General features: G+C 37.5%; 5 protein-coding genes and 3 pseudogenes across 5 annotated transcripts; all 8 read left to right on the top strand.

Moving 5' to 3' along the window:
- Positions 1 to 13,824: 13,824 nt before the first annotated feature.
- LOC134236122 (uncharacterized) lies at positions 13,825 to 16,584 on the top strand (annotated as a pseudogene).
- A 726-nt stretch (positions 16,585 to 17,310) lies between these two features.
- LOC134236129 (uncharacterized) lies at positions 17,311 to 18,754 on the top strand. Its single transcript, XM_062718305.1, has 4 exons — positions 17,311 to 17,580; positions 17,817 to 17,868; positions 17,951 to 18,289; positions 18,434 to 18,754. Exons 2-4 carry the CDS (start codon positions 17,844 to 17,846, stop codon positions 18,637 to 18,639), a joined length of 570 nt encoding a protein of 189 aa, XP_062574289.1. The 5' UTR covers positions 17,311 to 17,580; positions 17,817 to 17,843; the 3' UTR covers positions 18,640 to 18,754.
- A 4,941-nt stretch (positions 18,755 to 23,695) lies between these two features.
- Positions 23,696 to 26,715, top strand: LOC134236128 (uncharacterized). Its single transcript, XM_062718304.1, has one exon. It carries the CDS (start codon positions 23,859 to 23,861, stop codon positions 26,412 to 26,414), a length of 2,556 nt encoding a protein of 851 aa, XP_062574288.1. The 5' UTR covers positions 23,696 to 23,858; the 3' UTR covers positions 26,415 to 26,715.
- An 898-nt stretch (positions 26,716 to 27,613) lies between these two features.
- On the top strand, positions 27,614 to 28,649 carry LOC134236127 (uncharacterized). Its single transcript, XM_062718303.1, has 3 exons — positions 27,614 to 27,698; positions 27,781 to 28,122; positions 28,267 to 28,649. The coding sequence occupies exons 1-3, from the start codon at positions 27,674 to 27,676 to the stop codon at positions 28,470 to 28,472; spliced, it is 573 nt and encodes a 190-aa protein (XP_062574287.1). The 5' UTR covers positions 27,614 to 27,673; the 3' UTR covers positions 28,473 to 28,649.
- A 5,889-nt stretch (positions 28,650 to 34,538) lies between these two features.
- LOC134236126 (uncharacterized) lies at positions 34,539 to 37,558 on the top strand. Its single transcript, XM_062718302.1, has one exon. It carries the CDS (start codon positions 34,702 to 34,704, stop codon positions 37,255 to 37,257), a length of 2,556 nt encoding a protein of 851 aa, XP_062574286.1. The 5' UTR covers positions 34,539 to 34,701; the 3' UTR covers positions 37,258 to 37,558.
- An 898-nt stretch (positions 37,559 to 38,456) lies between these two features.
- On the top strand, positions 38,457 to 39,490 carry LOC134236125 (uncharacterized; annotated as a pseudogene).
- A 6,015-nt stretch (positions 39,491 to 45,505) lies between these two features.
- Positions 45,506 to 48,453, top strand: LOC134236124 (uncharacterized; annotated as a pseudogene).
- A 957-nt stretch (positions 48,454 to 49,410) lies between these two features.
- Positions 49,411 to 50,446, top strand: LOC134236123 (uncharacterized). Its single transcript, XM_062718301.1, has 3 exons — positions 49,411 to 49,495; positions 49,578 to 49,919; positions 50,064 to 50,446. Exons 1-3 carry the CDS (start codon positions 49,471 to 49,473, stop codon positions 50,267 to 50,269), a joined length of 573 nt encoding a protein of 190 aa, XP_062574285.1. The 5' UTR covers positions 49,411 to 49,470; the 3' UTR covers positions 50,270 to 50,446.
- Positions 50,447 to 52,163: the final 1,717 nt, after the last annotated feature.

Below are 52,163 nucleotides of genomic sequence, written 5' to 3'. Positions count from 1 at the left end.
TCCAAGCACAAGCACAGGCCACTCATACTGTTTCGTTTGCAAAAGACCTGGGCCAAAATTGCAGGTAGCCTCTACTTACACCCGCTTCAGGGCATACATTCAAGGAGAGATATTTATTCCCCCCGGGTCTCGGTGCTGCCCTGTTCATCTTGCAAACGACCAACTTTCCACTGAAGCTATGGAAAAAATCAAAACATTAAGAAAATCAAGTTGCTTAAATAGATCTTCAGTTCTGGAGCTGTTACTGTCACATTAAAATCCCCATATTATTTGGTTACTGTATTTTAATATTATGTAGTGGAACCCCTTCGTTTTAGTCAGTTTATCATTGTAAATTTCCTTTACTGAACCTCAATTCACTGGACCTTTAAACCCGCCTGTCCGTGCAAGTTGGTTTGGACACGGCAGTCCAGAGAGGAGGACGCTTTTACCCCTCTGTCATACATGTAGCAGAGATCTGATATGTTTTGTAATTAGAAATTATAACTACAGCGAGTACCAGTATTACTTGCAGGGCTTCCTCTGTATTTCCTGTATATTATGGTCCAGCTTTTCTGAGGTAAAGTTTATGTTTATAATATTTTATCTTTATTATTTTCATTTCGCGTTCATTTGTCCTAAAACATCCAGTAACCACATTTCTCATCATTTTAAGCATGTATGTTTCGTTTATAATTGTATTTCTATGTATAGTAACACGTATTTGAATATTTCTAAAGTATGGTGTACAATTTCCGTCATATAAGTTTGTCCGTGTAGTAGCAATTCGCAATATTGCATTTGTGTAAGAGTTGTATGCATAATTTAAACAACTCGTTTGTGTAATTAGTCTTATTTAAGACGTGTACATTATCCACAAGTTTGATAATGAGTGAAGTATGTATTTGTGTCAAGCCAAAAGCGCTTATCAATAAAACTTGTATATGTATGTTGGAGCAGGTTCCATCTATCCATGGTATAAGTCTACATAGAGACGGTGTGGAAAGGCCACCCAGTGCCTTGTAGTGAGTCAGCCCGTTCCGAGTGGAGTGGTGCGTAAAAGGGAAACAACCTTTGGGCCTTAGAGTTCCTCTGGCCAGTAGTGTGTAAGGCGGCAGCACGACGCAATAGGACAAGCAACAACGGAATTTGTTGAATTTGTACATTTATTGTTATTAAATATGTAAATTATCTTTTAAAAATGCATTTGAGTTATATTTAAATTTAGTGAAGTAAAAAGAAATAGTAAATCCGCTCGACAATCTGTGACAAATTGGTGTCAGAAGTGGGATAAGATTCCCTAAGAACATTAATTTTTGTTTTATGTAACAACTATACAAAGTTTTCAAAAATATTTGTATAATTTTTTTAAGTTAAAAAAAAAACTGACATTTTTCTCTTTTTGTTGAAAATTTTCTCTGCTTGGTCAATGTTTTCTACATGCTGTTTTATTTTGTATTTTCCCATTTTCTGTTGTGTTTGTTCTATGTTGTAGAGAATCAGCTGGATTCTGGTTGTTTGGGACCTCGGAAAAGTACTAAAAGGAGTTGGACCTGTCTCAGTGAGTTGGACCATTCTGGTAAAAACAGAGTAAGCAATGGTGCAAGTCACGTAACTGGATGTAAAGAATATCGCGATGCGGTTAGTAAGTGCATATTAGTTTTTGCTGGTTTTAAGGTAGTTAGAGGTGAAGTGAGGTTCGAAGCAGAATTTGTTCCGTCACATGTGCTAATCATGTCAGATGATTTAAACGAGTTGAAATTATTTGGGGAGAGTTTAGGTCTTAAAGATGAAGATCTCACAAATTTTGTTAAAGAGCAGCAAGCTTTACGGAGAGATGAAAGACAAGCTCAGAGAGAGTTAGATAAGATAAAGATAAATTCTCAGACTGAGGTTGAAAAAGAGAGACTTAGTTTTGAGTTAGAGAGAGAGAAATGAGAAATGACATAGAGAAAATGAAATTAGAACAAAAGCCTATTTTCTCAGACGAGTCAAAGTTTACTGGTGGTCATGTTTTGCCCAAATCACCCAAACTCCCTTTCTTTGACGATTCTCATGATGAGATGGATAATTTTCTCCTTAGGTTTGAACGATATGCTGAAGCTCAGCACTGGGATAAATCAAACTGGGCTATAAATCTTAGTGCATTGTTAAAGGGAAAGGCTTTAGATGTGTATGCGTTAATGCCCAAAACTGATGCCCTTGATTACAATACTCTTAAGACAGCTTTATTGAAACGCTTTGAATTGACCGATGATGGTTTTAAAAAGAAGTTTAGATCATGTAGGCCAGATCAGTGTGAAACCTTTTCTCAATTTGCTGTCCGGTTGAGTAGTTACTTTGAAAGGTGGGTTGAAATGGCAAAGGCACCCAAAACATATCAAGGTTTGTATGATCGTATGTTGCGAGATCAATTTCTGCATGTATGTAGTCAAGATTTAAGATTGTTTTTAAAGGAGAGAATACCTGACAGTTTAACAAATATGGCAAACTTAGCTGATCAGTACAAAGATGCCCGCGACGTAAGTGCGCTACAAGCTATAGGTAAGGGTAAGATTTCTTTGTCCAAAAAGGTCGAACCGGTAAAGAAAGTAAATGTTGGTGAGAACAAGAGTTCTTCTTTTGATAAGAAAAGATTCATACCTAATCAGAACGTAAGTGTTTTTAATGTCACAAAGTTGGACACCTTGCATCAGAGTGTAGGTCCAAAACAGCTTTTAACAATGTGTCACATGCTGTGCAGGACGTTGGATCTTCTGAGCAAAAGGTATGTTTTGTTAGCACAATACCCTCAGACTCTGTTATAGAATCCACTGCATCTTCTTTTCCAACAACTACGTCATTTTTTTCTTGCAAAAGAAACTTAGCTTCTAGTATGCCGATATCTGCAGGATATGTTAACGATATACCAGTTACAGTCTGGAGAGATACTGGCTGCAGCGGTATTGTCATAAGGAGGAGCAAAATACAAGAGGAAGACCTAGTACAAGGTAAGAAACAGACTTGTGTTCTAGCAGACGGCTCCAAAATAACTGTTCCGATCGCAGAGGTTTCCATTAACACTCCCTTCTTGAAAGAACAACATGAGGTATGGTGCATGGAGAATCCTGTATACGATCTGATAGTTGGTAATGTCCCAGATGCCAAGCCAGCGACTCAACCAGATCCAGATTGGCAGGTAAACGCTGTAGAGACCCGGCAACAGAAACGTAACAAGAGCAAACCATACACTCAGCTTAAAGTACCAGCCATCATATCTGAGGATTTTGATCCATTGAAAATTAGAAATGCACAAGAGCAGGATGTTTCTCTGAAAAAGGTACGTGAATATGTTGAGAACCACGTGACTCAGATGAAGAAAAATGGTAAGGTGATTTGGTTTAAGAAAAATGAACTCATGTTTAGACAATACACTACTCGTACTGGAGGACAAGACAGGGTGTATACTCAGTTGGTTGTTCCTGCAAAGTTTCGGGACCAGGTAATGAAACTAGCGCATGACTCTTTGTTAGCAGGTCACTTCGGGACACAGCGGACCTTAGTAAGAGTTACCTCAGAATTCTTCTGGCCAGGGATGCATAGTGAGGTGCGGCGTTATTGCCAGTCGTGTGACATATGTCAACGCACAGTTCACAAAGGTAAGGTACAGAAAGTACCATTGGAGCGAATGCCACTCATAGATGAGCCCTTCCAAAGAGTTGCAGTTGATCTTGTTGGACCACTGTACCCAACCACCGACAAAGGTAACCGTTATATATTGACTCTGGTAGATTATGCTACTCGCTATCCAGAAGCTATTGCTTTGCCTAACATCGAGACAGAGAGGGTTGCAGAGGCCCTGATGGAGATGTTCTCGAGAATCGGTGTGCCCCGTGAGATGTTGACAGATATGGGAAGTCAATTTACTTCTTCTCTAATGTCAGAGGTGAGTCGACTTATTTCTCTTCGACAATGGACCACGACACCATATCATCCGAGCTGTAATGGGTTGGTAGAACGTTTCAACGGAACTCTGAAACAAATGTTGAAGCGACTTTGTTCTGAAAAACCTAAAGATTGGGACAAGTACCTGAGTGCAGTTCTGTTCGCCTATAGAGAAGTTTCACAGGAGAGTCTTGGATTTTCTCCGTTCGAGCTTGTATATGGCAGATCAGTTCGAGGACCAATTTCAATCTTGAAAGAGTTTTTTTTTTTTTTTTTTTTTTTATTTATAAAAGATTTATTTCATACAACAAAGTTTGAGGTAAAACTTCCTCAGAAGCCCTCTGTTAATACGTCACCTGGGGTGCCAGGAGCTCCCTGGATCGGTATATTTATATTCAATGTTTAATATACAAAAGTTTACACAATCTTGAAAGAGTAATGAAAAAGAAAAATCATGATTATTCATATTTCATTGAAAAACATTTCATATTAAAAATAAATATAATATATGAAATATCTAGCGTTTCAAATTACAGTATTGCATATATCATGGCTCTTTGAATATCATGGTTTATTTATATGTACATTCATCTTAATAATTTAATTTTAACTAATATATTGAAAAACGAAAAAAAAAACAGATGCGTTTCATTCTCGTATTTTGCTTTCTTGTCCGGTATTGGTTCAAAATTTACATCGCACATGCAATTTCCGGTTATAATCTGGGGCATAAACATGTGAGTTATCGATTTTTACAAATGATTCAGTAACGAAAGAGTAAAATAAAAAATACATGAATAAAGAAAAATAATGATAATACGTATTAAGATCTTTTGTGTTTATGAAATCCTTGTAAACCCTGGGGGTCCCAATTCTCCGCCAAAAGTCCGTATTTGACCCCCATTTGTTTACATGCTTCGTCGACCAGGCTGCCCAAGAAGCATTGGATTTCAAAAAATAAATATATTATTAACATAAGATATCTTACAGAATGAAAATATACTCTTTTATCTTAACATTACAAATCTCTCTCCAAATTTAAACACATTTCAGCTAGCTTTAAATTTTTATATGACATTTTTATAATATTACAATACATAGATAAATTGTTCTTAACAAATTTCATCAAATTTTCTGTAATACATGGTTCACAATTTACACGACATTTCATTTTATATTTAAATATTTTCAACGCTATATAAGAAATGAGTATGTTCAGCATTTCAGATAACTGAGTTTCTTCATAGAACCCAATTACTATATTTTTCCACCCAATATTAAATTTTAATGATTTGCTGACTTTTTCCCATATGTTTGCAGAATCATTGCATTTATATAATAGATGTTCTATATTTTCAATTTCTCCACATTGTTACAAAATCTGAGCACATCAGCATTCCATTTACTAACATTCAAATTATTATTCAGCAATTTATGTAATAGTTTATAATTAAAATCAGCAATTTGTTTATCAAACATTTTAGTAATTTTCATATTAAAAATTTTTGGCCATATTGATCTAGGAATATCAAATAGGTCTGTCCAATATTTTACAGTTATAGGTTGGTGAAATTTCTTTGCTCTCAATATGTTGTAGAAAAAGGAGGATTTCTGACTCTCCACATTACAATAAATATCCCCATAAAATAAAACAAAATGATAATCTTTAATATTGACATACTGAGCTTTTTTACATTCAAAGATTTTGGAGTACTTATTAAACACAGATTTCACTATTAAATATTCACAGAATATGTTTCTCTTATCTTTAATTTTTTCTAAAAAGTATGAAATATCTTGTAGTCTTCCATTTATATCAAAAAGATCTTTTGTATATAAAACACCTGATTTTATCCAGTTTGATAGAAATATTGGTTTGTTTTTATGCATAAATAATGTATTTTTCCAAATAGGTAAAGACAAAAACTCGTCAGTTGACATTTTTTCTACATCTTTTTGTTTTTTGCATTTATTAAATGCACAAAAAGCCTGTTTGTAGAAACAAGGTAGCAAGTTTAAATCATGATAATGTGTAATATCTTGCACATTTGTTTTGAGTAAATAGTCAAGAGTTAAATTCTCTTTGCTAAGAATATTTTGGTGGATTTGGAAGAATACTTGCTCCATATTGAAATTTTGAAATAATGAGATTATTAACAATTTCTTTCTTTCCAAAAATAGTTAATTTTCTTTTTTCCCATGCTTTTATAGTGTCAACAATCTTGTTTATTTTTTCATTCCAATTTTTTTCCTCACAGAGGTTCTTGTTATGTCCTATATAAATTCCAAGTGTTTTTACTGGATCATTTGTAACATTTATTCCATGTACATTTTTACAAGTGTCTTTTAAAGGTCCTAGGAGTATACATTCAGATTTATGCAAGTTTAGTTTAGGACCAGCAAGGATAGAGAAATTATTTATAATTTCTATCACATGTTTTACAGACACTAAGTCTTTTAGGGGATTCGTTGAATCATCAGCATGTTGTAACATTTTAATTTCACATTGATCATTTACTTGAAACCCTTTAACCTGTTCTGATGTATTTATTCTGGTTGACAAGATTTCAGTGGCAAGTATGAATAACAATGCAGAAATTGGACAACCTTGTCCAATCCCTCTTGTCATTCTACAAGTTTTTGAAATAAAATCACTATTCTTTACTCTAAAAGTAGGCTTATTGTATAAAATTGAAATCCATTTAATAAATTTTGGACCAAAATTAAATTCTTCTAATACTTGTAACATAAATTCCCATTCAACAGTATCAAAGGCTTTTTCAAAATCTAAAAATAATAATAAGCCATTCTCCTTTTGATTTTCAAAATAGTCAAATATATCTTGAATTAGACGTGCATTATTTCCTATATATCGACCTTTTATATATGCTGACTGGTCTTTATTTATTAATTTTGAGATAACCCTTTGTAATCTTCTAGCTAAGACAAAAGCAAGTATTTTATAATCACAGTTTGTGAGACTTATGGGTCTGTAGTTTTTCAAATTACTTTTATCACCCTTTTTGAAAATCAAACTTATAACAGCTAATTTCTGAGTTGATGGTAGTTCACCATATTCATAAGATTTTAATAGTGAATCATAGAAGTAATCTTTTATTTCATTCCAAAATATTTTGTAAAATTCGACTGGTATGCCATCTAAACCAGGTGATTTATTGTTATCCATATTTTTAATAGCCTCTTCACATTCTAATAGAGTAGGAAATTCCTCACATATTTTTTGTTGTTCTGTGCCTAATTTTGTTTTTAATTTAGTATTCCTTAAATAGTTTCTTATGTCTCCAGATTTAGGGTTTTGTGATGTGTATAGTTTTTCATAGAATTTACATAATTGCCCCAAGATATCATTACTACTAAAAAAGGTTTGGTTATCTTGGTCAATTTTTTCAATAACATTACTTTGTTGGTGCTTATTTTCTAGTTTTAAGAAGTAAGAAGAGCATTTCTCTCCACATTTAATCCAGTTTGCTCTAGATCTAATGTATGCTCCTTCTAATTTTTTATCATATATTTGTTGTAATTCTCTTTCTAGCTTATATTTTTCTTGATTATTAATTTCATTAAAAGGTCTATTTTCAATTTTTGTAATTCTGTTTTCAATTTCTTTAACTCTCTTTTTAGTATTCTTACTTTTGGTTTTGGAGTAGGTTATAGAAAACTCTTTAACAGTAAGTTTAACCATCTCCCATCTTTCTTGTGCACATTTTATATTTCTAAATTCAAGTTCTTTATTTCTTAAAATATCTTTTAATTGTTTACAAAAATCTTCCTTTACTAAATATGAAGTATTCATTTTCCAGTATCCACACCCTCTCTTGTTTTTCTGTGGGATAAAGTCCATTTTTAGTCCTAGATGATCACTCATTCTATTGTTATTTACTTTAGGACAATTTTTTAAAGAAAAGCAATCTATTGATAATGGAAATTTTTCTGCAAATAAAATATAGTCAATTCTGCTACTTGGAATATTGTTTGCATTGCACCAAGTAAAACCCGATTTATTTTCATGCATTTTTTCCAGCCATCTATCAGTTTTAATTGTTTTATTAAAGAGTTTAATTGCGTTTTGCTTGAATCGGTATTCTGATTATAGTTGTCAATATTACAGTTTAAATCTCCACATACAATCAAGTTCTCAAGATTCTTAGCATTTTTTCTTACCCAAGACTTAGTTGTGATATAAAATTCTTTTCTATCCGATACATTATTTGGTGCATAGAGGTTTGCTATTGAAAAAGTTATATCATTAATTTTAAGATTTATCAAAATTTTCCTTCCGTCAGAAGACCTGTGATAGTTTATCAATTCATGAGGAAATTTTTTTCTGATTAATATAGAGACACCTCTACTAAACGCTGAGCTCGAAAAACAGTGAAAACTTGAGCCCATCCATCTGGCATTATATTGATACTCTCTCGCTTCTATATAATGAGTTTCTTGTAATAATACAATATCTATGTCTAAGTCTTGAAGCCAATCATATAAAACTATTCTTTTTTGTATGTATTCAATCCCCTCGCATTTAAGGAGAAAACACTTAATAATGGGTAAGGCATAGTGATATTTGTTTAAAGCAAAACAATACGTAAATGTGAAAAAAAAACGTTCATCATAGAGAGAGTCTGAAAGAAAAAAGAGGATATTAACCTTGCTCACTAGTGTCTGCGTCATCGTTGACATTTTCTCGAGATCTCTTGGATGGTCCTTCCTTTAGCTGGCTAACGAAGTCGGTGATTTCCTTCTGTGAGTGTGACACCCGCGCAGCTTTGTTATTTGGTTGCCTCGGGAGGGACCAACTTCTTGGTTTTCGACGGTAGTTTTTTGCTACATCTTTGATTATAATGCCAAGCATGTTTTTACTGGGCCAAGCTTCAGGATTTGTTTTTACAGTAGCTGAAACGTTGATACCAGTCCCCCAGAAATCATCGTACGTAGCTTCCGCTATGATAGATTTCGGGCCACTTTTTTGTAGGGCTTCTTGAAAGGGTTTAATTTGAGAGGCTTTAGCATCTATAATTGTTGACATAACTTCAATTTGTTCTTTTTCCCACGATTCGTTTTTGGAGATATAATCGCCGATGCGCTTTGCATCCAGTGCAGTCGTCGCAGAACGAATTTTTTCGGCAGCCACAAGATCGCCGTTTCGAATTGCTTTAGTCATTTGAAACGCGTGTTCTGCTGACTTGTGATTTTCTCCATAAACTTTGATTTCACTCATATGGAAATTTGAGAGAATGCTCTTGTAACCTTGAAAAGCGATAACATTTGTTTGCTCCTGATAGAATTCGCACTGAGTATCCCCGGGTTCATGACCCGGCTTTTTACAGACTTTACAGCATGTCTCATTTTGACAGTTCCTTGTATAATGGCCAGTTTGCCAGCATTTTCGACATTTTAATTCTTGTTTTGCCGAGAATTGACCAAAATGGTGAATTCTGCATTTTAAACCAGCGCAGTAGCTTGTTCGGGGAAGTGCTTTGCCATCGGGGAGTGGGGAAATATAAATAAAGCGATTTCCATTCAGGACGCTTGTCATTTTTCCAGTTTCTGGGTTTCGAATGTTTTCATAACGAAGTTCACTTTTGAATTTTACGTTAAATTTCTTAAGCATGTTTGTAATTTCAGTATCTTGGACCGAAAGCGGAATCCCTGAAACTGTGACTTTTAACACCTGATCTCTAGGAGATAGTGCTCCGGACGAGTAGGGGTTAGTGTCGTACACAGACACACTTTGGTTTTTATATTCAAACAATTGCTGTAGGAGTTTTTGTCTACTTTCTTTGTTATGGAGATATATTCTCCATAGGTCCCTGTCTAACTGTAAACACTTGACGCTATCTCCTACAACCGCGCTCACTGCTTGCAAAAGTTCATAATCTATAATTCTCACAGAATTGTCTGAACTCTCAAGAAGTTCACTGTTTTTAAGATACACTGGTTTCTCCATTTCGTAAATACAAACGTCTAAGCCTGTACGCACACCTATATACAAACATGTAGTGAGTAGATACTCACTGCGGTAATACAATGGGGCGAGTAAACTTACTTGTTTATGTTCTATACTCGCATCAAAAAGTTCATAATCACAGTAGAATTGAATCGAAATGTAATCCAAATCAAAGAATTGTATACACACAACACATAGAAACAGAAATATATACACAATTCTACTTGAAGGTATATTTATGGTCAGAAATATCGGAGCTCCGTAAACAACGACTATCCATGAGCTCGTCCTCTCAGGGTTAGGGTTAGGGTTAGGGTTAGGGTTAGGGTTAATGGGTGCTAGGGTTAATAGGGGTTAGTGTTAGGGTTAGGGTTAGGTTTAGGGTTAGGGTTTGGAGTAGGGATAGGGCTAAAAGGGTTAGGGTTAGGGTTAGGGTTAGGTTTAGGGTATAGGATAAAAACGAAAATGCCCGTGGATTAAAGTGCCCAAGTAGGTCAACGGAGATTAAAAGATTAAGAAAATGAAAGTGGAAAGTGAAAGTCACGGATAGAAGCAATAGTAAAGGACAAAGTGGAATTTTCAGAAGCTCATAACTTTCTTATTTTTTATCGGATCAAGACGAGTTTGGTGTCGTTGGAAAGGTCAGAAAACGGACAAAATGACTAAATCAGACACTTGAAACCTTAGTGACAAGAAAAGGGAGAATAATAGCTTCTTATCTGCACCGAAGAAATAAACAAATTGAGAGTTTGAAAGTGTCAAATGTTAACATAAATATTTTTAAAACTTTTTTTGCACTGTAATAATTGCATTAAAGTAGATTATGTGTTGAATAAACAAAATTTAGCATAATTCTACTTGTTCGCAATACTCAGTAAGTCGAAAAATTATGTCGCGACTGAGCAAAAGATACTTAAGTGATTTCCAGATGTTAGGGTTAGGGTTAGGGTTAGGGTTAGAGTTAGGGATAGGGCTAAAAACGAAGATGCCGGAATTAGGTCATGTCGGAAATGGGTTTGGGTTAGGGTTAGGGTTAGGGTTAGGGTTAGGGATAGGGCTAAAAGCGAAGATGCCGGAATTAGGTCATGCCGGAATTAGGTCAAACAAAATGAAAGTGAAAAGTGAAAGTCACAGACAGAAGCAAAAGAAAAGGAAAATGTGGAATTTTCCAAAGCTCATAACTTTCTCAGTCATTATCGGATGAAGACGAGTTTGGTGTCGTTGGAAAGCAAAGAAAACGAGCAACAAGATTAAGTCAAAGCCATAAAATGAAGGTGTCAGGAAAAGGTAGAAAATTTACACCAAAGATTGGGTTTAGAAATTGACAAATTGAGAATTTTTGACCATTTTCAACCTCCCATATCTAGAGAACGGTATGCAATTGATACATCCCACTTATGTCAGTGAGACACCCTGAAAAGGACATCTGGTAGCTGCAAAGAGTTGGCCAAACTGTAAAGATATGAAGGACTAAACATGCGATAAATGTACCAAAGTCTTTAAATCTTTGAAACAGGGATTTGGACAAGTTAAAGTGGTCAGATCTCGACAACCTGCACGTTGCCGAAGAGATCTAACTAGAAGCTGCTCAAGTGCCCCAAAAATCGGTTATGCTCGGAGACGAGGTAAAAATTGCGTTCCGCGCTAAGTTCTTTCTCCGGGCGATAGCGCTTAAACGGTGCGAGATAGAGGCCCTAAACTCGTACATAAAAGGTTAAGAAGACCTCAAGGAATGCACATACCAAAGCTCAGCCTGCTAGTCCCAAGGGCGTGTTACCTATGGGTATTTGAAGAAAAGGTGCCGCAATTCCGGTAGGACCAGAAGGCAACGTCCTCAGTAGTCAAACAATTGAGACGAAAAGGAACTATTCTTTTTATATAAGGTTTCCTAGGCCTCGATACCCTGACCTGAACCTCTCTCGCTGAAATGACCAAAAACTGTTCCAAAGGGGTGGCAAATGGACGCCAAATTGAAAGGTCCGAATCTCTCTCAGTTTTCAAGCAATTTTCAAGGTCTTGGTGTCATTTGAAAGCTCTTGGCAAGTTCTGTCCACCATCCGAAGATGGTTGCTAAAGGTCAAAAACGGAAAAAGGTGCGAGGCTGGAAAGATATCTGTATAAGATGCGTGGGTACCCCTAGGCAATATTTGCTCTAGAAAGCCTCAAACAATGGCTCGATCTGTCCACACTTTACAGCATTCAATAGACCTTGTCAAGAAAATCCGTCACGAAATAAAGATTTTCTGTCGTTTGCAAGCTTTTTGAAAATATCGCTTGTTATTCGCCTTTCTGTTCACTAGAACAACATTGTCATGATGCGAGCGTCAAGAGCTCTTCAAGACCTTTCCAACGACACCAAGAACGTTGACACCGGAACAGTCGGTGAAAAGATATAAGCAAAAAAAGAAAAATAAGTGTTTGCAGGGGTTAAAGTCAGGGTTAACGGGGGTTAGGGTTAACGGGGGTTAGGGTTAGTGGGGGTTAGGGTAAACGGGGGTTAGGGTTAGTGGGGGTTAGGGTAAAAGGGGGTTAGGGTTAGTGGGGGTAAGGGTTAACAGGGGTTAGGGTTAGTGGGGGTTAGGGTTAATGGGGGTTAGGGTTAGTGGGGGTTAGGGTCAGGGTTAGGGTTAAGGGTTAGGGTCAGGGTTAGGGTCAGGGTTAGGGTTAGGGTTAGGGTCAGGGCTAGGGTTAGGGAGAGGGTTAAGGATTAGGGTTAGGGTTAGAATTAGGGTTAGGGTTAGGGTTAGGGTTAGGGGTTAGGGTTAGGGTTAGGGTTAGGGTTAGGGTTAGGGTTAGGGTTAGGGTTAGGGTTAGGGGTTAGGGTTAGGGTTAGGGTTAGGGTTAGGGTTAGGGGTTAGGGTTAGGGTTTAGGGTTTAGGGTTAGGGTTAGGGTTAGGGTTAGGGTTAGGGTTAGGGTATAGGCACTTTGACGTGATGCGGGTGCGGGAATGCGGGACTCCGCCTATTTTATCACGTGATTGTCAATCATTTGATTGTGAAAGTAGGTATTTTGTTGCTGGATTTCTTTCGATTTAGACGCTTATATACTGTTGTGTTTTTAATGGGTGATTTTCTTAATCTAAGGTAATATTTCATTTGATTTTTTTTAATTGCTAATTATTATGTGTTGTTTGAGAAAACAGCGACATCTTTTTTTATAGAAGTTATGCATAACCTTGCCTTATTTTAGCATTCAAAATTTACGAAAGTATATTGAATTATTTGTGTTTAAAAGGACAAAGTTTATGTATATTTTTTGTGTTTTTCAATAATACCTGGTAAATAAAAGTGTATTTTCAATAAGTAATTATGATATATTCCTTTTAATTATACAATTAGAACATATTGAATGAAATGAAGGTCATTGAATAAAATTAAAATCTTGCTGGGTATGAACACCATTGGTATGCCCAGGTATACCCTTGGTATACCCGGGTTTAACCCGGGTATACCCGGGTTTAACCCGGGTATACCCCAGGTATACCCGGGTTTAACCCCGGGTATACCCGGGTTTAACCCAAGATATACCTGGGTTTAACCCAGGATAAACCCGGGTATAACCCAAGATATACCCGGGTATAACCCAGGATAAACCCGGGTATAACCCGAGATATACCCGGGTATAACCCAGGATATACCCGGGTATAACCCAGAATATACCTGGGTATAACCCAGGTATAATACAGGATATACCCGGGTTTAACCCAGGATAAACCCAAGTCTGACCCAGAATATACACGGGTTTAACCCAAGGTAATCCCGGGTTTAACCCAGGTTAAACCCGGGTATAACCCAGGGAAAACTTGGTCATGCTACAGGGTCAATCCTTTTGTAAAACCCGGTTATTCGAACATGATTTTTTTTTCTGGATTTTACATCTTCTGCAAAAAGTACCATTCTAAAAACAATGTTTTTCTAATTTCAGATGGACGTTGAAGAAAGTGTACAAACTTTTTCTGAAACCGTGCTAGAGAACTTTAATTTAGCAAAGCTATACAATTCTGTATCTGAAACACCTCAACTCTTTTTAAGAAGGGATGAACGAATTTATGGAAGATGTTTGACAGTCGATGAAGTAGACAGAGAAGTATGGTTGAGATATTCATTCGATATTGATGGATGCGTTTTGGAATTAAAATCTTTGACAGCAATTAGAATGCCAGTGAGACATATTACTCTGTTTCCCCACGATCATGCCAGTTTACGGAATGTTAGAAGCGTTTTGAAAAAACATATAAAATTACCACAGTATAGTAAAAGCGAGCTCATGACATTTTCAAACAGCCTAGGCTTTCAATTATTCTATGAGAGGGGATGGGAATGTTGGATAGGATTAATTCCTGTGCACCAAATGCATTCAGTTGCGTTATCAAAGCAGCAAGTAAGACAACAAACCTTAGCCACCTTTTTCCAACTGAGGGAGAGTTTTAAAACTTCACTAATGACGCTTGCCTTGAGGGGGGAGGCTACGAGAACTCTGCAAAAGAATGACATTAATGACGCTCGAAAAATGTTCATTTTACCTGATGACTGTTGTCCCATACTCGAAGCATTGCAAACATCTTTAGACGAACTGCCTCAAAGTGGATTTTTAAGACCAATCATATTTTGCTTCAGATTTGGTGAAAAAATGACATGTGGGCTATCCTTGTCAGATTTCTATACCGAATTAATACTGCGTACAACTATTCATGTTGCCGGAAACATTTTGTCAGACAGTGAAGACGTTGATCTGCTTTGGTCCACAGCAGGTTTGGAACAAGTTATTGGCCACAGAGGAACACTAAGTAGCTGCTTATCGTTCACAGACTGCGGTAATTATCAGAGCAATTTAGATGGCAGAGCAATGGATGTTAAAGATTGTTTGATGAAGATTTGTCGTTTTCCACAGGATGTGCAATTTGTACAGCTTTATGCTGACATTCCACACCGGCAACCAAATGGACGATATCATCCAGTGTCTGGCTGCATTGTTGGGGGTATGTGTTTCCCACGATCGACAGCGGAAGCATTTCTACGTGACGCAGAGCATTATATATCAACATTACAAAGTAACTGGACATTGCTGAGGAAAAGTGCATGTAGGATAGAATTTGTCGTCTCACAGGATTCTGTTGCAGACCATTTGCATGCCTTGGATTTTATTGATATAACAAATCTTGAATTTCTGTTAGAAAGTTGTCCTATGTTGGTGCCTTTTCCCAGTCAAATTCTCACATGCATTCGACATTTGGGCTTATGGATTTGCAAGGAACTTCAGGAACTTTTGAACGAGTATCAGAAAACAGGAAATGTGTGTGCTACCTGGCAATCCTACCAGTTAGAACTAGCCTCAGAAAAAATGTTGTGGGGAAAACCACTTTGTGGAAGGAGCACAACATACTCAATAAATCTGGGACCCGGCGCTCTTGGACCCAGTCGGAGTGTGAGTGACCACTTTGGATTCCTATCTTTAGAAGTGTACTCAACCTGTATGCAAAACGAATATAGTATTCCACCACCAGAAATATGGACAACATCTGAGGCTATAAGTAAGATGATAACACGATCAGTGGGATTACACGATCACTTGGATGGCAGCTACGGAGTTATTGGTAGACATCTGGTCGTTGCCTTACTACATGACTTGCACGAAACTGGCAAGATGGCTAGTTATGTTCTGTTTGAAGATTTCCTAAGACAGATGAAGTCCTGTAAGACCACTTTTAATACAGTAGGAGCTGTAACCCTCAAGTCGCTAGTAAAACTGCTAACAACAAACAGGAGAACTAATGCCCAAATGGTTTTTCCCAGCTTGAACTTACTTTTGGATAAAAGTAACCTTCCATTGGCAGAGATCATAGAGGCCGGATTACTGGAACTGGAGCTTAAACATTTTCCCGCGGTGACCACATACGACAAACATGGAAACATGACCCTTACTTGGTCCTTTAAGGACAAGTTTTGGGCGGTTGTGTATGACAAAGAATCGACAGATATCACCGAAGCTACACTAATAACAATATCTGATCTAGTTAAAGGTGAACTCGAAAAACGGGGCCTTGTGTATCCAAGCAAAATAAAGAAAACACCAAAGATACTTCCCTGGGTATCAATGTGTCTTCGAAAGTTGAAAAGAGAGAAAATGGACATGGATCAAAGAGTGATAACAATGACGTTCATAAGCTGTATTGCTCTTTTGATGCAGGGCCATTTCGTTGATTATGACAGGCTAGTGGTTCTTATGACTGATCTACCCTTACACAAGAACAAGTTGATTGCATTAGAGATTTTGTCCAAGTTACAATTAGCCAATTTTAGATTCCGCAATTTGCAGTTGAATCGCTTGCACTTTACATATCCCACATAAACTGGAAATATTGACAGGAGAAGAACAGAAAACTAACAAAAAGGACGAGAGAAAGGAAACAGAACAGGAAGTCGCAGAACTACCTGGAAATGTCACTGATGAATATGGTGATCGCGATGATGACCCCATTCTTTTTGATAAAAACATAGGACTTCGGAGAACTTCCTCCTGCTACCCGATTTCCACATCTTATAAAGCTCCCTGGTCGGCACAAGAGCTGGAATTCCTGCATGCTCAAAGCTTGGAGAAGAAAAGCGTTCACCAAAAATACGAACACTTTAAATTACAGTGTTTAAAATCAAATATTCCTTTCCGTACGTTCAGGGCTTTCGAAACAAAACTGAAGAGAGTTTCAAATAAATAAGCACATTTAAACACACCTAAATGTTTTGACGCTTTTATAAACTTTCTCAAGTCAGAAGATATAACAGTTTTGGACGGAAATGTAGGAGTTAGAGAGATAATTCGAGATGATACAAAAAAAAAACATTTATGAATTGTTTTTTTTAACATTTAACAGTTGTTGACCTATAATAATTTATTACTGATGAAATGTCTGATGTTATGAATATTTGCAATGTCTACATATGAAATTAATAAAGGTCATGAGAGTTTTTCCAATTTATTTCGTATCAGATTACATAATTTTGCGTTAAATCCGATTCAGAACCTTTTGACTTATATTTACATATTAAACATTTATCGAAAAGTTACTTAAGTCATGTTTCTTAATTAATAAAATTGAAAACTGCATAACATAATATATTCTGTCGAAGCTGATTCCAAATATCTATTTAGAAAGAAAATAACAATTTTTAGTAAAGTAACCCAAGGAAGTGATTAAGAACATCCATTTACCCCAAGGAATGATTATTTTATCGGGATCATATTTTCACAAAATCACAAAATCCGTTAAATTCCCCTAGAGAGAATACGCTGAATTGTTGAACGCATTTTATATTTTATCAGAAGGTTTAAATTCGCAGGAATAAGTCTTTGTCTGCGAATAAAGCATAAATAAATAACACACAAAAAAACCTATGTCAAAAGTGTTGTTCGTTTTACAAAAATTGTTTTATATTTTAGAACGTTCACCATAATATGTTTTCCCTAACTCTAAATGCATTACAGGACAAGACTGGACTCTAGAATTTGACAGCTGCAAACACTTACCTAAGAACGCTGAGCTTGTGAATTCACAATACACAAAGGGGTGTGAAGTGCGCTTTCCCATCACTCAGAGCGCGCGCTAACGTTGACACAGCTAGCTGCAGTCATTTGTACCTTGTCACTCCTATAGTGTGGACGGCTATTTCCGTATAAGAATTAGGATCCTTTAAATTGAAAGCAATTCTTAGAGGTAAGAATTAATTTTTATGGGCTGCAAAATTTAGTATTTGGTTCTCTCTGAGCAGCTTCAAATAAATAGTTATTTGTGAATGAAGGTGTAATTATTGGTTATGTATAGACCTTCAAAGATAAGACAATAAAACTCCTATTATACATAAGATTAGTATGTTTTGGTTTTATGAAATTATAATATCTTCCCACAAATTTGTTTTTCCAATTATTTTGCGATGTTCACTTGTATTACAGATTTGTCATTCGTCTTGTAAAAGAAGTATGGAGAAAGGAAATCTATCAGAAGGTATTGTAGTTTACATGTTTCTGGAAAGATATTTTCTATAGCAAGCATATTTTAACTTCACATACCATTTTCATTTTGATAGATGAAAACGACGCAAAGTATGAAGGTTTGCGAGAATTCGTTATGGAGACTATGGTAAAGTTTAGTAATGAATTGAAAGAAGTTAAAGTCAGGGTGGAGACCCTAGAAAGTGAAGTTGAGTCCGGAAAGGGAGTTAAAAGAAAGTTAATAGAAGAGGAGAGTGAGGAGGAGGAGGAAGAAGAAGTTGCCTTGTCGGTGGATGATTTGAAAGAAGACATGCGAGAGAAAGTCGAGGAAGTATTAGAGGGCATCACCTACCGTCCAGAGAAAGAGAAAGTCAGCCAACTTCAGCTTGCATATATCCATTATTGGGTAGGGGTGCAGGAGACAAATACACCAAGTAAGTATAACATATTCTCTGTAGATTAACGGGAAAGGATATTAATTAATGAGAATAAAAATGATTGTGTTGGCTGACGTTTTTGAATAATTCCCTTGTTATAAAGTATTTTGAAAAAGTTAACTGTTATTTCGTGTTAAATAGCAAAATTGGTGGATATCCAAAAACTGATCGAGGAGGGAGTGCGGGATAGAATTTGGGCCCCAGAGTGGAAGCCGGACATTAAGGGCGATTTTGCACTCTATTTACAAGAGAAGGTGAAAAATATCGTGAAGAAGAAAAGAGCGCAAAGAGAGAAAGCAAGACTCCAGAAGGAACTTGAAGAGCTGGTGGGAGATAGTCTAAAATGAACATTGGCAAAATTGAGAAGCGTTAATTGTGAAAAGAATTCTTCTAAGTTTTCATTATTATTATTTCACAATTATATGTGAAAGTCTGTAATTCATGATGGGTTGTTTAATGACAAGGTTAAAAATTAATGGCTTAAATTGATATAAATAAATGTGAATTGTTTCAATTCTTGTCAGATCATTCTGTCATTTGACAGCAAGTTTGTAAGATAATCACTGAATTGCATATTTTGCTGTGTACTTTTTAATAAGGAATATTAAAAAATGATCATAGCACAGATTGAAGAATAAATAAATAAATGATTTTTATATGAAACAGTTGTTTATTTTTAACCCCCCAAAAATGCAAAGGTGCATGAATTAAATATTCGGATTACAATTTAATTCTGATTTTTTAGGTTGCATTGACTTTTCTGTTAAATTGGGTCAAAAAATTCTTTTTCCAGATATTATGTGATAGTAAATTACCTGAATAAATTCTACAATAAGGGTTTACTCTGTATGACAATTTGAACTTCATGCCTCTGGGCAGAATTGGTATGATAATTAATTATATTAAAAATCAATTACAATAAGCAGATATCAAGACATAAGACATCTGAAAACATAAGGATTTAACATTTCTTAGGGCTCAATTAATTGAACATTATTTATTATTATGACTTTAGAATATTAACGATACATATGAAGTTAAGAATGATGAACAAAATATTAACAAGAAAACGAAGACTGAAAAAAGGGCTACATCAAGGTTATTCTTTACACTTCCGCATTTGGATAGATTTAAAAACTCATGCAAATGGACTTGGTATAACTATCATTCAACCCCAATCAGAACAAGACATATGAGGTTTAAGGAGATAAAACTGGACGAAGACTTCAAGAAAGGGTAAACTCGGACTCATCCATTTAAATTCTGGGTTCGGGAAGGCTTGAGGTTCATTCTATTAAACATCATCTACTTATATCTACTTATATAACAACCCAAATATAAACACCAGATATGAAGTTTAAAGGAATAACCGTCGAAGGACCCTAAAAATCAGGGTAAACTCAGGGTTGACCCTTTAACTTTTCCTTAACTTACAACCCGTAGATGAACATCAGATATGAAGTTTAAAGGGATAACCCTGGTTCAACCCTAAAAATCAGGGTTAACTCAGGGTTGTCCCTTTAACTTCCGGTTTTGGGAAGGGTTGAGGGTTCAATCCATTAATCATCATCTCCTTAACTTACAACCCTAATATGAACACCAGATATGAACTTTAAAAGGATAACCCTGGTTCAACCCTGAAAATCAGGGTTAACTCAGGGTTAACCCTTTAACTTCCGGGTTGGGCCAGGGTTGAGGGTTCATTCGATTGAACATCACCTACTTAGCTCACAACCCGAATGTGAATACCAGATATGAAGTTTAAAGGGATAACCCTGCATAAACCCTGAAAATCAGGGTTAACTCAGGGTTGACCCTTTAACTTCCGGGTTCGGGCAGGGTTGAGGGTTCATTCGATTGAACATCATCTCCTTAACTTACAACCCGAATATGAACACCAGATATGAAGTTTAAAGGGATAACCCTGCATAAACCCTGAAAATCAGGGTTAACTCAGGGTTGACCCTTTAACTTCCGGGTTCGGGAAGGGTTGAGGGTTTTTTGGATTGAACATCACCTACTTAGCTTACAACCCGAATATGAACACCAGAGATGAAGTTTAAAGGGATAACCCTGAATGGACCCTAAAAATCAGGGTTAACTCAGGGTTGACCCTTTAACTTCCGGGTTCGGGAAGGGTTGAGGGGTCAATCGATCAACCATCACCTACTTAGCTTACAACCCGAATATGAACACCAGATATGAAGTTTAAAGGGATAACCCTGCATAAACCCTGAAAATCAGGGTTAACTCAGGGTTGACCCTTTAACTTCCGGGTTCGGGAAGGGTTGAGGGTTTTTTGGATTGAACATCACCTACTTAGCTTACAACCCGAATATGAACACCAGATATGAAGTTTAAAGGGATAACCCTGCATAAACCCTGAAAATCAGGGTTAACTCAGGGTTGACCCTTTAACTTCCGGGTTCGGGAAGGGTTGAGGGTTTTTTGGATTGAACATCACCTCACCTACTTACTTAGCTTACAACCCGAATATGAACACCAGATATGAAGTTTAAAGGGATAACCCTGCATAAACCCTGAAAATCAGGGTTAACTCAGGGTTGACCCTTTAACTTCCGGGTTCGGGAAGGGTTGAGGGGTCAATCGATCAACCATCACCTACTTAGCTTACAACCCGAATATGAACACCAGATATGAAGTTTAAAGGGATAACCCTGCATAAACCCTGAAAATCAGGGTTAACTCAGGGTTGACCCTTTAACTTCCGGGTTCGGGAAGGGTTGAGGGTTCAATCGATTGAACCATCACCTACTTAGCTTAACACCAGATATGAAGTTTAAAGGGATAACCCTGAATGGACCTTAAAAATCAGGGTTAACTCAGGGTTGAGCCTTTAACTTCCGGGTTCGGGAAGGGTTGAGGGTTTTTTGGATTGAACACCACCTACTTAGCTTACAACCCAAATATGAACACCAGATATGAAGTTTAAAGGGATAACCCTGAATGGACCCTAAAAATCAGGGTTAACTCAGGGTTGACCCTTTAACTTCCGGGTTCGGGAAGGGTTGAGGAATCAATCGATCAACCATCCCCTACTTAGCTTACAACCCGAATATGAACACCAGATATGAAGTTTAAAGGGATAACCCTGCATAAACCCTGAAAATCAGGGTTAACTCAGGGTTGACCCTTTAACTTCCGGGTTCGGGAAGGGTTGAGGGGTCAATCTATCAACAATCACGTACTAAGCTTACAACCCGAATATGAACACCAGATATGAAGTTTAAAGGGATAACCCTGCATAAACCCTGAAAATCAGGGTTAACTCAGGGTTGACCCTTTAACTTCCGGGTTCGGGCAGGGTTGAGGGGTCAATCGATCAACCATCACCTACTTAGCTTACAACCCGAATATGAACACCAGATATGAAGTTTAAAGGGATAACCCTGCATAAACCCTGAAAATCAGGGTTAACTCAGGGTTGACCCTTTAACTTCCGGGTTCGGGAAGGGTTGAGGGGTCAATCTATCAACAATCACGTACTAAGCTTACAACCCGAATATGAACACCAGCTATGAAGTTTAAAGGGATAACCCTGCATAAACCCTGAAAATCAGGGTTAACTCAGGGTTGACCCTTTAACTTCCGGGTTCGGGAAGGGTTGAGGGTTTTTTGGATTGAACATCACCAACTTAGCTTATAACCCAAATATGAACACCAGATATGAAGTTTAAAGGGATAACCCTGCATAAACCCTGAAAATGAGGGTTAACTCAGGGTTGACCCTTTAACTTCCGGGTTCGGGAAGGGTTAGGGGGTCAATCGATCAACCATCACCTACTTAGCTTACAACCCGAATATGAACACCAGATATGAAGTTTAAAGGGATAACCCTGCATAAACCCTGAAAATCAGGGTTAACTCAGGGTTGACCCTTTAACTTCCGGGTTCGGGCAGGGTTGAGGGTTTTTTGGATTGAACATCATCTCCTTAACTCACAACCCGAATATGAACACCAGATATGAAGTTTAAAGGGATAACCCTGCATAAACCCTGAAAATCAGGGTTAACTCAGGGTTAGGGTTAACTTCCGGGTTAGGGTTAGGGTTAATCGGCTTACAACCCGAATATGAACACCAGGGTTAGGGATAACCCTTTAAAGGGTTTAGGGTTAGGGTTAGGGTTAGGGTTAGGGTTAGGGTTAGGGTTAGGGTTAGGGTTAGGGTTAGGGTTAGGGTTAGGGTTAGGGTTAGGGTTAGGGTTAGGGTTAGGGTTAGGGTTAGGGTTAGGGTTAGGGTTAGGGTTAGGGTTAGGGTTAGGGTTAGGGTATAGGCACTTTGACGTGATGCGGGTGCGGGAATGCGGAACTCCGCCTATTTTATCACGTGATTGTCAATCATTTTATTGTGAAAGTAGGTATTTTGTTGCTGGATTTCTTTCGATTCAGACGCTTATATACTGTGGTGTATTTAATGGGTGATTTTCTTAATCTAAGGTAATATTTCAATTGATTTTTTTTAATTGCTAATTATTATGTGTTTTTTGAGAAAACAACGACATCTTTTTTTAGAAGTTATGCATAACTTTGCCTTATTTTAGCATTCAAAATTTACGAAAGTATATTGAATTATTTGTGTTTAAAAGGACAAAGTTTATGTATATTTTTTGTATTTTTCAGTTATACCTGGTAAATAAAAGTGTATTTTCAATAAGTAATTATGATATATTCCTTTTAATTATACAATAAGAGCATATTGATTGAAATTAAGGTCATTGATTAAAATTAAAATCATGCTGGGTATGAACACCAGTGGTATACCCAGGTATACCCTTGGTATACCCGGGTTGAACCCGGGTATACCCTAGGTATACCCGGGTTTAACCCCAGGTATACCCGGGTTTAACCCAAGATATACCTGGGTTTAACCCAGGATAAACCCGGGTATAACCCAGGATAAACCCGGGTATAACCCAGGATAAACCCGGGTATAACCCAGGATTAACCCGGGTATAACCCGAGATATACCTGGGTTTAACCCTGGATAAACCCGGGTATAACCCAAGATATACCCGGGTATAACCCAGGATAAACCCGGGTATAACCCAGGATTAACCCGGGTATAACCCGAGATATACCCAGGTATAACCCAGGATATACCTGGGTATAACCCAGGTATAATCCAGGATATACCCGGGTTTAACCCAGGATAAACCCAAGTCTAACCCAGAATATACACGGGTTTAACCCAGGGTTATTTTTATGCAGGATTTTTTGATATTGTTAGTATAATTTTCAGCACATGAATTTTTTCTGGATTTTACATCTTTTGCAAAGAGTACCATTCTAAAAACAATGTTTTTCTAATTTCAGATGGACGTTGATGAAAGTGTACAAACTTTTTCTGAAACCGTGCAAGAGAACTTTAATTTAGCAAAGCTATACAATTCTTTATCTGAAACACCTCAACTCTTTTTAAGAAGGGATGAACGAATTTATGGAAGATGTTTGACAGTCGATGAAGTAGACAGAGAAGTATGGTTGAGATATTCATTCGATATTGATGGATGCGTTTTGGAATTAAAATCTTTGACAGCAATTAGAATGCCAGTGAGACATATTACTCTGTTTCCCCACGATCATGCCAGTTTACGGAATGTTAGAAGCGTTTTGAAAAAACATATAAAATTACCACAGTATAGTAAAAGCGAACTCATGACATTTTCAAACAGCCTAGGCTTTCAATTATTCTATGAGAGGGGATGGGAATGTTGGATAGGATTAATTCCTGTGCACCAAATGCATTCAGTTGCGTTATCAAAGCAGCAAGTAAGACAACAAACCTTAGCCACCTTTTTCCAGCTGAGGGAAAGTTTTAAAACTTCACTAATGACACTTGCCTTGAGGGGGGAGGCAACGAGAACTCTGCAAAAGAATGACATTAATGACGCTCGAAAAATGTTCATTTTACCTGATGACTGTTGTCCCATACTCGAAGCATTGCAAACATCTTTAGACGAACTGCCTCAAAGTGGATTTTTAAGACCAATCATATTTTGCTTCAGATTTGGTGAAAAAATGACATGTGGGCTATCCTTGTCAGATTTCTTTACCGAATTAATACTGCGTACAACTATTCATGTTGCCGGAAACATTTTGTCAGACAGTGAAGACGTTGATCTGCTTTGGTCCACAGTAGGTTTGGAACAAGTTATTGGCCACAGAGGAACACTAAGTAGCTGCTTATCGTTCACAGACTGCGGTAATTATCAGAGCAATTTAGATGGCAGAGCAATGGATGTTAAAGATTGTTTGATGAAGATTTGTCGTTTTCCACAAGATGTTCAATTTGTACAGCTTTATGCTGACATTCCACACCGGCAACCAAATGGACGATATCATCCAGTGTCTGGCTGCATTGTTGGGGGTATGTGTTTCCCACGATCGACAGCGGAAGCATTTCTACGTGACGCAGAGCATTATATATCAACATTACAAAGTAACTGGACATTGCTGAGGAAAAGTGCATGTAGGATAGAATTTGTCGTCTCACAGGATTCTGTTGCAGACCATTTGCATGCCTTGGATTTTATTGATATAACAAATCTTGAATTTCTGTTAGAAAGTTGTCCTATGTTGGTGCCTTTTCCCAGTCAAATTCTCACATGCATTAGACATTTGGGCTTATGGATTTGCAAGGAACTTCAGGAACTTTTGAACGAGTATCAGAAAACAGGAAATGTGCTTGCTACCTGGCAATCCTACCAGTTAGAACTAGCCTCAGAAAAAATGTTGTGGGGAAAACCACTTTGTGGAAGGAGCACAACATACTCAATAAATCTGGGACCCGGCGCTCTTGGACCCAGTCGGAGTGTGAGTGACCACTTTGGATTCCTATCTTTAGAAGTGTACTCAACCTGTATGCAAAACGAATATAGTATTCCACCACCAGAAATATGGACAACATCTGAGGCTATAAGTAAGATGATAACACGATCAGTGGGATTACACGATCACTTGGATGGCAGCTACGGAGTTATTGGTAGACATCTGGTCGTTGCCTTACTACATGACTTGCACGAAACTGGCAAGATGGCTAGTTATGTTCTGTTTGAAGATTTCCTAAGACAGATGAAGTCCTGTAAGACCACTTTTAATACAGTAGGAGCTGTAACCCTCAAGTCGCTAGTAAAACTGCTAACAACAAACAGGAGAACTAATGCCCAAATGGTTTTTCCCAGCTTGAACTTACTTTTGGATAAAAGTAACCTTCCATTGGCAGAGATCATAGAGGCCGGATTACTGGAACTGGAGCTTAAACATTTTCCCGCGGTGACCACATACGACAAACATGGAAACATGACCCTTACTTGGTCCTTTAAGGACAAGTTTTGGGCGGTTGTGTATGACAAAGAATCGACAGATATCACCGAAGCTACACTAATTACAATATCTGATCTAGTTAAAGGTGAACTCGAAAAACGGGGCCTTGTGTATCCAAGCAAAATAAAGAAAACACCAAAGATACTTCCCTGGGTATCAATGTGTCTTCGAAAGTTGAAAAGAGAGAAAATGGACATGGATCAAACAGTGATAACAATGACGTTCATAAGCTGTATTGCTCTTTTGATGCAGGGCCATTTCGTTGAATATGACAGGCTAGTGGTTCTTATGACTGATCTACCCTTACACAAGAACAAGTTGATTGCATTAGAGATTTTGTCCAAGTTACAATTGGCCAATTTTAGATTCCGCAATTTGCAGTTGAATCGCTTGCACTTTACAATCCCACATAAACTGGAAATATTGACAGGAGAAGAACAGAAAACTAACAAAAAGGACGAGAGAAAGGAAACAGAACAGGAAGTCGCAGAACTACCTGGAAATGTCACTGATGAATATGGTGATCGCGATGATGACCCCATTCTTTTTGATAAAAACATAGGACTTCGGAGAACTTCCTCCTGCTACCCGATTTCCACATCTTATAAAGCTCCCTGGTCGGCACAAGAGCTGGAATTCCTGCATGCTCAAAGCTTGGAGAAGATAAGCGTTCACCAAAAATACGAACACTTTAAATTACAGTGTTTAAAATCAAATATTCCTTTCCGTACGTTCAGGGCTTTCGAAACAAAACTGAAGAGAGTTTCAAATAAATAAGCACATTTAAACACACCGAAATGTTTTGACGCTTTTATAAACTTTCTCAAGTCAGAAGATATAACAGTTTTGGACGGAAATGTAGGAGTTAGAGAGATAATTCGAGATGATACAAAAAAAAAACATTTATGAATTGTTTTTTTTAACATTTAACAGTTGTTGACCTATAATAATTTATTACTGATGAAATGTCTGATGTTATGAATATTTGCAATGTCTACATATGAAATTAATAAAGGTCATGAGAGTTTTTCCAATTTATTTCGTATCAGATTACATAATTTTGCGTTAAATCCGATTCAGAACCTTTTGACTTATATTTACATATTAAACATTTATCGAAAAGTTACTTAAGTCATGTTTCTTAATTAATAAAATTGAAAACTGCATAACATAATATATTCTGTCGAAGCTGATTCCAAATATCTATTTAGAAAGAAAATAACAATTTTTAGTAAAGTAACCCAAGGAAGTGATTAAGAACATCCATTTACCCCAAGGAATGATTATTTTATCGGGATCATATTTTCACAAAATCACAAAATCCGTTAAATTCCCCTAGAGAGAATACGCTGAATTGTTGAACGCATTTTATATTTTATCAGAAGGTTTAAATTCGCAGGAATAAGTCTTTGTCTGCGAATAAAGCATAAATAAATAACACACAAAAAAACCTATGTCAAAAGTGTTGTTCGTTTTACAAAAATTGTTTTATATTTTAGAACGTTCACCATAATATGTTTTCCCTAACTCTAAATGCATTACAGGACAAGACTGGACTCTAGAATTTGACAGCTGCAAACACTTACCTAAGAACGCTGAGCTTGTGAATTCACAATACACAAAGGGGTGTGAAGTGCGCTTTCCCATCACTCAGAGCGCGCGCTAACGTTGACACAGCTAGCTGCAGTCATTTGTACCTTGTCACTCCTATAGTGTGGACGGCTATTTCCGTACAAGAATTAGGATCCTTTAAATTGAAAGCAATTCTTAGAGGTAAGAATTAATTTTTATGGGCTGCAAAATTTAGTATTTGGTTCTCTCTGAGCAGCTTCAAATAAATAGTTATTTGTGAATGAAGGTGTAATTATTGAGTATGTATAGACCTTCAAAGATAAGACAATAAAACTCCTATTATACATAAGATTAGTATGTTTTGGTTTTATGAAATTATAATATCTTCCCACAAATTTGTTTTTCCAATTATTTTGCGATGTTCACTTGTATTACAGATTTGTCATTCGTCTTGTAAAAGAAGTATGGAGAAAGGAAATCTATCAGAAGGTATTGTAGTTTACATGTTTCTGGAAAGATATTTTCTATAGCAAGCATATTTTAACTTCACATACCATTTTCATTTTGATAGATGAAAACGACGCAAAGTATGAAGGTTTGCGAGAATTCGTTATGGAGACTATGGTAAAGTTTAGTAATGAATTGAAAGAAGTTAAAGTCAGGGTGGAGACCCTAGAAAGTGAAGTTGAGTCCGGAAAGGGAGTTAAAAGAAAGTTAATAGAAGAGGAGAGTGAGGAGGAGGAGGAAGAAGAAGAAGTTGCCTTGTCGGTGGATGATTTGAAAGAAGACATGCGAGAGAAAGTCGAGGAAGTATTAGAGGGCATCACCTACCGTCCAGAGAAAGAGAAAGTCAGCCAACTTCAGCTTGCATATATCCATTATTGGGTAGGGGTGCAGGAGACAAATACACCAAGTAAGTATAACATATTCTCTGTAGATTAACGGGAAAGGATATTAATTAATGAGAATAAAAATGATTGTGTTGGCTGACGTTTTTGAATAATTCCCTTGTTATAAAGTATTTTGAAAAAGTTAACTGTTATTTCGTGTTAAATAGCAAAATTGGTGGATATCCAAAAACTGATCGAGGAGGGAGTGCGGGATAGAATTTGGGCCCCAGAGTGGAAGCCGGACATTAAGGGCGATTTTGCACTCTATTTACAAGAGAAGGTGAAAAATATCGTGAAGAAGAAAAGAGCGCAAAGAGAGAAAGCAAGACTCCAGAAGGAACTTGAAGAGCTGGTGGGAGATAGTCTAAAATGAACATTGGCAAAATTGAGAAGCGTTAATTGTGAAAAGAATTCTTCTAAGTTTTCATTATTATTATTTCACAATTATATGTGAAAGTCTGTAATTCATGATGGGTTGTTTAATGACAAGGTTAAAAATTAATGGCTTAAATTGATATAAATAAATGTGAATCGTTTCAATTCTTGTATTATGGACTTAATTGATATTTTTCTCGTATTTTGTCAGATCATTCTGTCATTTGACAGCAAGTTTGTAAGATAATCACTGAATTGCATGTTTTGCTGTGTACTTTTTAATAAGGAATATTAAAAAAATGATCATAGCACAGATTGAAAAATAAATAAATAAATGATTTTTATATGAAACAGTTGTTTATTTTTAACCCCCCAAAAATGCAAAGGTGCATGAATTAAATATTCGGATTACAATTTAATTCTGATTTTTTAGGTTGCATTGACTTTTCTGTTAAATTGGGTCAAAAAATTCTTTTTCCAGATATTATGTGATAGTAAATTACCTGAATAAATTCTACAATAAGGGTTTACTCTGTATGACAATTTGAACTTCATGCCTCTGGGCAGAATTGGTATGATAATTAATTATATTAAAAATCAATTACAATAAGCAGATATCAAGACATAAGACATCTGAAAACATAAGGATTTAACATTTCTTAGGGCTCAATTAATTGAACATTATCTATTATTATGACTTTAGAATATTAACGATACATATGAAGTTAAGAATGATGAACAAAATATTAACAAGAAAACGAAGACTGAAAAAAGGGCTACATCAAGGTTATTCCTTACACTTCCGCATTTGGATAGATTTAAAAACTCATGCAAATGGACTTGGTATAACTATCATTCAACCCCAATCAGAACAAGACATATGAGGTTTAAGGAGATAAAACTGGACGAAGACTTCAAGAAAGGGTAAACTCGGACTCATCCATTTAAATTCTGGGTTCGGGAAGGCTTGAGGTTCATTCTATTAAACATCATCTACTTATATCTACTTATATAACAACCCAAATATAAACACCAGATATGAAGTTTAAAGGAATAACCGTCGAAGGACCCTAAAAATCAGGGTAAACTCAGGGTTGACCCTTTAACTTCTCCTTAACTTACAACCCGTAGATGAACATCAGATATGAAGTTTAGAGGGATAACCCTGGTTCAACCCTGAAAATCAGGGTTAACTCAGGGTTGTCCCCTTAACTTCCGGTTTTGGGAAGGGTTGAGGGTTCAATCCATTAATCATCATCTCCTTAACTTACAACCCTAATATGAACACCAGATATGAACTTTAAAAGGATAACCCTGGTTCAACCCTGAAAATCAGGGTTAACTCAGGGTTACTTTAACTTCCGGGTTGGGGTAGGGTTGAGGGTTCATTCGATTGAACATCATCATCTTAACTCACAACCCGAATATAAACGCCAGATATGAAGTTTGAAGGGATAACCCTGCATAAACCCTGAAAATCAGAGTTAACTCAGGGTAAACCCTTTAACTTCCGGGTTGGGCCAGGGTTGAGGGTTCATTCGATTGAACATCATCTCCTTAAGTTACAACCCGAATATGAACACTAACTATAAAGTTTAAAGGGATAACCCTGCATAAACCCTGAAAATCAGGGTTAACTCAGGGTTGACCCTTTAACTTCCGGGTTCGGGAAGGGTTGAGGGTTTTTTGGATTGAACATCGACAACTTAGCTCACAACCCAAATATGAACACCAGATATGAAGTTTAAAGGGATAACCCTGAATGGACCCTAAAAATCAGGGTTAACTCAGGGTTGACCCTTTAACTTCCGGGTTCGGGAAGGGTTGAGGGGTCAATCGATCAACCATCACTTCATTAGCTTACAACCCGAATATGAACACCAGATATGAAGTTTACAGGGATAACCCTGCATAAATCCTGAAAATCAGGGTTAACTCAAGGTTGACCCTTTAACTTCCGGGTTAGGCCAGGGTTGAGGGTTCATTCGATTGAACATCATCTCCTTAAGTTACAACCCGAATATGAACACCAGCTATGAAGTTTAAAGGGATAACCCTGCATAAACCCTGAAAATCAGGGTTAACTCAGGGTTGACCCTTTAACTTCCGGGTTCGGGCAGGGTTGAGGGTTTTTTGGATTGAACATCACCTACTTAGCTTACAACCCAAATATGAACACCAGATATGAAGTTTAAAGGGATAACCCTGAATGGACCCTAAAAATCAGGGTTAACTCAGGGTTGACCCTTTAACTTCCGGGTTCGGGAAGGGTTGAGGGGTCAATCGATCAACCATCACCTCCTTAGCTTACAACCCGAATATGAACACCAGATATGAAGTTTAAAGGGATAACCCTGCATAAACCCTGAAAATCAGGGTTAACTCAGGGTTGACCCTTTAACTTCCGGGTTCATCGGAACACCAGATATGAAGTTTAAAGGGATAACCCTGGGGGTTAACTCAGAGGGTTCATTCGATTGAACATCATCTCCTTAGCTTACAACCCGAATATGAACACCAGATATGAAGTTTAAAGGGATAACCCTGCATAAACCCTGAAAATCAGGGTTAACTCAGGGTTGACCCTTTAACTTCCGGGTTCGGGAAGGGTTGAGGGTTTTTTGGATTGAACATTGACTACTTAGCTCACAACCCAAATATGAACACCAGATATGAAGTTTAAAGGGATAACCCTGAATGGACCCTAAAAATCAGGGTTAACTCAGGGTTGACCCTTTAACTTCCGGGTTCGGGAAAGGTTGAGGGGTCAATCGATCAACCATCACCTACTTAGCTTACAACCCGAATATGAACACCAGATATGAAGTTTAAAGGGATAACCCTGCATAAACCCTGAAAATCAGGGTTAACTCAGGGTTGACCCTTTAACTTCCGGGTTCGGGAAGGGTTGAGGGTTTTTTGGGCTTACAACCCGAATATGAACACCAGATATGAAGTTTAAAGGGATAACCCTGAATGGACCCTAAAAATCAGGGTTAACTCAGGGTTGACCCTTTAACTTCCGGGTTCGGGAAGGGTTGAGGGTTTTTTGGATTGAACATCACCTACTTAGCTTACAACCCGAATATGAACACCAGATATGAAGTTTAAAGGGATAACCCTGCATAAACCCTGAAAATCAGGGTTAACTCAGGGTTGACCCTTTAACTTCCGGGTTCGGGCAGGGTTGAGGGGTCAATCGATCAACCATCACCTACTTAGCTTACAACCCGAATATAAACACCAGATATGAAGTTTAAAGGGATAACCCTGCAGAAACCCTGAAAATCAGGGTTAACTCAGGGTTGACCCTTTAACTTCCGGGTTCGGGTTAGGGTTAACCAGGGTTGACCCTTTAAACCCGAATATGAACACCAGATATGAAGTTTAAAGGGATTAATTACTGCTATTCAACCCTGAAAATCAGGGTGTAAGTAAAAAATAATAATTTAATTTCGTAAACAAGAATAATTTAATTTTTTGGTTCTTACAAAGAAATTAGCATTGATTCAGCTTTGAACGGGTAGGGTAATGGGGCTTTTATTGAACTACCTGGTAAGTTGCTCTTAATGCCCAAAAAAATCACGTGATAATTGTAGGTCATTTTACTGATTTTTTTTCATAGAGAGTTTTACCCTTTAATGAAATGGGGAAGGGTTGAGGGTTTTTTGGATTGAACATCACCTACTTAGCTTACAACCCAAATATGAACACCAGATATGAAGTTTAAAGGGATAACCCTGAATGGACCCTAAAAATCAGGGTTAACTCAGGGTTGACCCTTTAACTTCCGGGTTCGGGAAGGGTTGAGGGTTTTTTGGATTGAACATCTACTTAGCTTACAACTTAAGGGATAACAACCCAGGGTTAATATGAACACCGAATATGAACACCAGAGATGAAGTTTAAAGGGATAACCCTGAATGGACCCTAAAAATCAGGGTTAACGCAGGGTTGACCCTTTAACTTCCGGGTTCGGGCAGGGTTGAGGGGTCAATCGATTAACCATCACCTACTTAGCTTACAACCCAAATATGAACACCAGATATGAAGTTTAAAGGGATAACCCTGCATAAACCCTGAAAATCAGGGTTAACTCAGGGTTGACCCTTTAACTTCCGGGTTCGGGCAGGGTTGAGGGTTTTTTGGATTGAACATCGACAACTTAGCTCACGACCCAAATATGAACAACAGATATGAAGTTTAAAGGGAACACCCTGAATGGACCCTAAAAATCAGTGTTAACTCAGGGTTGACCCTTTAACTTCCGGGTTCGGGCAAGAACAAGGATAGGGTTTAAAGGGATAACCCTTAAGAACCATCACCTAGGGTTAAAGTTTAAGATACCAGGGTTGACCCTTTAACTTCCGGGTTCGGGCAGGGTTGAGGGGTCAATCGATCAACCATCACCTCCTTAGCTTATAACCCGAATATGAACACCAGATATGAAGTTTAAAGATAACCCTGTTTAAAGGGGTTAACTCATAACCCTTAGGGTTGAGGGGTACATCCCAAATATGAAAACCAGGGTTTAAAGGGATAACTTAGGGTTAAAATCAGGGTTAAGTTAGGGTTGACCCTTTAACTTCCGGGTTAGGGTTGAGGGTTTTTTGGATTGAACATTACCTACTTAGGTTACAACCCAAATATGAACACCAGGTTTAAAGGGATAACCCTTAAACCCTAAAAATTAGGGTTAGGGTTAGGGTTGAGGGTTTTTTGGTGAACATTACCTATAGGGTTAGGGTTAGGGTTAGGGTTTAAAGGGATAACCCTGGGGGTGAAGGGTTAGGGTTAGGGTTAGGGTTAGGGTTAGGGTTAGGGTTAGGGTTAGGGTTAGGGTTAGGGTTAGGGTTAGGGTTAGGGTTAGGGTTAGGGTTAGGGTTAGGGTTAGGGTTAGGGTATAGGCACTTTGACGTGATGCGGGTGCGGGAATGCGGAACTCCGCCTATTTTATCACGTGATTGTCAATCATTTTATTGTGAAAGTAGGTATTTTGTTGCTGGATTTCTTTCGATTCAGACGCTTATATACTGTGGTGTATTTAATGGGTGATTTTCTTAATCTAAGGTAATATTTCAATTGATTTTTTTTAATTGCTAATTATTATGTGTTTTTTGAGAAAACAACGACATCTTTTTTTAGAAGTTATGCATAACTTTGCCTTATTTTAGCATTCAAAATTTACGAAAGTATATTGAATTATTTGTGTTTAAAAGGACAAAGTTTATGTATATTTTTTGTATTTTTCAGTTATACCTGGTAAATAAAAGTGTATTTTCAATAAGTAATTATGATATATTCCTTTTAATTATACAATAAGAGCATATTGATTGAAATTAAGGTCATTGATTAAAATTAAAATCATGCTGGGTATGAACACCAGTGGTATACCCAGGTATACCCTTGGTATACCCGGGTTTAACCCGGGTATACCCTAGGTATACCCGGGTTAACCCCGGGTATACCCGGGTAACCCGGGTACCCTAGGTATACCCCGGTTTAAACCCCAGGTATACCCGGGTTTAACCCAAGATATACCTGGGTTTAACCCAGGATAAACCCGGGTATAACCCAGGATAAACCCGGGTATAACCCAGGATAAACCCGGGTATAACCAAGGATTAACCCGGGTATAACCCGAGATATACCTGGGTTTAACCCTGGATAAACCCGGGTATAACCCAAGATATACTCGGGTATAACCCAGGATAAACCCGGGTATAACCCAGGATTAACCCGGGTATAACCCGAGAGATACCCAGGTATAACCCAGGATATACCTGGGTATAACCCAGGTATAATCCAGGATATACCCGGGTCTAACCCAGGATAAACCCAAGTCTAACCCAGAATATACACGGGTTTAACCCAGGGTTATTTTTATGCAGGATTTTTTGATATTGTTAGTATAATTTTCAGCACATGAATTTTTTCTGGATTTTACATCTTTTGCAAAGAGTACCATTCTAAAAACAATGTTTTTCTAATTTCAGATGGACGTTGATGAAAGTGTACAAACTTTTTCTGAAACCGTGCAAGAGAACTTTAATTTAGCAAAGCTATACAATTCTTTATCTGAAACACCTCAACTCTTTTTAAGAAGGGATGAACGAATTTATGGAAGATGTTTGACAGTCGATGAAGTAGACAGAGAAGTATGGTTGAGATATTCATTCGATATTGATGGATGCGTTTTGGAATTAAAATCTTTGACAGCAATTAGAATGCCAGTGAGACATATTACTCTGTTTCCCCACGATCATGCCAGTTTACGGAATGTTAGAAGCGTTTTGAAAAAACATATAAAATTACCACAGTATAGTAAAAGCGAACTCATGACATTTTCAAACAGCCTAGGCTTTCAATTATTCTATGAGAGGGGATGGGAATGTTGGATAGGATTAATTCCTGTGCACCAAATGCATTCAGTTGCGTTATCAAAGCAGCAAGTAAGACAACAAACCTTAGCCACCTTTTTCCAGCTGAGGGAAAGTTTTAAAACTTCACTAATGACACTTGCCTTGAGGGGGGAGGCAACGAGAACTCTGCAAAAGAATGACATTAATGACGCTCGAAAAATGTTCATTTTACCTGATGACTGTTGTCCCATACTCGAAGCATTGCAAACATCTTTAGACGAACTGCCTCAAAGTGGATTTTTAAGACCAATCATATTTTGCTTCAGATTTGGTGAAAAAATGACATGTGGGCTATCCTTGTCAGATTTCTTTACCGAATTAATACTGCGTACAACTATTCATGTTGCCGGAAACATTTTGTCAGACAGTGAAGACGTTGATCTGCTTTGGTCCACAGTAGGTTTGGAACAAGTTATTGGCCACAGAGGAACACTAAGTAGCTGCTTATCGTTCACAGACTGCGGTAATTATCAGAGCAATTTAGATGGCAGAGCAATGGATGTTAAAGATTGTTTGATGAAGATTTGTCGTTTTCCACAAGATGTTCAATTTGTACAGCTTTATGCTGACATTCCACACCGGCAACCAAATGGACGATATCATCCAGTGTCTGGCTGCATTGTTGGGGGTATGTGTTTCCCACGATCGACAGCGGAAGCATTTCTACGTGACGCAGAGCATTATATATCAACATTACAAAGTAACTGGACATTGCTGAGGAAAAGTGCATGTAGGATAGAATTTGTCGTCTCACAGGATTCTGTTGCAGACCATTTGCATGCCTTGGATTTTATTGATATAACAAATCTTGAATTTCTGTTAGAAAGTTGTCCTATGTTGGTGCCTTTTCCCAGTCAAATTCTCACATGCATTAGACATTTGGGCTTATGGATTTGCAAGGAACTTCAGGAACTTTTGAACGAGTATCAGAAAACAGGAAATGTGCTTGCTACCTGGCAATCCTACCAGTTAGAACTAGCCTCAGAAAAAATGTTGTGGGGAAAACCACTTTGTGGAAGGAGCACAACATACTCAATAAATCTGGGACCCGGCGCTCTTGGACCCAGTCGGAGTGTGAGTGACCACTTTGGATTCCTATCTTTAGAAGTGTACTCAACCTGTATGCAAAACGAATATAGTATTCCACCACCAGAAATATGGACAACATCTGAGGCTATAAGTAAGATGATAACACGATCAGTGGGATTACACGATCACTTGGATGGCAGCTACGGAGTTATTGGTAGACATCTGGTCGTTGCCTTACTACATGACTTGCACGAAACTGGCAAGATGGCTAGTTATGTTCTGTTTGAAGATTTCCTAAGACAGATGAAGTCCTGTAAGACCACTTTTAATACAGTAGGAGCTGTAACCCTCAAGTCGCTAGTAAAACTGCTAACAACAAACAGGAGAACTAATGCCCAAATGGTTTTTCCCAGCTTGAACTTACTTTTGGATAAAAGTAACCTTCCATTGGCAGAGATCATAGAGGCCGGATTACTGGAACTGGAGCTTAAACATTTTCCCGCGGTGACCACATACGACAAACATGGAAACATGACCCTTACTTGGTCCTTTAAGGACAAGTTTTGGGCGGTTGTGTATGACAAAGAATCGACAGATATCACCGAAGCTACACTAATTACAATATCTGATCTAGTTAAAGGTGAACTCGAAAAACGGGGCCTTGTGTATCCAAGCAAAATAAAGAAAACACCAAAGATACTTCCCTGGGTATCAATGTGTCTTCGAAAGTTGAAAAGAGAGAAAATGGACATGGATCAAACAGTGATAACAATGACGTTCATAAGCTGTATTGCTCTTTTGATGCAGGGCCATTTCGTTGAATATGACAGGCTAGTGGTTCTTATGACTGATCTACCCTTACACAAGAACAAGTTGATTGCATTAGAGATTTTGTCCAAGTTACAATTGGCCAATTTTAGATTCCGCAATTTGCAGTTGAATCGCTTGCACTTTACAATCCCACATAAACTGGAAATATTGACAGGAGAAGAACAGAAAACTAACAAAAAGGACGAGAGAAAGGAAACAGAACAGGAAGTCGCAGAACTACCTGGAAATGTCACTGATGAATATGGTGATCGCGATGATGACCCCATTCTTTTTGATAAAAACATAGGACTTCGGAGAACTTCCTCCTGCTACCCGATTTCCACATCTTATAAAGCTCCCTGGTCGGCACAAGAGCTGGAATTCCTGCATGCTCAAAGCTTGGAGAAGATAAGCGTTCACCAAAAATACGAACACTTTAAATTACAGTGTTTAAAATCAAATATTCCTTTCCGTACGTTCAGGGCTTTCGAAACAAAACTGAAGAGAGTTTCAAATAAATAAGCACATTTAAACACACCGAAATGTTTTGACGCTTTTATAAACTTTCTCAAGTCAGAAGATATAACAGTTTTGGACGGAAATGTAGGAGTTAGAGAGATAATTCGAGATGATACAAAAAAAAAACATTTATGAATTGTTTTTTTTAACATTTAACAGTTGTTGACCTATAATAATTTATTACTGATGAAATGTCTGATGTTATGAATATTTGCAATGTCTACATATGAAATTAATAAAGGTCATGAGAGTTTTTCCAATTTATTTCGTATCAGATTACATAATTTTGCGTTAAATCCGATTCAGAACCTTTTGACTTATATTTACATATTAAACATTTATCGAAAAGTTACTTAAGTCATGTTTCTTAATTAATAAAATTGAAAACTGCATAACATAATATATTCTGTCGAAGCTGATTCCAAATATCTATTTAGAAAGAAAATAACAATTTTTAGTAAAGTAACCCAAGGAAGTGATTAAGAACATCCATTTACCCCAAGGAATGATTATTTTATCGGGATCATATTTTCACAAAATCACAAAATCCGTTAAATTCCCCTAGAGAGAATACGCTGAATTGTTGAACGCATTTTATATTTTATCAGAAGGTTTAAATTCGCAGGAATAAGTCTTTGTCTGCGAATAAAGCATAAATAAATAACACACAAAAAAACCTATGTCAAAAGTGTTGTTCGTTTTACAAAAATTGTTTTATATTTTAGAACGTTCACCATAATATGTTTTCCCTAACTCTAAATGCATTACAGGACAAGACTGGACTCTAGAATTTGACAGCTGCAAACACTTACCTAAGAACGCTGAGCTTGTGAATTCACAATACACAAAGGGGTGTGAAGTGCGCTTTCCCATCACTCAGAGCGCGCGCTAACGTTGACACAGCTAGCTGCAGTCATTTGTACCTTGTCACTCCTATAGTGTGGACGGCTATTTCCGTACAAGAATTAGGATCCTTTAAATTGAAAGCAATTCTTAGAGGTAAGAATTAATTTTTATGGGCTGCAAAATTTAGTATTTGGTTCTCTCTGAGCAGCTTCAAATAAATAGTTATTTGTGAATGAAGGTGTAATTATTGAGTATGTATAGACCTTCAAAGATAAGACAATAAAACTCCTATTATACATAAGATTAGTATGTTTTGGTTTTATGAAATTATAATATCTTCCCACAAATTTGTTTTTCCAATTATTTTGCGATGTTCACTTGTATTACAGATTTGTCATTCGTCTTGTAAAAGAAGTATGGAGAAAGGAAATCTATCAGAAGGTATTGTAGTTTACATGTTTCTGGAAAGATATTTTCTATAGCAAGCATATTTTAACTTCACATACCATTTTCATTTTGATAGATGAAAACGACGCAAAGTATGAAGGTTTGCGAGAATTCGTTATGGAGACTATGGTAAAGTTTAGTAATGAATTGAAAGAAGTTAAAGTCAGGGTGGAGACCCTAGAAAGTGAAGTTGAGTCCGGAAAGGGAGTTAAAAGAAAGTTAATAGAAGAGGAGAGTGAGGAGGAGGAGGAAGAAGAAGAAGTTGCCTTGTCGGTGGATGATTTGAAAGAAGACATGCGAGAGAAAGTCGAGGAAGTATTAGAGGGCATCACCTACCGTCCAGAGAAAGAGAAAGTCAGCCAACTTCAGCTTGCATATATCCATTATTGGGTAGGGGCAGGAGACAAATACACCAAGTAAGTATAACATATTCTCTGTAGATTAACGGGAAAGGATATTAATTAATGAGAATAAAAATGATTGTGTTGGCTGACGTTTTTGAATAATTCCCTTGTTATAAAGTATTTTGAAAAAGTTAACTGTTATTTCGTGTTAAATAGCAAAATTGGTGGATATCCAAAAACTGATCGAGGAGGGAGTGCGGGATAGAATTTGGGCCCCAGAGTGGAAGCCGGACATTAAGGGCGATTTTGCACTCTATTTACAAGAGAAGGTGAAAAATATCGTGAAGAAGAAAAGAGCGCAAAGAGAGAAAGCAAGACTCCAGAAGGAACTTGAAGAGCTGGTGGGAGATAGTCTAAAATGAACATTGGCAAAATTGAGAAGCGTTAATTGTGAAAAGAATTCTTCTAAGTTTTCATTATTATTATTTCACAATTATATGTGAAAGTCTGTAATTCATGATGGGTTGTTTAATGACAAGGTTAAAAATTAATGGCTTAAATTGATATAAATAAATGTGAATCGTTTCAATTCTTGTATTATGGACTTAATTGATATTTTTCTCGTATTTTGTCAGATCATTCTGTCATTTGACAGCAAGTTTGTAAGATAATCACTGAATTGCATGTTTTGCTGTGTACTTTTTAATAAGGAATATTAAAAAAATGATCATAGCACAGATTGAAAAATAAATAAATAAATGATTTTTATATGAAACAGTTGTTTATTTTTAACCCCCCAAAAATGCAAAGGTGCATGAATTAAATATTCGGATTACAATTTAATTCTGATTTTTTAGGTTGCATTGACTTTTCTGTTAAATTGGGTCAAAAAATTCTTTTTCCAGATATTATGTGATAGTAAATTACCTGAATAAATTCTACAATAAGGGTTTACTCTGTATGACAATTTGAACTTCATGCCTCTGGGCAGAATTGGTATGATAATTAATTATATTAAAAATCAATTACAATAAGCAGATATCAAGACATAAGACATCTGAAAACATAAGGATTTAACATTTCTTAGGGCTCAATTAATTGAACATTATCTATTATTATGACTTTAGAATATTAACGATACATATGAAGTTAAGAATGATGAACAAAATATTAACAAGAAAACGAAGACTGAAAAAAGGGCTACATCAAGGTTATTCCTTACACTTCCGCATTTGGATAGATTTAAAAACTCATGCAAATGGACTTGGTATAACTATCATTCAACCCCAATCAGAACAAGACATATGAGGTTTAAGGAGATAAAACTGGACGAAGACTTCAAGAAAGGGTAAACTCGGACTCATCCATTTAAATTCTGGGTTCGGGAAGGCTTGAGGTTCATTCTATTAAACATCATCTACTTATATCTACTTATATAACAACCCAAATATAAACACCAGATATGAAGTTTAAAGGAATAACCGTCGAAGGACCCTAAAAATCAGGGTAAACTCAGGGTTGACCCTTTAACTTCTCCTTAACTTACAACCCGTAGATGAACATCAGATATGAAGTTTAGAGGGATAACCCTGGTTCAACCCTGAAAATCAGGGTTAACTCAGGGTTGTCCCCTTAACTTCCGGTTTTGGGAAGGGTTGAGGGTTCAATCCATTAATCATCATCTCCTTAACTTACAACCCTAATATGAACACCAGATATGAACTTTAAAAGGATAACCCTGGTTCAACCCTGAAAATCAGGGTTAACTCAGGGTTAACCCTTTAACTTCCGGGTTGGGGTAGGGTTGAGGGTTCATTCGATTGAACATCATCATCTTAACTCACAACCCGAATATAAACGCCAGATATGAAGTTTGAAGGGATAACCCTGCATAAACCCTGAAAATCAGAGTTAACTCAGGGTAAACCCTTTAACTTCCGGGTTGGGCCAGGGTTGAGGGTTCATTCGATTGAACATCATCTCCTTAAGTTACAACCCGAATATGAACACTAACTATAAAGTTTAAAGGGATAACCCTGCATAAACCCTGAAAATCAGGGTTAACTCAGGGTTGACCCTTTAACTTCCGGGTTCGGGAAGGGTTGAGGGTTTTTTGGATTGAACATCGATCACAACTATGAACACCAGATATGAAGTTTAAAGGGATATAGCTCACAACCCAAATATGAACACCAGATATGAAGTTTAAAGGGATAACCCTGAATGGAACCTAGAAATCAGGGTTAACTCAGGGTTGACCCTTTAACTTCCGGGTTCGGGAAGGGTTGAGGGGTCAATCGATCAACCATCACTTCATTAGCTTACAACCCGAATATGAACACCAGATATGAAGTTTACAGGGATAACCCTGCATAAATCCTGAAAATCAGGGTTAACTCAAGGTTGACCCTTTAACTTCCGGGTTAGGCCAGGGTTGAGGGTTCATTCGATTGAACATCATCTCCTTAAGTTACAACCCGAATATGAACACCAGCTATGAAGTTTAAAGGGATAACCCTGCATAAACCCTGAAAAAATCAGGGTTAACTCAGGGTTGACCCTTTAACTTCCGGGTTCGGGCAGGGTTGAGGGGTCAAACGATCAACCATCACCTACTTAGCTTACAACCCAAATATGAACACCAGATATGAAGTTTAAAGGGATAACCCTGAATGGACCCTAAAAATCAGGGTTAACTCAGGGTTGACCCTTTAACTTCCGGGTTCGGGAAGGGTTGAGGGGTCAATCGATCAACCATCACCTCCTTAGCTTACAACCCGAATATGAACACCAGATATGAAGTTTAAAGGGATAACCCTGCATAAACCCTGAAAATCAGGGTTAACTCAGGGTTGACCCTTTAACTTCCGGGTTCGGGCAGGGTTGAGGGTTCATTCGATTGAACATCATCTCCTTAAGTTACAACCCGAATATGAACACTAGCTATGAAGTTTAAAGGGATAACCCAGCATAAACCCTGACAATCAGGGTTAACTCAGGGTTGACCCTTTAACTTCCGGGTTCGGGAAGGGTTGAGGAATCAATCGATCAACCATCCCCTACTTAGCTTACAACCCGAATATGAACACCAGATATGAAGTTTAAAGGGATAACCCTGAATGGACCCTAAAAATCAGGGTTAACTCAGGGTTGACCCTTTAACTTCCGGGTTCGGGAAGGGTTGAGGGGTCAATCGATCAACCATCACCTACTTAGCTTACAACCCGAATATGAACACCAGATATGAAGTTTAAAGGGATAACCCTGCATAAACCCTGAAAATCAGGGTTAACTCAGGGTTGACCCTTTAACTTCCGGGTTCGGGCAGGGTTGAGGGTCACAACCATCACCTACTTAACTTACAACCCGAATATGAACACCAGATATGAAGTTTAAAGGGATAACCCTGCATAAACCCTGAAAATCAGGGTTAACTCAGGGTTGACCCTTTAACTTCCGGGTTCGGCAAGGGTTGAGGGGTCAATCAATTAAGCATCCTCTACTTAACTTACAACCCGAATATGAACACCAGATATGAAGTTTAAAGGGATACTTACCTACTTAGCTTACAACCCGAATATGAACACCATTGATATGAAGTTTAAAGGGATAACCCAGATATGAAGTTTAAAGGGATAACCCTGCATAAACCCTGAAAATCAGGGTTAACTCAGGGTTGACCCTTTAACTTCCGGGTTCGGGCAGGGTTGAGAGGTCAATCGACCAACCATCACCTACTTAGCTTACAACCCAAATATGAACACCAGATATGAAGTTTAAAGGGATAACCCTGAATGGACCTTAAAAATCAGGGTTAACTCAGGGTTGAGCCTTTAACTTCCGGGTTCGGGAAGGGTTGAGGGTTTTTTGATCAACATCACCTACTTAGCTTACAACCCGAATATGAACACCAGATATGAAGTTTAAAGGGATAACCCTGCATAAACCCTGAAAATCAGGGTTAACTCAGGGTTGACCCTTTAACTTCCGGGTTCGGGAAGGGTTGAGGCTTACAACCCGTATGAACACCAGATTGAAGTTTAAAGGGATAACCCTGAACCCTGAAAATCAGGGTTAACTCAGGGTTGACCCTTTAACTTCCGGGTTCTTGACAACCCATCACCTACTTAGCTTACAACCCGAATATGAACACCAGATATGAAGTTTAAAGGGATAACCCTGCATAAACCCTGAAAATCAGGGTTAACTCAGGGTTGACCCTTTAACTTCCGGGTTCGGGAAGGGTTGAGGGGTCAATCTATCAACAATCACGTACTAAGCTTACAACCCGAATATGAACACCAGATATGAAGTTTAAAGGGATAACCCTGCAGAAACCCTGAAAATCAGGGTTAACTCAGGGTTGACCCTTTAACTTCCGGGTTCGGGAAGGGTTGAGGGGTCAATCGATCAACCATCACCTACTTAGCTTACAACCCAAATATGAACACCAGATATGAAGTTTAAAGGGATAACCCTGCATAAACCCTGAAAATCAGGGTTAACTCAGGTTTGACCCTTTAACTTCCGGGTTCGGGAAGGGTTGAGGGTTGTTTGGATTGAACCATATGAAGTTTAAAGGGATAACCCTGAATAAACCCTAAAAATCAGGGTTTAAAGTTTAAAGGGATAACCCTGCATAACCCCTGAAAATCAGGGTTAACTCAGGGTTGACCCTTTAACTTCCGGGTTCGGGAAGGGTTGAGGGTTTTTTGGATTGAACATTACCTACTTAGCTTACAACCCGAATATGAACACCAGATATGAAGTTTAAAGGGATAACCCTGCATAAACCCTGAAAATGAGGGTTAACTCAGGGTTGACCCTTTAACTTCCGGGTTCGGGCAGGGTTGAGGGGTTTCTGGATTGAACATCACCTCCTTAGCTTATAACCCGAATATGAACACCAGATATGAAGTTTAAAGGGATAACCCTGCAACAACCCTGAAAATCAGGGTTAACTCAGGGTTGACTCTTTAACTTCCGGGTTCGGGCAGGGTTGAGGGTTCATTCGATTGAACATCACTCGTTAGCTTACAACCCGAATATGAACACCAGATATGAAGTTTAAAGTGATAACCCTGCAGAAACCATGAAAATAAGGGTTAGGGTTAGAGTTAGGGTTAGGGTTAGGGTTAGGGTTAGGGTTAGGGTTAGGGTTCCTACTTAGCTTACAACCCGAATATGAACACCAGATATGAAGTTTAAAGGGATAACCCTGCATAAACCCTGAAAATGAGGGTTAACTCAGGGTTGGGTTAGGGTTAGGGTTAGGGTTAGGGTTAGGGTTAGGGTTAGGGTTAGGGTTAGGGTTAGGGTTAGGGTTAGGGTTATGGTAAGGTGAGGGTTAGGGTTAGGGTTAGGGTTAGGGTTAGGGTTAGGGTTAGGGTTAGGGTTAGGGTTAGGGTTAGGGTTAGGGTTAGGGTTAGGGTTAGGGTTAGGGTTAGGGTTAGGGTTAGGGTTAGGGTTAGGGTTAGGGTATAGGCACTTTGACGTGATGCGGGTGCGGGAATGCGGAACTCCGCCTATTTTATCACGTGATTGTCAATCATTTTATTGTGAAAGTAGGTATTTTGTTGCTGGATTTCTTTCGATTCAGACGCTTATATACTGTGGTGTATTTAATGGGTGATTTTCTTAATCTAAGGTAATATTTCAATTGATTTTTTTTAATTGCTAATTATTATGTGTTTTTTGAGAAAACAACGACATCTTTTTTTAGAAGTTATGCATAACTTTGCCTTATTTTAGCATTCAAAATTTACGAAAGTATATTGAATTATTTGTGTTTAAAAGGACAAAGTTTATGTATATTTTTTGTATTTTTCAGTTATACCTGGTAAATAAAAGTGTATTTTCAATAAGTAATTATGATATATTCCTTTTAATTATACAATAAGAGCATATTGATTGAAATTAAGGTCATTGATTAAAATTAAAATCATGCTGGGTATGAACACCAGTGGTATACCCAGGTATACCCTTGGTATACCCGGGTTGAACCCGGGTATACCCTAGGTATACCCGGGTTTAACCCCAGGTATACCCGGGTTTAACCCAAGATATACCTGGGTTTAACCCAGGATAAACCCGGGTATAACCCAAGATATACCCGGGTATAACCCAGGATAAACCCGGGTATAACCCGGGTATAACCCAGGATTAACCCGGGTATAACCCGAGATATACCTGGGTTTAACCCTGGATAAACCCGGGTATAACCCAAGATATAACCCAAGATATACTCGGGTATAACCCAGGATAAACCCGGGTATAACCCAGGATTAACCCGGGTATAACCCGAGATATACCCAGGTATAACCCAGGATATACCTGGGTATAACCCAGGTATAATCCAGGATATACCCGGGTTTAACCCAGGATAAACCCAAGTCTAACCCAGAATATACACGGGTTTAACCCAGGGTTATTTTTATGCAGGATTTTTTGATATTGTTAGTATAATTTTCAGCACATGAATTTTTTCTGGATTTTACATCTTTTGCAAAGAGTACCATTCTAAAAACAATGTTTTTCTAATTTCAGATGGACGTTGATGAAAGTGTACAAACTTTTTCTGAAACCGTGCAAGAGAACTTTAATTTAGCAAAGCTATACAATTCTTTATCTGAAACACCTCAACTCTTTTTAAGAAGGGATGAACGAATTTATGGAAGATGTTTGACAGTCGATGAAGTAGACAGAGAAGTATGGTTGAGATATTCATTCGATATTGATGGATGCGTTTTGGAATTAAAATCTTTGACAGCAATTAGAATGCCAGTGAGACATATTACTCTGTTTCCCCACGATCATGCCAGTTTACGGAATGTTAGAAGCGTTTTGAAAAAGCATATAAAATTACCACAGTATAGTAAAAGCGAACTCATGACATTTTCAAACAGCCTAGGCTTTCAATTATTCTATGAGAGGGGATGGGAATGTTGGATAGGATTAATTCCTGTGCACCAAATCCATTCAGTTGCGTTATCAAAGCAGCAAGTAAGACAACAAACCTTAGCCACCTTTTTCCAGCTGAGGGAAAGTTTTAAAACTTCACTAATGACACTTGCCTTGAGGGGGGAGGCAACGAGAACTCTGCAAAAGAATGACATTAATGACGCTCGAAAAATGTTCATTTTACCTGATGACTGTTGTCCCATACTCGAAGCATTGCAAACATCTTTAGACGAACTGCCTCAAAGTGGATTTTTAAGACCAATCATATTTTGCTTCAGATTTGGTGAAAAAATGACATGTGGGCTATCCTTGTCAGATTTCTTTACTGAATTAATACTGCGTACAACTATTCATGTTGCCGGAAACATTTTGTCAGACAGTGAAGACGTTGATCTGCTTTGGTCCACAGTAGGTTTGGAACAAGTTATTGGCCACAGAGGAACACTAAGTAGCTGCTTATCGTTCACAGACTGCGGTAATTATCAGAGCAATTTAGATGGCAGAGCAATGGATGTTAAAGATTGTTTGATGAAGATTTGTCGTTTTCCACAAGATGTTCAATTTGTACAGCTTTATGCTGACATTCCACACCGGCAACCAAATGGACGATATCATCCAGTGTCTGGCTGCATTGTTGGGGGTATGTGTTTCCCACGATCGACAGCGGAAGCATTTCTACGTGACGCAGAGCATTATATATCAACATTACAAAGTAACTGGACATTGCTGAGGAAAAGTGCATGTAGGATAGAATTTGTCGTCTCACAGGATTCTGTTGCAGACCATTTGCATGCCTTGGATTTTATTGATATAACAAATCTTGAATTTCTGTTAGAAAGTTGTCCTATGTTGGTGCCTTTTCCCAGTCAAATTCTCACATGCATTAGACATTTGGGCTTATGGATTTGCAAGGAACTTCAGGAACTTTTGAACGAGTATCAGAAAACAGGAAATGTGCTTGCTACCTGGCAATCCTACCAGTTAGAACTAGCCTCAGAAAAAATGTTGTGGGGAAAACCACTTTGTGGAAGGAGCACAACATACTCAATAAATCTGGGACCCGGCGCTCTTGGACCCAGTCGGAGTGTGAGTGACCACTTTGGATTCCTATCTTTAGAAGTGTACTCAACCTGTATGCAAAACGAATATAGTATTCCACCACCAGAAATATGGACAACATCTGAGGCTATAAGTAAGATGATAACACGATCAGTGGGATTACACGATCACTTGGATGGCAGCTACGGAGTTATTGGTAGACATCTGGTCGTTGCCTTACTACATGACTTGCACGAAACTGGCAAGATGGCTAGTTATGTTCTGTTTGAAGATTTCCTAAGACAGATGAAGTCCTGTAAGACCACTTTTAATACAGTAGGAGCTGTAACCCTCAAGTCGCTAGTAAAACTGCTAACAACAAACAGGAGAACTAATGCCCAAATGGTTTTTCCCAGCTTGAACTTACTTTTGGATAAAAGTAACCTTCCATTGGCAGAGATCATAGAGGCCGGATTACTGGAACTGGAGCTTAAACATTTTCCCGCGGTGACCACATACGACAAACATGGAAACATGACCCTTACTTGGTCCTTTAAGGACAAGTTTTGGGCGGTTGTGTATGACAAAGAATCGACAGATATCACCGAAGCTACACTAATTACAATATCTGATCTAGTTAAAGGTGAACTCGAAAAACGGGGCCTTGTGTATCCAAGCAAAATAAAGAAAACACCAAAGATACTTCCCTGGGTATCAATGTGTCTTCGAAAGTTGAAAAGAGAGATCAAACAGTGATAACAATGACGTTCATAAGCTGTATTGCTCTTTTGATGCAGGGCCATTTCGTTGAATATGACAGGCTAGTGGTTCTTATGACTGATCTACCCTTACACAAGAACAAGTTGATTGCATTAGAGATTTTGTCCAAGTTACAATTGGCCAATTTTAGATTCCGCAATTTGCAGTTGAATCGCTTGCACTTTACAATCCCACATAAACTGGAAATATTGACAGGAGAAGAACAGAAAACTAACAAAAAGGACGAGAGAAAGGAAACAGAACAGGAAGTCGCAGAACTACCTGGAAATGTCACTGATGAATATGGTGATCGCGATGATGACCCCATTCTTTTTGATAAAAACATAGGACTTCGGAGAACTTCCTCCTGCTACCCGATTTCCACATCTTATAAAGCTCCCTGGTCGGCACAAGAGCTGGAATTCCTGCATGCTCAAAGCTTGGAGAAGATAAGCGTTCACCAAAAATACGAACACTTTAAATTACAGTGTTTAAAATCAAATATTCCTTTCCGTACGTTCAGGGCTTTCGAAACAAAACTGAAGAGAGTTTCAAATAAATAAGCACATTTAAACACACCGAAATGTTTTGACGCTTTTATAAACTTTCTCAAGTCAGAAGATATAACAGTTTTGGACGGAAATGTAGGAGTTAGAGAGATAATTGGAGATGATACAAAAAAAAAACATTTATGAATTGTTTTTTTTAACATTTAACAGTTGTTGACCTATAATAATTTATTACTGATGAAATGTCTGATGTTATGAATATTTGCAATGTCTACATATGAAATTAATAAAGGTCATGAGAGTTTTTCCAATTTATTTCGTATCAGATTACATAATTTTGCGTTAAATCCGATTCAGAACCTTTTGACTTATATTTACATATTAAACATTTATCGAAAAGTTACTTAAGTCATGTTTCTTAATTAATAAAATTGAAAACTGCATAACATAATATATTCTGTCGAAGCTGATTCCAAATATCTATTTAGAAAGAAAATAACAATTTTTAGTAAAGTAACCCAAGGAAGTGATTAAGAACATCCATTTACCCCAAGGAATGATTATTTTATCGGGATCATATTTTCACAAAATCACAAAATCCGTTAAATTCCCCTAGAGAGAATACGCTGAATTGTTGAACGCATTTTATATTTTATCAGAAGGTTTAAATTCGCAGGAATAAGTCTTTGTCTGCGAATAAAGCATAAATAAATAACACACAAAAAAACCTATGTCAAAAGTGTTGTTCGTTTTACAAAAATTGTTTTATATTTTAGAACGTTCACCATAATATGTTTTCCCTAACTCTAAATGCATTACAGGACAAGACTGGACTCTAGAATTTGACAGCTGCAAACACTTACCTAAGAACGCTGAGCTTGTGAATTCACAATACACAAAGGGGTGTGAAGTGCGCTTTCCCATCACTCAGAGCGCGCGCTAACGTTGACACAGCTAGCTGCAGTCATTTGTACCTTGTCACTCCTATAGTGTGGACGGCTATTTCCGTACAAGAATTAGGATCCTTTAAATTGAAAGCAATTCTTAGAGGTAAGAATTAATTTTTATGGGCTGCAAAATTTAGTATTTGGTTCTCTCTGAGCAGCTTCAAATAAATAGTTATTTGTGAATGAAGGTGTAATTATTGAGTATGTATAGACCTTCAAAGATAAGACAATAAAACTCCTATTATACATAAGATTAGTATGTTTTGGTTTTATGAAATTATAATATCTTCCCACAAATTTGTTTTTCCAATTATTTTGCGATGTTCACTTGTATTACAGATTTGTCATTCGTCTTGTAAAAGAAGTATGGAGAAAGGAAATCTATCAGAAGGTATTGTAGTTTACATGTTTCTGGAAAGATATTTTCTATAGCAAGCATATTTTAACTTCACATACCATTTTCATTTTGATAGATGAAAACGACGCAAAGTATGAAGGTTTGCGAGAATTCGTTATGGAGACTATGGTAAAGTTTAGTAATGAATTGAAAGAAGTTAAAGTCAGGGTGGAGACCCTAGAAAGTGAAGTTGAGTCCGGAAAGGGAGTTAAAAGAAAGTTAATAGAAGAGGAGAGTGAGGAGGAGGAGGAAGAAGAAGAAGTTGCCTTGTCGGTGGATGATTTGAAAGAAGACATGCGAGAGAAAGTCGAGGAAGTATTAGAGGGCATCACCTACCGTCCAGAGAAAGAGAAAGTCAGCCAACTTCAGCTTGCATATATCCATTATTGGGTAGGGGTGCAGGAGACAAATACACCAAGTAAGTATAACATATTCTCTGTAGATTAACGGGAAAGGATATTAATTAATGAGAATAAAAATGATTGTGTTGGCTGACGTTTTTGAATAATTCCCTTGTTATAAAGTATTTTGAAAAAGTTAACTGTTATTTCGTGTTAAATAGCAAAATTGGTGGATATCCAAAAACTGATCGAGGAGGGAGTGCGGGATAGAATTTGGGCCCCAGAGTGGAAGCCGGACATTAAGGGCGATTTTGCACTCTATTTACAAGAGAAGGTGAAAAATATCGTGAAGAAGAAAAGAGCGCAAAGAGAGAAAGCAAGACTCCAGAAGGAACTTGAAGAGCTGGTGGGAGATAGTCTAAAATGAACATTGGCAAAATTGAGAAGCGTTAATTGTGAAAAGAATTCTTCTAAGTTTTCATTATTATTATTTCACAATTATATGTGAAAGTCTGTAATTCATGATGGGTTGTTTAATGACAAGGTTAAAAATTAATGGCTTAAATTGATATAAATAAATGTGAATCGTTTCAATTCTTGTATTATGGACTTAATTGATATTTTTCTCGTATTTTGTCAGATCATTCTGTCATTTGACAGCAAGTTTGTAAGATAATCACTGAATTGCATGTTTTGCTGTGTACTTTTTAATAAGGAATATTAAAAAAATGATCATAGCACAGATTGAAAAATAAATAAATAAATGATTTTTATATGAAACAGTTGTTTATTTTTAACCCCCCAAAAATGCAAAGGTGCATGAATTAAATATTCGGATTACAATTTAATTCTGATTTTTTAGGTTGCATTGACTTTTCTGTTAAATTGGGTCAAAAAATTCTTTTTCCAGATATTATGTGATAGTAAATTACCTGAATAAATTCTACAATAAGGGTTTACTCTGTATGACAATTTGAACTTCATGCCTCTGGGCAGAATTGGTATGATAATTAATTATATTAAAAATCAATTACAATAAGCAGATATCAAGACATAAGACATCTGAAAACATAAGGATTTAACATTTCTTAGGGCTCAATTAATTGAACATTATCTATTATTATGACTTTAGAATATTAACGATACATATGAAGTTAAGAATGATGAACAAAATATTAACAAGAAAACGAAGACTGAAAAAAGGGCTACATCAAGGTTATTCCTTACACTTCCGCATTTGGATAGATTTAAAAACTCATGCAAATGGACTTGGTATAACTATCATTCAACCCCAATCAGAACAAGACATATGAGGTTTAAGGAGATAAAACTGGACGAAGACTTCAAGAAAGGGTAAACTCGGACTCATCCATTTAAATTCTGGGTTCGGGAAGGCTTGAGGTTCATTCTATTAAACATCATCTACTTATATCTACTTATATAACAACCCAAATATAAACACCAGATATGAAGTTTAAAGGAATAACCGTCGAAGGACCCTAAAAATCAGGGTAAACTCAGGGTTGACCCTTTAACTTCTCCTTAACTTACAACCCGTAGATGAACATCAGATATGAAGTTTAGAGGGATAACCCTGGTTCAACCCTGAAAATCAGGGTTAACTCAGGGTTGTCCCCTTAACTTCCGGTTTTGGGAAGGGTTGAGGGTTCAATCCATTAATCATCATCTCCTTAACTTACAACCCTAATATGAACACCAGATATGAACTTTAAAAGGATAACCCTGGTTCAACCCTGAAAATCAGGGTTAACTCAGGGTTAACCCTTTAACTTCCGGGTTGGGGTAGGGTTGAGGGTTCATTCGATTGAACATCATCATCTTAACTCACAACCCGAATATAAACGCCAGATATGAAGTTTGAAGGGATAACCCTAAATAAACCCTGAAAATCAGAGTTAACTCAGGGTAAACCCTTTAACTTCCGGGTTGGGCCAGGGTTGAGGGTTCATTCAATTGAACATCATCTCCTTAAGTTACAACCCGAATATGAACACTAACTATAAAGTTTAAAGGGATAACCCTGCATAAACCCTGAAAATCAGGGTTAACTCAGGGTTGACCCTTTAACTTCCGGGTTCGGGAAGGGTTGAGGGTTTTTTGGATTGAACATCGACAACTTAGCTCACAACCCAAATATGAACACCAGATATGAAGTTTAAAGGGATAACCCTGAATGGACCCTAAAAATCAGGGTTAACTCAGGGTTGACCCTTTAACTTCCGGGTTCGGGAAGGGTTGAGGGGTCAATCGATCAACCATCACTTCATTAGCTTACAACCCGAATATGAACACCAGATATG

Source organism: Saccostrea cucullata, unplaced genomic scaffold (assembly GCF_032062105.1).
Source record: "Saccostrea cucullata isolate Sc308-1 unplaced genomic scaffold, CSIRO_AGI_Scuc_v1 ctg2328, whole genome shotgun sequence".
Taxonomy (NCBI): domain Eukaryota; kingdom Metazoa; phylum Mollusca; class Bivalvia; order Ostreida; family Ostreidae; genus Saccostrea; species Saccostrea cuccullata.
This window is presented reverse-complemented; position numbering and strand designations above follow the sequence as displayed.

Excerpts from the sequence above, each read along its gene's own strand:
- LOC134236129 (XM_062718305.1), top strand. The coding sequence starts at position 17,844 with ATGGAGAAAGGAAATCTATCAGAAG. Across the intron at positions 17,869-17,950 it reads GAAAGGAAATCTATCAGAAG|ATGAAAACGACGCAAAGTAT; the intron begins GTATTGTAGTTT and ends TCATTTTGATAG. Across the intron at positions 18,290-18,433 it reads GCAGGAGACAAATACACCAA|CAAAATTGGTGGATATCCAA; the intron begins GTAAGTATAACA and ends CGTGTTAAATAG.
- LOC134236126 (XM_062718302.1), top strand. The coding sequence starts at position 34,702 with ATGCCAGTGAGACATATTACTCTGTTTCCCCACGATCATGCCAGTTTA.
- LOC134236127 (XM_062718303.1), top strand. The coding sequence starts at position 27,674 with ATGGAGAAAGGAAATCTATCAGAAG. Across the intron at positions 27,699-27,780 it reads GAAAGGAAATCTATCAGAAG|ATGAAAACGACGCAAAGTAT; the intron begins GTATTGTAGTTT and ends TCATTTTGATAG. Across the intron at positions 28,123-28,266 it reads GCAGGAGACAAATACACCAA|CAAAATTGGTGGATATCCAA; the intron begins GTAAGTATAACA and ends CGTGTTAAATAG.
- LOC134236128 (XM_062718304.1), top strand. The coding sequence starts at position 23,859 with ATGCCAGTGAGACATATTACTCTGTTTCCCCACGATCATGCCAGTTTA.
- LOC134236123 (XM_062718301.1), top strand. The coding sequence starts at position 49,471 with ATGGAGAAAGGAAATCTATCAGAAG. Across the intron at positions 49,496-49,577 it reads GAAAGGAAATCTATCAGAAG|ATGAAAACGACGCAAAGTAT; the intron begins GTATTGTAGTTT and ends TCATTTTGATAG. Across the intron at positions 49,920-50,063 it reads GCAGGAGACAAATACACCAA|CAAAATTGGTGGATATCCAA; the intron begins GTAAGTATAACA and ends CGTGTTAAATAG.